The sequence below is a fragment of the Ixodes scapularis genome, unplaced genomic scaffold (assembly GCF_016920785.2).
Source record: "Ixodes scapularis isolate PalLabHiFi unplaced genomic scaffold, ASM1692078v2 PGA_scaffold43__4_contigs__length_2004386, whole genome shotgun sequence".
In the NCBI taxonomy this organism is placed as follows: domain Eukaryota; kingdom Metazoa; phylum Arthropoda; class Arachnida; order Ixodida; family Ixodidae; genus Ixodes; species Ixodes scapularis.
Window position 1 is genome coordinate 611,581 of NW_024609872.1, and position 72,089 is coordinate 683,669.

Genomic DNA, 72,089 nt, shown 5'->3' on the forward strand with positions numbered 1-72,089 from the left:
ACTGTAATTCCTTACTATTTTTCAGTAACGTGTACAAGTCTGCTACAGAGACAGTCTGTCTGAGGCCATCCTGGTAGGACGGTCACATTGGACAGGCATAAACTGTCTTTATTAAGACACGTTGAAAGCATGTATGAGGCCAACATGATACGAACATGCGCGATGTGTGTCCACAGATAATGATGCCATCATGGCTGCGGCCAACACCGTGCCTTTTGTGTGAGGATTGACGGCGCCTTCGTCGAATGGCTCCATAGGACTCGAGAGCTTTCATTGGAGCTTCGCTGCTTGTTTCTCAATGGACTCTTTCTACGGGCTGTCAGCAGCAGGGTGTCGAACCGGAACCGAACCGAACCGAAAACCGGAACAGAACCGCTATTTTTAGCCGAACCGGAACTGAACCGAACCGAAATCTTCGCCGCCATCTTGGAACTGAACCGGATCCGAACCGAAAAAAATATAATGGTAACCGGTTCAAAACGGTTCAAGGTAATATTTCTTTTTTTTTGTTCTTTTTTGTTAAGATCACAAAATGAACATATGGGAATAAAAAATTTGCGTCTGTATTTCCATCTATCGATCAAATCGTCATATACAGAATTGAAAAGTATGGTAAGTTGTAGGTTTTCATGGCACTGTGATTAACCATGTGTCACGTTGTCACGTGACGTCATGGTGTCAATACATGTTGTCACGTGACCTCGTGACGTCACGTGACTCTCTGCGCCAACTCGATTTAATTTGAGGAAGTTACTGGATGTATTAACATTGTTGACAACATGACGTAACATGACATCACGATTTCGCACCGAGAGTTACGTGACACCGTGACGTAAGTGATTTTCATAACCCCTAGTCGAGTGCTCGGGTTCATGACAATCAGCACCGCCAAACATTCGGGTAACAGCTCATGTTCAATTACATATGATAATAGCCCAACTCTAACAATATCTGAAGCTCAGCCCAAGCTTTTGCTTTCCAAACCCTAGCCGCCAGGAGCATGACTGTGATGAACACTGGCGGTATCAGATCACGTGGCCGCCTGTTTAAATTGCGAGATGAGGAGATATCGACAGCTGTCTCTTTCCTTTATTTTTTCTGCATCTACTATTAGGGGAAAACTAATGGGTGTTTCCGCAAGCTATCAAAGTACAAAAAAAAAAAATGTTGCAAGACCCATTTTGCATTATTAAGGCACCCAAATATTTTTTCGTTGTTGCTGAACTGCGTCTGAAAGATGTCCCTGAGAATAGAAGTACTGAAATTACTAAGTGCGACTTATTAATATGACGTTACATAGAACCACACGTGTGTACGGAAGGAATACTAAAAAAAAAGGATATTTTAGTGACCTCAGAGAGACAGCCGAACGTTGGCAGTCGCTGTAAGTCTCACACAAGCGTCGTTCTCATGTTATTGCCCAAGTTTCGACTCCCTCTGTACTTTGCTTAAAGGAGCTATAGAAATATTTCTATATATCACTAAATACTACTCAGGATCACTCCTTAACGTTAATAACTGCTTGAACTTGGCTTTGCTATTTTTTCTAGGCAATGGCAGTCGCCAAAAAATTCGAGAAATATGAGCATCGTTCATCCCCTCAACTCGGAGCCAGAAGCGGCCATATGGCCTGGTGCCTATCTTATGCCGCCAACGTTAATCATACCCCCGCGCTGGGGTTTTAAAGGAAGAAAACGCGTGCTCAGCTCCAGGCATTGTTAGAGTTTGGCTCTTCTCATCACCGTAGTGGTTGGATACGAGCCACTACCCAAGTGTCTGTCAAGACATTGATTGTTACGAGCCGATGTCCAGGGCTCACATCGTTCTCGTGTTCAATCCATGCGCCGCGCTCGACTGTCGTCAGGCGGGTGGTTTTGATCCTACAATTACGACATCAATCTTTGGGAAGGCAAGACTAAAAGAAATAGTCTCGTTTAATCCTCGCAATTTCACCGTGACAAAAAAGCTTCTGAATTAGTGGTGGCCTGTGTGAGTACACTTGGCCCAGAGGACCAGTACGCCTCGGAAAAGTCATGAACATTCCAACCCCATATCGTTTCATGACCCCTTTAAACTTCACAGGGTGCAAAATAAAAGCAATGAAGAGTTGCGGTTAACAAGTGTCAAATAAAATTGTCGAATTAACAGACACAAACGGAGGAGGCAATTCCTCAGGATTCAGCCTTTCCACTCTGGTGAAGAAGGAAGACCAGAAAAGCTGTGCTATGGTGGGAATGAAGTAATGGCCGCGGCCGCAAGTAGGCAAGCCAGAGTGGAAAGGCTGGAGGGGTTGCCGCCATCTATGCGCAACGGAGGCAACCAGACAACCGGCAAGCCGCTTGTCTGGTTGCCGCCGTCATTTATAGATGGCGGTAGCTGTCCACAGTTTAGTGTCATCATTTGTTTGCTGATGGACACGACACTGGGGAAACTAGCCCTTAACAGCTCCGCTGTATAAAGAGGTGTGTGTGTGTGGGGGGGGGGGGGGGAGGGAGGGAGGGGGGAGTTTTAAAAACATACTGTGTTGTAAAGGTTCTTCTTCCCTGCCTCTTTGGCGCAGACCAAAAAGCGTGACTCCGGAAACTACTTTGCTTGCAAAAACGCTCTTACCAAAAGGCACGTTTTTGTCGTGCCAGACGCTCGCGCCGTTCCCAGTGAAAAGCGTCTGACCCGAAACTAAAGGGTCGTGGGATCGAATCCCGCCTAAAGGTCTTAATATTTTTCTTTAAGGCAAAATATTTACTTCCAACAGTGAAATCATTTGAGACATACGGCGACCTTTAATTCGCACTACATGTCATGTTTTAATCACTCTCATTCCACGCGTGATGTCACGTTTCACGTGAGCGTTGTGGGTTGCTTGAAATTCTTGCGCGAGGGTATGTAGCTCTGACGTCATGAACCTATCAACCAATCAGGATTTTCCAGTCACGCCACCGACATCGGCTTATCTGCGACATGAGCTCCTTAACGCTATCGAGTTAAAATCATCAGTTAGCAAAGGTGATGTTCATTTGCAAATTAAATTGACCGGCATCTTGTCAAGAACAAACCCCAACGGCTAGGCTATGCCAGCTTATTCTGCAGAAGAAAATGTTCACTTGGGCAAGCGCTATTTTGGACCAGATTCGATCTGAGTGCGAAGGTGCGTATAGTGAACAATTGGGATTACTTCTTGCTGCATGATCAGTGGCATGCATGCGGTGCTGAGTGTAAACAATGTTTAGTTAGAACAACAAGCATTTGGATTGCCGCTCGGTGTTTCTATCAAAAATAGACTGAAAGGAATTATCCTAAAACTTTTGTTACATTCTCAAAATTTCATTGCTTTTAGCTCAGTTGCGTCGTCATCATATACATATATATTGTGAAGTGTATTTCGTAAACCTTACTTCATAATTAGCATAAGCACCCCAATGTGCTCATTTCATATTTTTATGTGATGTAATTAATTACTTAGTTCCAGGACACAATCACGATTTCATTTTTAAGACTGCGACGCAAAGTTGTACCAATCAAGCGCGAAACACATGTACGACGAAACCTTCCGATCCGACGTGCGGACTGCCGGAATGACCTCGGGGGGAGAGGGTTTTCGTAGCATCGGAGAGCGTCGAAAACCCTCGCCTCCGACCGTCGTATTGCGCGGTCGGACGTCGGATCGGACAGTTTCGTCGTACATGTGTTTCGCGCTTCACGGGTATTTTAGGCGACCTACCACACTTTGCAACAACATTTTATACCGTGTAAATAGATCAGCTTGAACTTTAGAATTTTACTTAAACACAAAGAAAGCAAGCACAATAAAATACAGTATAGTTCTAAATTTGAAGCTGATTTATTTACAGGTATGTACCAACCAGCTCAACTCTTTACTCTTGTACTTAAACATTTTGATTCAGGTAAAATATATGTTACTGGTAAACAAAGGGATGTGGAGTCGCATGAACACGGCGTTTTGTATGTTAATGTAGATTTTTTCTACTCTTGCGTCGAAATTAAATAACTGAATTTAGTATTTTTAATACCTAAAAACAAAAGTAAATTGCACGAGTGTTCGAAGAAACTATATAGTTAATCGTTTCACGGCGTAAATAGTGTATATTGCCAGAACAACGCGAAAAATGTATTCTGAATTTAGCAGTTCAAACCGGTTCGAACCGGTTTGAACCGTTATTTTTTTCTCCCCGGAACTCACCCCCGGAACCGAACCGAAAGCCGTGAACCCGAACCGGAACCGAACCGATAAAAGTTTCGGTTCGACACTCTGGTCAGCAGCGCGGTGGTTGACTTCATTTCTGCTGCTCGGCAGAGAAAATCTGCAAGTTCGAACTGGGAAAGGCATCCGATCGACCAGTATTTTTACATAAAAATTGAACTTGAGACGCGATCGGTCACCGTAGGAGTAGGCAGTGTTGGCGGTAACGCTTTACAAGCAAAAACGTTGCAGGTGACGCGTTTCTTTTTTCCCGGAAGGTTGCAATGTACCCGCTATATTTTTAAAGCAGTAACGGCTAACGGACTTACGTTACTTATTTCGAGTTACCTGTAACGTAGTTACATATTCTTCCCGAGGCTTAACAAATTACGGTTCATGCGAAAATGTTCCAAAAGTCGGGATTCGTGATTAAAAACAAAATACCTCCGACTTGCATAACAATACCAACAATTTATGGTTCTTTTTTTTTTTTTTCGCTTTTCTAGGTTTTATGCCATGTATATTTTTGCTTTTTTTTCTCGCGAGAAGGTATAGGTGGAACCGTAAAGGCCCGTTCACACAGTTGCGTTCGGAGCGACCACTACGCTTACGAACGAATGCAACCGGTTGGAGCGACAAGTTACCATAGCAACGAAGCGCCAAACGGTCGTTTCGTTCGTGTTCGTTCGCAACGCAAGGAGTTGAGCCGGGCTTAACTTTTTCGTTACGTTCGGAGTTGGTCGTGGTTCGGGAACGACGGGAGCGACAGACCAATCACAGGTCAAGGAGCTCGGTCGCGCGCGTTGCATGCCGGTCGTTCCAGGCTCCTTCTATTTGCAAACATGGCGTCGGTGGTGATCGTCGGCAGGACGGTGTGGTGAAGGCTGATCGTTCCCCGTAAAAGGGCTATCCTTGACTGTGAATTTTCGTCGTGTGTCGTTAGGATAACCCAGCACGTACTAGAAGGGAAGATCCACCTACTTGTGCGGCGATCTCGTGGCGGCACTCTCAAGACAGCAGAAACGCCCGTGCCGTCGTGTTTGTTTACTTCGACTACAGTGGTGCTTTCTTAGCATTTGTGTCCTCAAACATCACCCGGATTTCTTTTTTGGCGCATTCCTTGCGTGTGCTCAAGTTCAAGGTATTACTGGTGCGTACCGTACAAAGGATGCGAATTTTTTACTCGTTTTCATCGCCCGAAAAAGGTGATTAGTGTTAGGAATCCTGAACGCTCGCATTGTCTGTCAAATTATATTTCTACGTTGCTATATCGTTGCTAAGATTACATCGTCTTTTATAATCGTAAAAAAGGCGTGTGGCGAGATTTGTACTGTTGGCAAATTCGTGTATTAAAGTCGTGATCGTCCAAGACGGCGTACTGCATCTTTTTCTTTTTTAATGCACTACCCTGCAAGCGTATCCTGAAATAAAGAGCAATAAAACTTGAGGTCATAGAAGACGGTCTGTCTATTTTCTGTTACGCAAGTGAGTGGCAGCGCGTCCCCTTCTTTTTAGAGGCACCGCTGAAACAGCTGACGGCAACGGAGAGGCAGTCGCCGTGCTGCCGACCCGCTGCGCTTGTTGCAGTGGTAGCAGGAGTGTACGCGCGGCGCAGAGCGATCGTTCCGGTCGCTGTGGTCACAACGGACGCAGTCGCGGATAACGGGTTCGTTTTAGATGTCTGAACCGGCCTTTACACAGCTATTGTAGGCGCACAGCAGATCTTCGTGACTGTACGCCGTAGCCGAACCCTCGGGCTGCTCCGGTGAGGACCCCGCTACCCCGCGTCGGGCACGAAACCGTCCGCCATGTTTGTAAGCGTAGCTGGGTCGCTTCCTATTGGCTAGGAGCAAGAGCTGAAGCTCGTTTCTCATTGGCTGTTGCTTCGTATGGTTGCATGCGGTTGCATGTGTGTGTACACGTCGCGCACAGTTGTCGTTGAAGTCGCAGCGGTTGCATTCGTTCGTAAGCATAGTGGTCGCTCCGAACGCAAATGTGTGAACGGGCCTTAAAAGATATAAGGTAATTGTGTTCGGTTTCTGGATGGACATGTCTATTGAAATATGGCGCTTATGCACACCTGTAACGTCAGAGTAAAACGTGTTATTTCAAAATAAAGAAGTAAAAAAAAAAAATAACGTGCGTTACTTTTTATTAGTAGCGGTAACACGTTCCTTTTATTTGCAAAAAAAAAAAAAAAAAACGAGTAAGCTATTTTGTTGCTTTCTTCTTTTTTTTTTTTTTTTAGTAACGTGTACAATGGGAGTAGGTCGGGGAATTTTGGTGAAATAACCCGGGATGAACGGGTAAAAGTTGGATAATTTGAAATGGTCGTTTTTCAAAACCCTCTGGGAGGCGGTTGATCGGTCCAGCGATCGGGAGATCCCCGCCGCACTGTCGGCTTAGGGGTCAATGGAGGATGCTGTAGGGGCTCTGTTCCGCATTGCTGACGAGGTGCAGCTGTCGGATTCGGTGGACATCAGACAAGGCAAAATTGGCGTCTCGATTTGTCCCTAATTCAAATTGTACCCTACGCATTTGATTTTTCGAACCTCCAGGATGCCGTTGTTCAGATTAACCGTTGGTAATACACCCTTCGCAAAATTACCCGAGCACCGAAGAGAATGCTGGGAACGGAGGTACAGTGGTCAACCCAACGAATTGGACATGTGGATCGGCGCGGCCACGCGCAGATACCATGACCCTAGCGATCACTCGATGAAACAAATGGCGGGGCCACCCCTAGGCTCTTGGTGACGTGCGGGATCGAAAGCGTCGCTGTGGTCGGCCTGCCGCGATTGGCCGAATGCTGTCTCTGACGTCAGCAAAGGATTTCTCATCTACGCAAAAAGAGGAATGTAAGAACTACAATATCGACGGTGTTGGCAGTGTTTCTTCGAGAGCGCAATGATTTAAAGCTTCCACCATGCCATCGCACTTGTTGTTTGCAAGCCAATGACGTCACAAGCGGGAACCATAGGATGGCGCCACCAATACACCTCGCCGCTAATAGAGAAACTGCGCACGCTGACTGTATACTTCAGTGCACACTTGCTGCTCGGACTCGCCCGGTCTGCGTGAAGTCCTATGAAAACCACCGTGATCAAAACTAAACTGTTGACAGATGCACGTGCGAAGCGCGATTTTGTTGAGATTTTTGCTTTAAATGGTGTTTTTTGCTGACGCTAACACGCGCAGCGTCTGCAACTACTCTCGCAGTATGTTCTTTCGTGCTGGGTAATTTAGCGAACGGCCTGTTTGAGTACGAATTGGCGAGACATTCAGGGACTTTGTTCTGAAGTTTTTCAAAATTAATTCCACAAATCTAGCGGAAGCCATGTTCTGTGAAAACCATGAACAAAGCCGGAAGAGTCAGCTCTTGGCGATTGACTTTATTTCTGGATTCCTCGTGCAGTACTACGATTCTTTTTGTTAAAATCACCCGAACAAACTTTTTTTTTTCCATTGCCGGTCGTGATGGTAGTTAAAATTACTGGCTGGAAGGCGTTTTCGGTAATGGCTTTATCATTACGTGTCTTGAAAGAAATATCGCGAAGCCCCAACTCTTTTCTTTTTTTATTATTTCCGTCCAAATACGTATATTGCATCAGCTACATTTGTTTCTGTTTTGCGCTTCCTTCATTCCTTCTGGTTTCCAACGAGGCCGACCGCCTGTCCCATTTCTCCGACAGTGGTAGAGCCGCCGTTCTGCAACCTAAAGAAACCAATAGAGACAAATTGAACGAGCGTTTCCAACTTAATTGGCTCCACCTGTCTGCGGCGGAACCTTTTAGATACGTCTGCGCCGTCGAAAGCGAGCGCAGGTCGCCTATGAAGCTAAGTTAGGTATACCTCGGAGCAGGTGGAGGGAAAGCTCGCGCTGCGGAACCGAGGGATCTTGCGCTCAATTGCCAGCCCTGCCCGTTTCGATCTGGATGAGCTTCGCATACCGTCGTCTATCACTACTGCGTGGTCCACGCTGAAGACCCGAAGTTTGCGGTTGTACTTGCGCGGCTAAATTTCTCATCTACGACTGAAAGACAAATCGCTCGTTGAAGCAGACTAACTTCCGGTTGTCTAACGACGCCCTTACAACCGCTTGTACCGCGTAAAGCTCTTCCAACTGGCCCCTCCCCCGACGCTGAGGGTCTCTACGATCAGCAGGCGGAGCTCGACTCCAGTACCAGACGCCATCTGTTGCCGCTTCATTTGTTCTTCCTTCCTCGCGACATCTCTCCTCGTCTGTCTTCGGAGATGCGTCTTCATTGATTTCGAGTGGCACCACCCAGCAGTTCCGGTTCTCTTCGTCTTCCGACTGGCTGGGTGTACTCTATTTCTGTTTTTGACGAGCCCACTTTTTGTCTCTCCGCGGGACCCGTCGTCTTGTCGCTTTTACGTCCACCAAACAATAAAGGGAAGGCGAGGGAGGAAGGCAGCAGCGGTGACTGATGGCCGGATAAGTATCCAAACGGGGGCCTGCCGCAATTGCTCTCCCACGGCCCCCTCCCTTTTTTGGAGTCGCTCAAAAACAAACTTGGAAGCAGCGACGTCTCGGGTCGACAGAGGGTAAACAATGGAACGGTTGCGCGAGCGAACCGCCCGGGCTGCCAAACAACCCTTTAATTGGGTTAGTGTAACGGGAGACGACGCGGAGGAGCGGCCCCTAATTGCGACCTTGGCGTTAATGAATTAATCATCGATTAACGACGAACCGTACCTTCGCTGCGACGTGCGCACAGCGGAGGCCATCGCTGTTTGCCTCGCTGGCGACTGTACTCCCTTTCACCTAACGATGGACCGTAACGGACGCTACGGGCCACGAATCCGGTACCGCGAACGGTTGACGCGACCAAGCACCCCGCTCGTCGCCTCGCCCCTCTGAAAGTCAGGTGACTTCCACGCGGGGCGGGATTGGTTTCGATGGCTCGTAGAGTCCTCCGAGGTCCATCGTTCGGTCACAGTGGGGTGGAAGCGACGCGATCGTCGGACCAATCAGCCGCCTCCTTTTCGTCGTCCGACCGTGATGTTTGTGCCTGGTTAGGAGTAGGATCGCGATCACGTGGCGAGAGAGGGACGTGCGCGATTGGTTGAACGAGCACGTAGCTCCCACCGCGCTGTCTGTACGAAAGGAGTATGGGAGTCGTGCTCTCGTGGGTCGGGAGCGCTGAGAAAGTCGTTGATAGATTGGTCATGCGAAAACGGGCATGCGCTCGCTCGCTGCACCCTCGTATAATGATAGGTATACTCGACTGGCTTTTGCTTCTGGCGCCCAGGCAGTGATCGGCTCCATCTTGGTCTGATCGTGTAGAGCGACCGGAGCGACTCGTTGTACCGGTCAGAGCGGAAGCAGAAAGAAGAAACCAGCTAGATGGGAAAGTAGTGTGCGCGCATCGAGGAGCGCGTGGCATCAATTATGCGCGTAACCCTTAGTATGGGCGATCTCGGTCAGGCGAGAACGCGCTTGGCTGGATTGGCTTCCACCGCGTCGCCCCGAGGGGACGAACTCTGTAAACAGTGTCACCAATCACCACTCTAGTTTTCATAGTGGTTGAGTCGTGCGTGTCTGTTCTCGTGTTACGATGTAATCGCGTATGTACGGAATCCATACCTGACCGGCTTAGTCCAGAATTGTGGGTACCATTGTTTTATAAGCTGTCAGCTTATGATCGGGATTATTCCCGTATTTGTGTGCTTTAATCGGCCCCATGTTTACAGGTCACCTTCCTCTACGCAGCCGTCTTTGTTTCTCTTTTCTCTTTATCGTCTTCGTCTTGTATGGTTAAAGGCGCACTTCAATCATCGAGAGGCGCCGAGCTGTAAAACCAGGCAGCCATCTTAATCTCGGCTCGATTGTCGTTTCGGAGCAACTTCAACACTCGCGTTAAGGTTCTCGTTAAACAAAGATGCTTTGACCTCGCGTCTGTTCGTTTTCTCTTTCGATGCTTCGTTGCTTTCACAAGAGATATCACCCTCTGCCCGCCCCGCCATTCGCGTCAATCAAAGTCAACTCTTTCGTTGTTGTTTAACTGTTTGCTAATTTCCGGAAAGTTTTCCCCCTCCTGTCAGTTTTGCTTTGTTTTGTTTCCCGTCTCCCTGATGTATCTATCTCTGGCGACACGCGGCGCGATAATTAATGACTCGGTTGGGACGTCGACCTTGGACAAGTTTTGAGCGAAGAAAAATGGAATCCGAAAGTTCGAAAGTTGCACACCCTAAGCAGACTAATTCTAACACTATTTCGCCTTCTCTACTTTTTTCGGCTTCTCTTTATAGACCAACACGCTATATACGACCGAGTCTGCGTTTGTCCGTATACGAGGTGTGGACAGGCACCGTGCGGACAGCAGCAGCGTCACCGCGATGGCTCCACGTCTCGGAGGGTTGAGCTGGTCTATAGACGTTTGCAAGCGGCCGTGCTTCAAAGGCTGGTCTGGCCACCGTGGATGGAACATGCTTTGATCGGTCGGCAGTCCGACAGCAGTGCGTACACCTTAGCGAGGCTGGAACACCCGATGGTCTGCACAGAATAGAAGCAAGGCTTCTATTGTGTGCACTAATTCCAACCCGTAGGGTAGTTAAGAAGAAACAACAATAACAAAACTCTTTTCGGGAACAAAGTGCCAACCACGGTAGACGTCAAGGATTGGCAAAGAAGCACTAATTTCCAAAATGCATGGTTACCCCAAATTTTCTAAATAACTTTTTAATCATACGAACATATGGTTCCAAGTAAAAACTTGCTGAGCGTCATGAAAAAAGAAAAAAAAAAAAGAAAAACGTATATATCAATTTTAGGGCAACTTGAAGCGCGAGGAAAGGGCAGCGACGCACTCAAATTTCCAGTCGTGCAACAGACGCAGGGCTGGGAATGTGAAAAGGTCAATTGTATTCTTATTATCAGCGTTTTTTGCATCTCCAGCCTTGTGCCTGCTGCACAAGTACACACCTTCCTCTCTGCTTCACACGTGCTTTAGATCCTCTGAAAATTGACTCATGTAGAATGGTTTTTCATGATGCTTATCTAGTTTCTGATTCGTGCCGTGTGTTTATTTTTCACTATTTCAAACGTTAATTTGTGAATTTTGGTTTTGTTAATTAGTATGCTGTTTGCAACCCTGACGTTCTTCTTGCCGTGCTATTTTTCCCAATTTTTTTTTCTGCTTATTTGGAAGTTTTGAAAGTTCTCTAAAACACCGGGTATACAGATTGCTCCACGTAATTTTAGCTAAGCTTTAAACATATTTTGGTGCATTTTAGGAACACGAAACCAAAGGAATAAGTTTGTTCATTGCTTGGAGCAAGTCAGACTGTTTTTTTTTTGTATTTTTTTTAATGAGTTAATAATGAAGATGCATTTACTATATTTTGAAATATGCAATTTAGAGCGAAAGTTCCAACGACAAATTTGCAGAGCGTTCTCAAAACATCCAATTCAGTGGCTTTTTATCAAGAAATTTCCTCTAACAGTTTTCATTTTTCTGGTCTTTAAAGAAAAATGCACTCGAATTACGAAAAAGACTAACGGAGAATACCGCGCATCCGCCCGTTCCTCATTAAGCGCCCATATCCAAATTTCTAAGATCTGATAAATGTGCACAGTACATTGATATGTAAAATTGACGACCAGACAAGCGCCCATCCCCCATTTTTTCGCGGTTATCTCTGAATTTTGGGTGGGCGCTTGCCCGGTATTTTACGGCAACTTGGCGCTTGCGCGCCTTGTATTGCAGCGCTCTCAGGTGTGACTTCAATAAACTAGGCCCGCATGCCTTGCCACGACCGCTCGATCGCCAAGGGAATAGGGGAGCCGTGGCCTTGCAAAGTAAACCTCATAGTCATAAGTAATGTATAAAAAAAAAAAAAAAAATATTCTTCAAAACATTTTGAAGCTAGAGTCCCCATATCTTGTTGCTAACCGTTATAGGTATTCTTAGATCCTCTATCCCATCGCAGTTACATTCTAAAAAAAAAAAAAAAAAAAATACAGATTTGCACCCTTTGTCACATGTATATAACGCACCCCAAAACTTCAGTTGGACGTGCATACCACTGACCTCGGACCGACGGTACCAATCTTTACGAGCGGCTTAATAACCCCGTGGTACAACTTAAGAAAATAGCTAATGCATGTGTTACGTTACTGACTACAAAAACAAACAAAACAATCGTTCTTTTTTTTTTTTGGGGGGGGGGGGGGGGGGGGGGAGGCTAGATTGCAAAACCTCAGCGTTTTTTTTTTTTTTTTTTTTCTGTAGTTTTTGATACGTACTTTAGCTATTTAATAAGTTATATCGGACCGTTATCAAGCCCCTCGTAAAATATGGGGCAGTCTGTTCGACTATAGGGCAATGTACGTCGAAATGAAGTTTTGGGGTGTATTATATCGGGCAAAGTCTGTAAAACGTCTACACCCTCTTTTTTTTTTTTCCAGAGTGTAGAGGAGAAAAGATCTTTACTTTTTCTTTTTCTTTTTTTTGTGGTTCTTTTTTAATGTATTATTATCATCAGTGCAATTAAAGGATCTTTTAGCATGTTTATATACTTGTGTGTTAATTGGTTTCGCGGTGCTGCGCTTAACCTGTAGAAAATCCGAGGGCTGGGGGGGATGAAAGGGAACCTGCGGTTTGCGTTTACCAGAAACTGCGCGCGCAATGCGGCAGATTACGAAGAGGCGCTGCGGCGGAAGAATTTACGGAATTCTCGTTAGCCAGCGCTTCCGTGATCCAGCGGGACTCTTTCTTTACATCTATTCATTCCGGTCTGGCGCGATTCCCAGAAAGAGCGGTTCTACTGCATCGCGTGCGCTTTAGAATTTGGTTTTTTTTTTTTTTATTTCTTTCTTTCACCTGTCAAGGTTCTCTGAAGCACATTGCAAGGTGTGTTGCTTGCGGTGTGCCGCGAATTGATTCAAAGCCCCGGAGTGGGTCGTCTTTTCGCTGAAAGGGGAATTCGCGGTATCCCCAAACTTGGTGGGGAAGAATAAAAAGGGGAAAAAAAAAAAACGCGTCTCAAGTATGCTAAGCTCTTTGCCCTAGGCAATCTCGATGAAGGTTAACGCTGCGTCATATTTTTTCCTCTTGATTTTTTCTTTTGTCGTCTCGGTATTCGCGGTAATGCCAGCGAAGACGCTGTGTGCCGCGGAAGAAAGCGGAATGATTGTCGCCGCATTGCCGCAGTTGAAAGCATGTCGACGTTGCAGGGCGTGTCATTAAAATTACAGTCACATATGTTTCGTTGAATGTTTCTTCTTGATTGAGTTCCGAGCGCATTTAACATTATCCCCCCCCCCCCCCCCCCCCCCAAACCCACACACAAATAAAAGAGGGGAAGGGTGCGCTTGCAGATCACTGTTTCGGTGTAGCAAACAGTCTGTGAGTTTACTAATTCCTGCAGAACACGACACAACGAATCACGGCGAATAATAGACGGATCCCAGCGAATATGAAGCTCCGAATGCGACTAGATGTGGGAAAATGCGACGCACGCAGGGACATTGAGCGAGGGAAGTGTCGTGCTCATCGTCCTTTCCCACGTCGTGTTTTTTCACCTCAAACGTCCTTCGGCTTGGCGTTGGGCATTTCGCGCAGCCCAGATAAGAGCGTGATCGGTGCTCGACGCTAATTGGTTAAGGTGGGGGGGGGGGGGGGGGTCATGTGACCAGAGGGGTAGGCGAGGAGGAACTCGACCACCTGTGCACACTGCGGAAGAGGAGGAGCTCGAGAGTGTGGAAGGCATCTGGAGGATCGCCAGGTTTATGAGGAGAACAAGTTCGTCTGCTTCTTGCGGAGGAGTTTCGGTGACGTCAGAAGGACACGGAGCTCTGATAGGCGCTGATTATAGGACAGTGGGTAGACTTGAAAGCAAGCTGCTTTGATGTCTACCCGCTGTCCTTCATTGAGAATCAATCGGAGATCGGCGTTCTGACGTCACCAGAACCTCCTGCAAAAAGAAGCAGACGAACTTGCAGTCCGCATTAGCATTAGCGGTAGTATCGTTTCCTTCTAGGAACAACTATCGAGTGTACCGGTGTACCACCCGTACACTATACCTGTTAAACTATACCTGATGAAGAGCGCCGTGACGTCTGGAAACTCGGACTACATCACTACACGTTGCTTATTCTAGAACGTTTCGCGTATGCAACGTTTGGTCGCGTGTATTCTGAGCTCCGTCATTTTGCTCGGCGTGATTCGTTGTCTCGTGTTCTGCAGGACAGTAAACTCATAATCCTGTTTTTGGAGCGTAGTAGTATGCGATAGAGGTCACCTTCTGACACTTGGCAAAATATACTGTATAATAATCTGACGAAGTCTTTGTAAAGATATCTTCGTTTGTGTTCCAAACGTTCACCTTGACTCGTGTTGCGTCGGTGTCGATGTGTTTTTTGTTTTGTTTTGTCGTCGAACCGATTTTTTTCCGCTGCTCTCTTATCCCCAAAAGTAACAGGAAGTGGATGCATTCGAGTCCCGGCCCTGCGTTTGCGCTTCTAGGGGGCATTGACAGTATACCCCATTATTATTGGTCACTGCTTGCGGCGAATGCTCAGAACTCTTCTATTTCCTTTCATGTTGCAAGTCAGACCACAGCGAAAGGTCCGGTAGGGGCAATCCAGCAACGCCAGAAGTGTATGGACCGACTAAACGAATCACGCACGCTGAATGTGCCGCCATCCTGCGCTCGTTTCTTTCTCTGCGTCATTGGTTTATCCAGCGATAAGAAAGACGCAGATGGCGAGCGCCGTGACGGTGCATTTTTGGAGCCGCTCGATCGACTTAATCTGGTCGTACTTAATCTGGAGTGGAATAGAACTCCAATTAGTCGTCTGCCAAGGACAAGGATGCCGATTGGCTGGAATGTACTACAGTGTACTCAACCATTAAATAAAACGCGGGAGCGGTGGCCGGAGAGACTGTATGCGTCATCCACCGGCTCACTGTGGCAGCTTGTGCCGCTGTTTTCTGGAGTTAAGCACCGTTGACGATAACGACAGATGGGCCAGTTGGTACATGACTTATTTTCACAAAATGCGCCGCAAGACAAGGACAGAGTAAGTGACACAACACGAAGCGCTTCGTGTTGTGCCACTTACTCTGTCCTTGTCTTGCGGCGCATTTTGTGAAAATAAAAACACCGTTGACATATATGCGACCGAGTACGACCGGTTTTTAAGCCTCTTGCGATCTATTAGGACCGGATGCGCTGCAGCGGAACTCGTCCTAAGAAGTCGCAAGAGGCTTTAAAACTGGTCTAGTCTCTCTCGGTCTTACTCGGTCGTTAGAGTGTGAACGGGCCTTTACACTCCCAGCTCCGAAACAATCACCAATGCGTAACTCCGCAATTAAAAAAAAAAAAAAAAAAATGTCGCTCTTTGATTTTATTTTTTTTTTTTAAGAAGGTGGCCTTTATCAGAGAAACTGCAAGATCGCCGAGATATGGTAGCCCCGCATGGTAAATGCTGTGACTAAACAGAGTGGAATGGCAAAAACACCAAAACAAACAAGTAAAAATTTAAAGCGTGGCTGGTAAAGAAACGAGGTCATGCGATAATTGTATCGGAGATTGGCGACAATCGCAAAAAGAGCCGCCTATATATATTCTCTGCCGCATCGTTGATTTCATCGCTAGACAGCTCTGATGTCAGTTTCGGCCACCACTCCCGCGTTATATTTGGCAGTTAACCACCACTGTACTATCGCGGACAATATGAGCTGAAACAGCGCTCCGGCCTGTGCACGGTACTACCTGCGCCGCCTGTCGCATCGCTCCCTAAACACGGCGCACCCTGAGGCCGAGATAAATTATCATTTGCGCTCACTGCGCCACTGCGCTCTTCCGGCCGTCTGCTAGCAAAAATATTGGCCGACGGAACCACCATTACGATGCGTGTGCCGTGTAGCCTAATGTTCACATTTTCAGCTGACATGCATTTCAGTGCATTTCAAGAAAGTGCCACAGTGGAAAATGCGTTGTCACGCTCGTATCTCTTCGAGCGCTGCCTGACGAAGCTGCCTTGGCCCCCAAAAGGAGCCGATCTTAATATCATTGAAAGCATTTGGAGGCGCATCAAGGTAGCCATGTCACGGCGTCCCTCTCCGCCACGCCACTGCCCACAAATTTCGGAAAGCAATGAGGTGAATGGGAGTGGCTTCGGGCTGAGCCAGACCAGACAGGATGGAAGCCGTGGTTGCGGGTTAGGGGAGAATGACGTGGTATTAAATTATTTTGTAAGTTTTACTGCGCCTCAGGACCCTCTGAAGCGGACTTCTGCCGATTGGAACGAAGCTTGATGCTACGGTTGCGACACACTGTTTGACGCCGTTAACCACCCATACTTTTGTGTGGTGCCTCCTTGATCCCGATCTTCTTGTATAGTGCAGTTGAAATTCCACCCCGACTATTAATTTTTTTGTGTCTGACATTGTCCTCTGCAAAAATTCTTTCGATTAAGTTTCAGCCTCCCTCTCCTGGCAAATAATACATGACTGTTTGTCCCACTTTATTAATGCTAGGAGCAGGGATGGGCAAAATACGTGCAAATATGTATCGTAATACAAATACAAAATACTTCGTCAACAATGTATTTAATTACAAATCTAATTACATTTACAAAAAAGCATTTAAGTACAATATACAAATACAACCAAATGTATTTGGTCTCCTCCAAATACTTTTCCAAATACATTCCTCAAACTTTGCGTCAGCGACTTCAGGGCACCTGCGACGGGTTTCTGGGCATCTCATTTTAATTTTGCATCGCACACTCGGGAGTTAGTGTGCGAGGCTCTAGTAACGTAAAAGAAATATAATAAAAAAAATGTAATCAGCTTGGACGTAATAGGTGAAAAAAATAGAGCTTCAAGCCGATTTTTGTCGATTACATTTTGGTATAGACCAACAAAGAACCGAGACGACCAAGACGCGCAGCACTAGCTACAGAATTTTTTTATTGTTGCAACTCGCACCATGCAGTTACGAAAATCTGGACGACCCGCGCATTTAGAATGTTCCAGGCAAAAATATGAATGGAAATCGGGCTGGAAAGCATCACAAGTTTCACAAGCACTTATTTAGCCAGTCTTCCTGTGAACGTCGATTTCGTCACTATTCTTGCCCTGGACGAGCACCGTAATCACAAAGTCACTAAACGCTTGTGCTTGATTGAGCGACACTGCATGCGGTGCAGAACTCAGTTTTTGTCCTGCTCTGGACAGTGACAATAAATTTGAGGGATGTATTTTCGCCCACAAAATTGTATTTAATTACAATTGTATTTGAAATACCCACGTTTTAGTATTTAAATACACACGTAAAATACATTACCCAATTTGTAGTTAAATACAAATGCAAAATACGCAAAGTATCTGAAATAGTATTTCAAATACTTGTATTTGAAATACTGCCCATCCCTGACTAGAAGTAATTTGTAAACAAAACAAAAAAAAAAACTGCTGTCTTGTCAGCAACTTGTTTTGTTTGAAACAAACACGTGGGCCCAGTAATAAAGAAATAATACTTGTGACCCTTTTCATACCAATCAAGCTTACAAAACCTTCTCAGTAACATGTAAACGGTTACCGTTTTTTTCTTTTTTTAAACATCTGTGATCAATGAAAAAGAAGACCTTGGAGCCGGATTAAATCCGGCATAGAAATTTTGGCCAATATTTTTGCGATGTCCTACTTTGTGCATGCACCTATAATCAAACAAAAACAACCTGCAACTTCTTTTGATGTGACTTTCAAAAACAATAATCGCAGCTGAAATTTAAGATACTTCAATATTTTTTCTTTACCAGTCAGTGCTTTTTCTACGAGATTCTGCGCGATAGAGTAAAGTAAATCAATTCCAAACGAGAAACGACAAGTGTAATATTTTGTTCCCCCCGCCGCCCTACCTCACACATTCCAGCTGTCGCACCCGCCGTCTCGCTTGCAGACGGCCGGAAGAGCGCAGTGGCGCAACGAGCGCAAGTGAGAATTTATCTCGTACTCAGGGTGCGCCATATGTGCGGAGCAAGGCGACAGGCGGCGCAGGTAGTACCGTGTGGCGGCCGGAGCACTGTTTCAGCTCATATTGTCCGCGATAGTACGTTGCACGCCCATAACTGTGCGCTTCTTCCGATCAAATTATTTGTTCCTGGCGGAAGAGAAATGGGCACGCGTCGAACGGGCGGTGTGAAAGACGACCCATCGTACGTATCGAAGCTTTCGTCACGAGCGGGTTCCTTGCCGCGGCGCAAAGCCGTCGGGCGGATGTGTGGCGCACTGGGGGCAACAGATGGAACGTCGGTCCCGAAAAGACCCACACGAGGGTGCACGCGGACAGATTGGCACGGGTTATACGAAGATCATCGGGGGGCTCGTGGGGTCGGTCTCGGGCCCTCGCGCTAAAGGGTGGGCCCCTTTCGGGGGCGTCGGTTGCTGCCTGGAGAGGGCACGGGAGGGTCCCGGCCGAGTAGGACCGATGATGGACGTCCGTCGCTCTCGTGCAGGCCTCCTCCTCTTCCCTACGCCTTATGCTTATCAACTTGGTTGGCGACGCGGGTCACATACCCCTCCCCCGGGCTGTGGGTGTACGACTGGCGAGCCAGCCGGCCCGAATGCCGATTTTTACGGTCATGGACGCGCGGATGTGCCATCTCTGGAGGAGTCGAAGCGGTTCGCTATGGCGTTTCTTATTCGGGATTAGTGATTTCTTTTCGTCGCGGTTCCCCGCCCCTGTCGCATTTATATTCCTTTTACGCGTTATATCATTTCCTCTTGTCTCTTTGCAGGAGGAATCGTGCGGAGTTTCGTCTTCATGTCCTCGTTTTTCTTTTTTTTTTTTTATTTATTTCGGAGCTTCCCGCGTTGACGCGTGGTCCGCCTTCCGTGCAGTTGACGAGCGCGCTGTTTTCTCTTTGTGTTTGGTTGCCGCGGTACATCCGTCCTTGGTCTCGCGGAGCTGTGCCAGATGCAGGGTGTGTCCATTTAGGCCGGCTATGTATTCTGCCTGGGTGTAAACCGCACGAATTAATGCCCGTACCAACTCCGGTACTCTGTGGTTAGTCGGAATGAAGATTCAAGTAGGTCCTGTTTCAGATGCTCGAAAAGTACGCTCACTGAACACCAAAAGCGTTTAATTAGGGACGCGTCAGACGTAGTACCTCCTAATGGGCTGCGTGGAAGTTTTAGTTTATGCTATAATATGCATCTCCGGATGATCGTATGACCGCCAGTTGCCGCTAGTCCCGACTCTGAGGGTGCGGATTTCGTTCCTGTCCCTCCGTTCCACGTTGGCTCCTCTGGACCGCGGCAGTTTAGGCCGGACATTTGGACAGGGCGCCAGAGCTGCCTGTTAAACGTAACGACCCGATGCGGTTGAGCGAAAGTCCTTGGATACTCTTTGCACACGTAACGACAACCAACACAAGTGACGAAGCACATTCCGCTGGAACAAAATGGCGGCATTCAGTTCAAACCTCGCCTGTGCGCCGCCATTAGCTTCCACGCTTCCTAAACCCTGCACCGTCAGGCAGTCTGTGTTGCAAAGAATGTCGCTACTTGTAGGAAGCTCTTGTCTAAGGACTTCGGGTGAGGAGTGACAATATAAGCCCTCGTCACCTCGACGTGCGTAGTCGTTATTCCGAATTCCGAAATACAACTTTGTGCGGGATAAGGCTTCTTTTTACACCTTTTTAGCGTTTTTTTCCCTTTTTTTTCTTTTGTCACTTGGACGAGAAATGTAGAGCTCCTAATCTGTGGACGCACGGGCAGCGCCTGATGTTTGGCAGAACAGTGGTTCCGCACGAGCACGCCCCGAACGCGTGGCACAGCTCAGGGGAGAAAGATGGCCGCACGCAGAAGGCGAATACTAGTTGGATTGTCCGTAGCCATTGGCAAGCCTAAGGGAACGCGGGGCATTACGTGTCCCGAGCCTCTTAGCAATCCGCAGCCAGTCCGACTGCGGCATTCGCCGATTATAAGAACGCCGAACGCTCGAAGAAATCGGGAGCGTCTCTGCTCTCCCGCAATGCACTCGGGAGAACTAGGGTGCCTCAATGTTTTTCTGTTTAGGGTGATGCCATCGTTTGTAGTACCCGATGCCGACAGCACGCGCTCACAGGCGAAATACAAAGAAATCGTAGGAAACAAAATGTCGCCGTAGCACAGTCAGCGCCACGAGCACGTGCAGGGACACGCTCTTTCACGCGCTTCAGAACAAAAAATAAAAATAAGCATTCGAAATAAAATGGCCAGATGTCATCACCCCAAGCAAAGCGCACATGAAGGCACCCTAGGGAGAACCAGTCGCCGCATTCAGTCTGGTATAGGTACTCGCATTATAGTACTTGTAATCGACTCCTTTTTAAAATAATTTTGTAGTCGCTTAATTACATTTATTAGGAAGTAATCGCGAGAGTAAAAAGGCCGCTGGCTTTTGGAAGTACCACAATTACTCGTAACCCTCACTCTTTTTCCATAGTCTTTCCGCCCTTTGTACAGGTTTCCTACCACAACATCCTTGAACCAAATCTCCGACAGGAGAATGGCTTGCCGAAGTTGGTGGATAAAGGAAACAAGGGGGCTATTTCATTTCAGATCGCGCAGGAAGAAAAACAAAAGAAAAAGATGTGTCAAAAACGCTTCAAAACACCCCCCCCCAACACACACACACACACACACACGCACACACACACACACACACGCACACACACACACACACACACACACACACACACACACACACACACACACAACACAACACACACGCACACAACACAACACACACACACACATATATATATATATGGGTGGTTTCATCTCAAACCGTGCAGGCAAAAAGGGTCGAATTTTTAATTTCGATGAAAAAAATATATGTTATGGCGCCGTTTCTAAAACCGCAGTCGACACAAACCGCAAGTTCGTCGGATTTTTTGTTCTCGACTTATGAAGTTTTAAAGAGGCCGCGGCGAAAAGCAGTGTTTTTCACACCCGTCGTGGGTCGGATGTTTCGCTTGATCTCCCGCCATGGATTTTCAGTCCACATTATATTATCTTTTTTGAAGCACTCTGTGGACACATTTAAAAGGCTCCAATACCATAAAATAATTTTAGGCCTTTTGCTTTTTTTCTGTAAAAATGTCAAAAACGCCTCCTCGGTCAATTGTTGACGAATTTTGACAATTAATTACTGGCGACCTACTTGGGTTACATCGATATTTTTTATGTCCACGGAGAGCCCAAACCACGCTCTTTATATTTATTATAAAATGCCTTGGCTGTATAAAATATCCTTTGCGGTACGTTTACGTTAATATTATGCAAAATCCAAAAAGTACCATTTTTGAAATTGATTTTCTCAAAAAACCCATTTTTTATTTTTTTTATTTTTTGTTCAAATGTAGATATGCTAGTTGTCTACACGAAAATCAAGCCTAGAAAGTGTATATTTTGTTTGTATGTTCTACATTTAAGCATTAATATCGTACAAAAACGTGTTTTTACGGCTCGAAATGGACTTGCGAATTGCGCGTCTTCACAAGCTTGGAAATAGTTTTTTTTTCTTTTTTTCAACGTTCCCACATAAAAATGAAATACAGTATTTCCACCCTGATACATTTATTGATTATTTAAATTTTATTATAGGCGGCAAGCTACATCGGAGGAGTTCCAAAAAGAGAAAGCAACACTTCTTAACAGACCAGCAGGTGTCGTAACTTTTTAACGTGTAGGAGTCGGCAGACGTCTTATTGATTCGGGGCCCTCATTGGCCTGCATGAACGTCCCGCCCTTTCGGAGCCAGCAGATGACCACGACCTTTCGCGCTCGTTGTGTTAGATGGGACGGCCCGTGACAGTAAAGCGAGCAGCGCACCCTGTGTCACGAGGAGTGAAATGGTACGATTGTGTCGTTGACGCGGCGAACAGTGACAGCCACCCAGGAGGAGTCTGTCAGAGTATTGCACAAGGGAAAGCAAAGGAATCGTTGCCTGAAAGGATGAGCACACCACGGCCTTACAATGTCGACGGTCAACAACTGTTCTGCCAGCCAAAACAACGCCGCGTGCGTGCTAAAACCGGCGGCGCGGGACAGAAATCCCGCAGACGCACACACGAAGATGGGCCGGTTTCGTTAGGGATATGGGAATTTTGAAACCAGCCATCCCTGCATGCGTGAAACGATACCGCCTGTTTGCCCTAGCTTCGAGCGCCCTATCCTTACCTTGAAACGGCCTTGCTCTCTCTCTCTCTCTCTCTCCAGGGAGATCCGATAGCACCGAAGGGTTATCTATTAAACTTGAGGAAGAAAACGAGAAGGGAGTGTTTAAGTTTAATTATCCCCACCAACCCGCTCGTTCTGTCCTTATAAAGGGTTATCTCTTTTGGAAACAGCAAAGCCCGGAGACTGACATTAAAACGAGCGTGTTGGTAAATATACTTGTGTTTGTATTCTGCCCGAAGACTAGTTGGGTCGAAGTCAGCCTCCTTGTCAACTATAACCGTTTGTGAAGAGTGGGCTTCTCCCGAGATGAAACGTTAGCGCCGGCTGACGTGTTCTTTTGAAAAAGGGAAGGGGAAAGAGAAAGTTTGAGTAACTGCAGAAACTACCTCGAAAGCTCCTCTCCCGATATGAAGCTTGAAGCATAGTCTCGGTTACCTTCTCGCGCATCGCCTGCTCGAATCTATTCTTCACTTTCTTTCGTACAGCCACTGTTCCGCACAGCCGTCGTGGATGTGCGTAATAGAGGGAGGAACAGATTCGAGCATCATCTGGACGCCGTCATCCTGCGAGACTTCAATGTCGTGGGGCCGACTCGTGTGTGTTTCTTCGCCCCGCTGAACTTTGTTTCTCGGGTGCGGTTTTTTCTGAACGTTTTTTTTTTTTTTTCAATGTTTTCTTACTAACTGTTTGTTAGCACTGTTCAGATGTTGGGTTTATTTCGCCATGGCGTAGCGGCCTGGCGGTGATGTAGAGAGCGTGTTCGCACGCATTTTGTTGCGTCCCGTTTAGGGAATGCCCGGGGGAGTTGGTTTTTGTTCTTGCCATGTGCGGCTGAGTTTTCCCGTCTTTATTAAATTATTGATTTTTTTTTTTTGTTTTACCTTTACGTGCCGTCCACTTCTTTGTCTGACTCTCCACCAGGCGTGGACCTATCGCCTTGCCACCGCTCGAACCTAAATACTTTATTTTTTTTTTTAACGTAATTTTCGTTAAGATCGGAGTTGGGCAACTTAATTCCTATTTATTTATTTTTATTTCCTACCCCTCTCTATGACACACTCTCTGTGTGTTTCGGACCGTTTCTGTGTCACCACTTTTGTGTATTACGGAAGTGAAAGGACATTCCCCGGTGACCTGTGCGATGTGCGGTGAACAAGCCCCAGTGTTTGGTTTCGTAAAGAATTGTATATAATATATCGACGATGTGGTGACTTTCTTTGTCTTAGTAATATGACAGCTAATAGCTAGTCGTGCTAGTTTACTTTGAAAGGTTTATAAATCGAAACAATACAACGTCTGTGCCTTTTGGTTATTGAAAGTCTACTATAGGCCTGCTGATTTGGTTAGATATGTATCTCATGGTTCCCGCTCTTATCAAAACATACATAAATATTCAATACCACAAAATCCGTTTATAATTGATTACAAAATGCAGAAGAAAATTCAAGAAAACTTTTTCACAATTCATAGAGACGCATGGGTCGCTATGTCTGACTTAGGTCTTGCAAAACAAAGACGTCTTTTTCCGATATTGAGGCCTAAATATAAAACATGCAAACAAAATATACACTTTCTAGGCTTAATTTTCGTGTAGACAACTATCATATCTACATTTGAACAAAAAATGAAAAAAATAAAAAATGGGTTTTTTGAGAAAATCAATTTCAAAAATGGTACTTTTTGGCTTTTGCATAATATTTACGTAAACGTACCGCAAAGAATATTTTATACAGCCAAAACATTTTATAATAAATATAAAGAGCGTGTTTTGGGCTCTCCGTGGACATAAAAAATATCAGTGTAACCCAAGTAGATCGCCAGTAATTAATTGTCAAAGTTCGTCAAGAATTGACCGAGGAGGCGTTTTTGACATTTTTACAGAAAAAAAGCAAAAGGCCTAAAATTATTTTATGGTATTGGAGCCTTTTAAATGTGTCCACAGAGTGCTTCAAAAAAGATAATATAATGTGGACTGAAAATCCATGGCGGTAGATTAAGCGAAACATCCGACCCACGACGGGTGTGAAAAACACTGCTTTTCGCCGCGGCCTCTTTAAAACTTCATAAGTCGAGAACAAAAAATCCGACGAACTTGCGGTTTGTGTCGACTGCGGTTTTAGAAACGGCGCCATAACATATATTTTTTTCATCGAAATTAAAAATTCGACCCTTTTTGCCTGCACGATTTGAGATGAAACCACCCATATATATATATATATATATATATATATATATATATATACAGGGTGTTTTTTTAAGCTTAACAGAATTTTTAAAAAGAAACCATGAAACCGAGGTTAATGCGGTCTACGCAGGTGAGTTATACGGCCCGGGGGACATAGTATAGGTGGCTAATCGTAACGATCAGTCGGCTAATTAGTTAAAATTCGTTAATTAACTTTTTAATTAATGAAAATAGACATATAGTTCCAATTAGAAACTTGCTCAGCGTCATCGAAAACCACTAAATCAGTAATTTTCAGAAAGACTTTGAGCGCGTGAAAAGCGTAGTGGTGCACTAAAGTTATTGCTCGTGGAACAGGTACAAGGCTGGGGCTAGATAAGAGACGGAAAAATTGCGCGGGCGCCTTATCGCAACCGCTAGCTTTGTAAGTACTCCACGAGTGCTAAGTTTAGTGCACTGCTACGCTTCTCACGCGCTCAAAGTCTTTCTGAAAATGACGGATTAGGGGTTTCCAATGACGCCCAACAAGTTTCTAATTGAAACTATATGTCTATTTTAATTAATTAAAAAGTTACTTAGCAAATTTTAACTAATTAGCCGACTGATCGTTACGATTAGCCTCCTCTATTATGTCTCCCTGGCCGCATAACTCACCTGCGCAGACCGCATTAATCTAGCTTTTATGGTTTTTGAAAAAAAAAATTCGGTTAAGCTTAAAAAAAAACACCCTATATATATATATATATATATATACATACATACAGGGTGTCACAAAAGAAAATTTACACGGTCTTTTTCACCGCAAAAATAAACTAGGCATCGCCGAATGCTCATTCTCCGCCCAAAGGTAGAGCTAGAGGTCACAACCAGATGCCAAAGTTTCAGCCCGATCCGGTAACTCAATCAAAAGTTATAAGTGATTTTCTGAAAATTTCAATGGGAAAATGGAGCCCATTTTTGCCCGTTTTCGGTTTCTGGTGCCATAGAGCCCCATGTGTTTGAAAACTCCGTCGGCCGCCATTTTCGCATTGAAAATTTAAGAAAATCATTTATAACTTTTGATTAAGTTATCGGATCGGGCTGAAACTTTGGCATCTGGTTGTGACCTCTAGCTCTACTTTTGGGCGGAGAATGAGCGCTCGGCGACGCCTAGTTTATTTTTGCGGTAAAAAAGACCGTGTAAATTTTCATTTGTGACACCCTGTATATATATATATGCTTGGCAAATTCTTCACTAGGGCCAAACTCAAAATCGCTTTGGCGTCGTGTTTCTAGTTCTTGAGATTTTGACTTCTGAGGGACCAAAGGCGGATCTTGGGATTTGGACGATCGTCACAGGTGGCGTAGTCGGGAGCTTCGCCCGACTCCAATGCCTTGCGTACAAAAAAGGAAAAAAAAGAAGGACTTTTTGCATGTTTTTTAAGCTATATTCAAAGTGCCAAATGTGCATAAAACTTTGTTGTTTATTTATTTATTTTCTAATCCAGGACCTCGCCCCGTTCACGATAAGTTACCTGCTTTGAGTGAGGATAACATTTCTTGCGATCATTTTTATGGCTTAATTATACGTAAAATAAAAGCTTAAACAAACACCCATTCAAGAAGTACAATGTCCGTAATCATAAGAAACGTTATCTTAGCGAAAAGCACCTTTCAATACAAAGGGAATTTTTAAAAGTACAAATTTCAACGTCAACCTTTCTCAAAAAAGCCATTTCTAAATATATATATATATATTTTTATTGGCGTGCGAATGGGTTTAAAAGCATCAATAAAGATCCGATACAATATATGGTTCGAACTTATAAACACGTACACTCGAAAATACGATATATTCGCAGTTCTCTATAAAGATACGGAGCTGGGTCCTACTAATTTGTTTTCTGCTAGATTGTTAATTATTTGGTGTCATTTACTCGTAGTATTAGTTGACTGCAAATTAACAAAGAACTAAGCATGATATGTATTATATATAAAACCTTTCACAAACACGCCCAGCCAATTTAATAAAAAAAGAGAAAAAAAAAAAAACGAAATCGCGAATAAAAACATTTTTCTTAATTAAGACAAATTAACAGTTCATAGGTGTTACCGACTTGAAGTGTCGTCCTAAACACTGTAACACTGGCGCAAAAAAAAAAAAAAAAAATACTGACAGGCCGAGATGTTTAGGGCGAAATTTCGCCCTTTTCCAAGTGCCGCTTCGCCACATACGCTGAGGCTGAAAACTTCACTCCGCCATGAGATGGTCCGCTTTGGTCACTGTTTGTGCTATTCCTGAACCTGCCGGTCCAACTCAGTGGTGTTGTTTTGATTCCCGATCACAACCCTGTAGTGGAGACATTCTAGCTGCTGCAGTGACCAATTTAGCTTTGAGTAGCCGGTAATCGATACATCTTTGGGTGACCGTGTGACGGCATATATCTAATAACGGAAGATCTCAATAACGTTTTCCTGACCGGAAAGCGACGTTAGAATAGGTTAAAAGGCCTCTGACAGGCCGAAAGAAAAAGAAAAAAAAAAAGATCAAAGTGCCCGCCAGTGTCCTGTGACTTTACGATGTACCGCATGGTGTCGGGGCGGTCAGAAGGGAGGCATCGCCTGACGTCACGTGAGTTTTATCACTCCTCGTGGTTACCGCGGCCGCGTGTAATATATTTTTTTTTTATATTGTTATTCTCCGCGTCTCCGCGAGCAATCTAAGCAGACAAGGTTTCTTTTATTTGATTTTCATCGCCTAATGTTGCTGTAACGGTAGAAGAGGAGTCCGTGAACCTAGTAAACAAGTTCTGCTCATGTTCTAGACAAAACACGTACTTTATGCTCGACGTTTAGTTGTACTCGGTACACTCACCAGTTCGTATTCACTCGACGGCAGGCACCTGCAGTCTGCAGAGTATCGGATGCTTTGACGACCTCGGTGTCTGAACCCTCAGCAATGCGATGCTAGCAATCATAATTTTTGCGAGCGTTTTATTTTTTTTTAATTCGATAGTTTGTTTTGGTGCCCAGTATGGCTGTGTACCATCGGATTGATGGCATGCACTCGTACACTGGCTTGTTGTCACAACGCTTTCATCATTGACCTCCATCACGTCGATCCACTGACTCCTCGTCCTCCACTTTTGCAGCACGGAAACTGACCAACGGCGCAGCGATAAAAACCTAGTGGGACTGAAACTTCGTTTTCTATGGTCGCTCGTAGAAAATACCAAAATACAAGATAAACAAATAAAGTCTTAGGCGCGGTCGTGGAGAGCACGAGGAGTGAAACTCACGTGACTTCCGGCGAACCCTCTTCTAGTCACGTAGGTCGATGCCGCCCTTCTGACCGCCCCGACACCTTGCGATACATTATTACGTCACAGGGCACTGGCGGGAACTTTGAATTTTTTCGGCGTGTCGGAGGCCCTTTAAGAATCAAGCATCCTCGCACAAACTCAAGGTCGACAGAACTCGAAACAACTGGACCTGCTGATGCCTTCGTTCACAAAGTCACCCCTGAAGTCTGCAACTATTTTTCCGAACAGTGATGCGGCACATCTATATTCCGGTCCCCCTTAAGCTGAGACTAGAAGCTCCGCCTTCAGAGCGAGCTTTCTGCACTAGCTAACACAAGTGTGAACGCGCGATCAAAGCACTGCGGAAGCCAGCGGGCTCGCGCTGAAGGCGGAGCTCGCTGGCCTCCGCAGTGCTGCAACGTAAAATAATAAAAAAAAGAGAAGATAGCTTTTAGTATTGTCAATAACATTCGGTGCCCACCTTGTGGACGAAAACTCGAAATAAGGATTATCCTTCAATTTTATGAGTGGACCTTTAAGTGGTCTCCTTACGCCGCGACACGCACCTCGCACTCTCCGCATGCCGTCACAGCACGTATGACCCACTACCTGGACGCCAAAAAGGAACGGAATGTTGTAGGTTTTGTGCAGAGCCTTCGGTCATGCCACTTATGGCCGAAAGCTCAAAACAAGGGCGGGTTTCTGAATGATAGGCTAAACAAATAGCTAAGGATCGAGAATAATGTTGTAAACCGCTTTAACGGCGCTTTTTGGTCTTATTACACGTTCTCGTGAATTTGGCTTTACCAGATATTTTATGTAAATGTTTGCACTTCCCCCATGCAGGCTTCCTTTTTCTGAAAAAAAGAAAAGGGATGCAAAATAGCAGTAAGGTCTAACAAGCCTATACCTTCATACGAGCCTTACATCGCATCCGTGGAGAAGCAAAAGTTGGGTGAAAAAGAACAACCAAACTTTTGTCTAGGTTTTTCGGCACACCGAAGATATTTTCTTTCCCTCAAGGACTGATATCATTCCCCGTAAAACGTTTGGAGCGAAATATCTCGGAAGTTTTTAATTCTTAGACAATTTAAGAAATCAATTTCATTGTAGCTTCTGATATCTTTTTAAGTTGAAAAAAAATTGGGTTTATGTAGGAAAAAAAACTCGTAAATTAAACATAATATATCCCCTTTACGCATGAGCTTTCCTTTCCTTAATTGTTTGTTAAATCGAAGCCAATGAATGCTCCGACAAGGTGCCAAAATTAATTAATAGGCATACAATTGGCAACGACAATGCTTCGCGTTTTAAAATAGAACTTGAAACATTTCGTCTTTTCAAATCTTTATGTCCAAACAGTAGTTACGTCTGACTTTTATCGTGTGTTTTGAACCATGCCGTGGGCGCTTCATAAAAAAAAAAAAAAAAAAAAAAACGAAAATATTTCAAACATGACTTTTTTTTTTTTAAATACTGACGTTAATTTTCTTCTTTCTAGTATTAACAGGCGTTTTTTTTCCAGGATAACTCAAACTATAAGAATATCGCGCTTGTTGAATAGGTATTTGTTCCAGCTTTTATTTGATATATCATTTACGTCATAAAATTAAATGTTACAAAAGTTATCATCATCCATCCCGGGTAAATTATTGTGAAAGGTGCCAGGTTCTAGATTTTGTGCTAAAATAAATGAAAGCCGACAAAACAAATGTGCGATCATCTCGCGCTTTTAACGTGCTTTATAAAGTCACGTAAAAGGGTTCCTTTGTTGCGCGGAAGATATCTCAGCCTTGGGATGCTCCCAAATCCGTAACGATCGCTTAAATTCCAAAATCCGCCTTTGCTCTTCTAGACGTCGAAACCTCGAGAACTGAACATTTGACGCAAAAACACTTTCTTCAGTCTTGTCCTAGTGAAGAATTGTCCCAGCGTATATATATATATATATTATTTTTTTTAAATATTCTTGACACATCCACTTATTTCCTGCACGATTTTAAATTCAATCGCCCGACTAGCTAAGTCAGCCAAATTCAATGATTCTAATCCAGCAACGGAAGAGTACGAAAGACCCGTGTGCAAACCGGCAGAAAAATCTGTATTAATGCGACAGCATTAACTGTCCTATGGAGCGAACCGGCGGTATCAGCTTTTGAAGCCGCGTAAAACGGCACCTAAATTCCCCTGTCCTATGGAGCGAAGCCTGTAGTCTGTAGCGGCGAAACTAGTAATATCTAGTAATATAACTAGCATCTGATATGACGGGTCACAGCCATACGCTGTGTGTGACCCGTCATATCAGATGCTTCGTCACGGAAGCTGCCGGGGCCGCTCAAGATCAATACGCGCCTCAGAAGAAAAAAAAACAAAAAACAGAAACAAAAGCACGCGCAGTACCCAGATGGTGCGGCCAAATGCTGGCTCGTTTGTGAACAATAGGTTGGTGTATACAGTCACTGATACCTTACAGAATGCAGGCCGTGGCTTATTAATGCTCATTCGCGCTTCGTCATTATATAGTGTTATTATTATTATTTTCTTTTTTTTTGCGTTGTTATAGGTTAATTTGGCAGTCTCGTTGGCTACAGAGCATTACTAATTTGGTCGGGACTCGCCAGGCCCCGTTAGGGACTATACGGCGAGCAAGAGTTCCAAAATGCGTGTTTCGCCCATCGGAGCTCGAGGAAGAGCGTGCCAATCGAAGGGAAACATATTCGTGGCGAGAAGTTTGGGTATCACCGCCTGGAGGAATGTTTTTCACGATCCAGAGTGAGGATACTTCAACTTCCTCTGCTGGTGCAAGCACGTGCAATGTCAAGCTTCCATGCACTATGATAGTTAAAACATAACCTCGTGGCGAGCACGTGCACTACTCATAGTGAGGAAACCAGAAACTTCTCACCGCCAATAGCAGGCAGGGAAACGCGCGATGACTTTGCAGCCCAACCCTCGCCGTTACTGAATGAGGTCGGGGGGAAACAAAACCACGTGGGCGCGTGTGGAGGGGAACCAACGCACGAGGTGCCCAAAGAGCGGACCAACTTGCAGGCCGTATATTGCCAACTTATTTCACTTGGAAAGCGAATGAAGAAGGTAGCTGGATGCCGGAGGCTTCCCAGAACTATTTTCAGAGGGGTACATACGCGGTCCCCGAAAGCCAGGTGGCTGGTATTGGCGGCAGAAGGATCATTTGTAGTCGTGTGGAGGTAGGCCTTCAGATTCTGAAACGATGGGGGCGCTACTTGAGAGCCATACAAAACCCCTGACTTTGGTCGCCGCTACTGTGCTGGTCAGTGCCGTAACAATTTAAAATGATCAAAGACAAAAAAAAAAAAAGGAAAGCGAGGTTGGAGGAAGTCATTTTTAAGCTACTAGTCTAAAGTGCCGCGCGCGTGCAAGCTTTGTTGAGAAACGTCGTGGGAACGTCAGGGTTCCCTCTTTTATTATTTTTTTTTTTATAATGTGCTTTACCGCCTCCACGCTACAGCGTATGCACGCATCGGCGTTCATCTGCGAATTCGGTAGTTCATCCGAGCCCAGAGCGAACAAAGGGTACTTGTTGGAAGTTATTGCTCTCCAATTAGGGGGTGGTTCGGGCTGCCCGGTATTTGTTTTTTTTTTTGTGTGTGTTTTGCTGGAACATTGGAACACATCGGCGTCAGACAATTGCTTCCTTGTAGTTCCTTTTTTCTTTTCTTTTTTCCTCATCGTGTGCACGTCTTTAAGATGCCGTGAGAGGCGGCTGGTCCGAAAATGTCTGACGAACATAATGTATTCCAACCTTTCGTGTTTATTGTTATCATTATTATTATTATTTTTTTTTTTTTTTTAATTCTAGTTAAACTTAGTTTTGTATCTTAAGCAAGAAAAAGCTGAAACGCAACCTCCGAGCGCGTGTGTTCGCTCTTGAATTTGTCTATTTCTGTTTGTTGCCGGTGAACAATTACGGTACTTTCCCCCTTCGGTTCGGCGTCTACTAAATATAGTAATCCGCGCAGTAGTCGCCACTATAGCGCTTTTATTTTGACTAAACATTTATAAACGCAGCGATATTACCTTTCGTGCCAAGTCAACTGCCTTTACCCAAAATAGAACTTTTCATTATAAGGGTGGTTTATTACTCGCCGTCACGTTTCGCCTTATTTCTTACTGACGCCTGTCAACGAAAATGGGGCACGGCAGTCGGGCGTTTGTCGCATTATCTAGCAACGCGTACAGCACCCCCTTTGGCTTCGATAAGGTCGCTCAAGATTGCCTGAATAGAACCATGGTGTAGCAGACGACTGAGACGAGCTTGGAGACGACGGAAAGAAGCCTACAGAACGTTGTCATAAGTCGTTGCGCACCTGGCGTGCAACTTTTTCTTTACGAAAAAAAATGTGTTTTCATCTTGCAAACGGCAGACGTTTCCGGGCAACCTTTCGCGATAAATATGCGAGGAAATAACGCTAATAACTACTGTAAAATACAGTTACATTGTCAAATTTCTTTGCAGATTGCCGTATTACGAGTTGCGCGTTATCGGCGGCGATGCTTTCCAATTTGTGTAACTCTCTTACCACTTCTCAGCAGTCAACACTCGTATATTTGTCGTCGAATAACTTCGATGCAATGTGAGCGTGTTCTCGCAATCTTGTTTCGTCAGTTTCCGTGCTGATCCCGAGAATGCTTCGGCGACGTGTTTTGGCTTGAAAACCGAACCAAATCAAGGAGGCGTTGGCATGACGGGCTTCGAGTCACAACTGAATTGCTTCTGTTGTTGCATTGTAGGCCTCCCCGTCACGTGACAGAGTCCAAGGAGAGCGAGGGCTCGTCGGGGAGAGACCTTGCCTCTCAGGGTGCTTTCGTTAATGCAGCAGAGTGGTCAAGACGGCTCTCTATATAGTTCATCTTTTGCAACTTGGTATAGAAGTTATTCTGCAGTTAACACTGTCGCTAGCCTTGCTCGGTTTGTTGTCGTACCTTGACAGGGAGGTACACTGGCGACTCTGTTAGCGTGAACACGATATTAACGTTCTTTTCTTCTTTTTTTTCTTTCTTTCGTGCATTTCACTTTGAAGAGGTCTTGTCGGGCACCAAACGTTAACGTTAACGTGGGGTGGAAAGGGCTAGTGGAGCCCTTTCCACCCCACTATAGCTTGTGAAGACAGCTTTTCGATTCTAAGAGAAACACAGAGACAAGCCCGCGCGCTAACAATATCGTTCTATTTACACGGAGACTTCTTGATGACTGAATTAAATCTTCTTTTTTTTTTTTTTTTTCTTTAAGGAGGGAAAGGTTGCCCTTTAACCGAATTGTCGCCATATTTGCTTAGTCGTTTTCTTTTTCTTTTTGTGTGTTTTGGTGTTTGTGGGATTACGCCGTCTTTTTTTGTTAGATGCAGCATTGAAGCATAGTGTTACTACGTCGTCGTATGAACGGATCTGCTATGCGCATCTCAAGCCCAGTATGTAATATTGTTGGTCCGCAGCCATTTATGCTGTGCTATTATTGAATGAAAACGCGGAAGAGCGAATCAAGGAGTAAAGCGCTTCAATATAATTAGACACGCCCCGCGTTTTTTAAACTATCGGTGACTATATATGGTTTTCGCTACGTGTTATGATAATCCCTGGAGTGGGAAGGATTTTTCCGTGGGGGATCTACGTTTGCCGTGTCTGTGTGATGCACCATGCGAATGTTGTTTCTGTAAAACGCGTCCCAAGGAGGGACAATAAAACCCTTGCTAAACCGAAAAAAAAATAATTCATCCTAATGATGGTTTGAAACAAGGTATACTGGGCGTGTCTTAGGCGTAGCACCAACAGCCGCTCCTCCCTAAACATGGCGGCGCCAATGATGTCCGGCAGATAGCAAAAAAAAGAAAAGGATCGAAACGCGAACAGGAAGCGATCACTCCTGCTTCCCCGCTCCTCCGATGCTCGTCTGATCTCATCCCCGGGACTACCCCGATGAGTCACTTTGCCGCTTCTGCTTTCGCCGCCTACGCTCCCAAATTTATCTGTTGTTTTTATATTCCGACTATCAAACCCGGCTCTCCCATAGCTCTCCCCGCATCGGGAAATGGAGCCCGCGTCCCTCTTGCCTACCCTCGACATCAAACGCTCTCCTCCACCGCGCACGCGCAACGATACCGTCGTCGCGCATACCCTCGAACCGGCAGAGAGAGAGAGAGCCGTTCGTATGTCGTCTGCTAGCTTTCCGGCGGCGGCTTTGCCGCTCTGGCGTCTGCTCCGACGACGGCGCCGCGGCCGCGCTTCGGGCCACTCTTTCGAATGAGTTTGGTTCTCGCACGGGGAGCGGACGACGCTTCGCCTTCGTAAACAAGCGGCACGTCGTGGTCTACGCGCGGTCCTACCAGTTTTACGACGCCTTTGTGTTCTTCTTTCGAGTCCTTTTTTACCCCGGGCGTCGCGGCCGCTGAGCGGGTGGTGTACCGGTTTTCCGGTTTCTGGAAAAAGAGGGGAACATCGTCGCAGAGAGGAGAGAACTTGGAGTGAGTCGTCTACGGAGAAGATACAGCGAAAAGATGGCTCCTCCTCGACAGGAGAACGACCGACTGAAGAAGAAAGCGAATCGCCTCCCGCTGCTGCTTCTGTCTTCGCGGTGTCCTGGTCTCGGCAGGAGGTCTTCACTGCGCCGGTTGTCTTCCAGCTTGTGACCGCTGTATTTAAGTGGCACTTTGTTGTGGACGGGCTTGGGTCGTGGTGTGTGTGCGCGTGTGTTCGCCGGTGGATTATTGACGAGACCTGAAGCTGATCACGTCTACGGATCTTGGTCGGAGCCTGCTCGCTTCTAATCTTCCTTTCCGATTCCGAGGCTTTGACGACAAACTGCTACGGAAGTGGATTATCGACGCTGCGTTAGATCTGAGATTTGGGTCGACGAATTGTGTAAGGAAGGTCCGATCGGTCGTTCTTTGTGGCGACGTCGCTTTTGGCGCAATTTTTCGCTGCCTGCACTTTGTGCGTGTGTGAGTGTGTGTGCGTGCGCTTGTGATCGGCTCCGCAAGAGGAAATGATTACGGGTTGGAAGCAGGAAGACTCGTCTCCTCAGACAAAGTGGATTATCGCATTATCCCTCCTCTAAACACCTGGAAAAAGAGAAATCAGTCCGGCTGCGGCGAAGGAACGTGTCGAAGCCGTGCCAGGAATCTTGTCCCAAAGACATGGACGACGAATCCGACGCTGGCATCGAAATGGATGAGGACGAAGACGAGTTTGGTGTGAGTTTTTCTCTCGTCCTGGTTTTTGTGTCCGAAGCACGGGGCTTCGCATGCCGTAAGGCCCATTGTTCGTGTCGCGCTTCGCCTTCTTGATCATTATCTGTTTGGTTTAAGCAATTTTACAAAAAAAGAAAACTGGTGGTGTTTTTTTTCCCACACACTGTGTAAAGCTAAAGTTTCACTAAAAAAAAAAAATATATGTTTTTTAAAAGTGTAATGGGGGACCAGACTATGACCCGATTAGCGCTGAATATCGCTAAATGTAGCGGAGTTTAAAGCAATTCCCGAGGATAGGATAACTTTAAAATAAACACCCACCGCAGCTGAAAACGCGCTACACATTTTATATCGTCCAACTTATCCGGACAATTAAGATACAATTTTTTTTTTTTACCCTTCTTTTTCGATTACGCTTAGAACGACCGGAAAATAAACTGTTGCCTTTCCCAACTTTTTTTTTTTTAAGTGGGTAGATGCTTTTATTTGTTTTCTGGGATTGTTTGCTTTGGCGGCTCGATACCACGTTCTATGTGCGGCACCTGCGTTTCGTTTCCCGTCGAGTTCAAATTCCTCCCCGATTCGGATCACGGGGAAAAGAAAGTGGCCGGGCGTTCCGCTTTTCCGGTATTGATCGAGATCGAAGCCGCCGAGCTTTTTCTCTCGGTAGCTCGAGCGTCGAGCTTGCACGGGAAAGACCAATGTGCTGAGGGTTGGCAAAGCAGGCTGCGGAACATTGATTGGCTCGAAGAAAATCAATAGAAATGATTTTCCAGATAGAAATACTCTGGTCCCCAGGGCCGGCTTTGTAGAATCAGCGTCTTATAGGCTCAGGCTGTGTGTTATAGTGCACTGGCTCCATTGCTCACCTACAGCCGAGAGACAGGCCGCCCGTCGAGGCAGACTGAGTTCAGGCTGTATAAACATGCCCACAACCCAACTGTGTGAGAGAAGAGAGCTCACGAGCGGAGTACTGGCGCGTGACATCGTGTCTCAAGCGCCTTCCACTCCCCAGACTTGGCACGCTTTCTTTCACAGTCTTAGCTAAGACGCTGATTCTATGCAAAGAGCAAGTCGTCTGCTTCTTGGGGAAAAAAAAATTGTGGGTAGACCTTAAGACATCTAGCATTGAGATCTACTAACTATTTTTTTAATCATCCAATAAGAGCTCAGCGTCATTCTGACGTCACCGCCACTCCTGAGCAAGAAGCAGACGACTTGCTTTCCGCATAGCAAACCGGAGCTCGTTATGCAGCCAGCTTCCGAGCACTATTATGCGGGCGTAAATAAAAAAATATACACACACTCCAAGAAATACCTGCGCGTCTACTTACCCGCAAAACACTCAAGAGCCAATCATTGCGATCTAGGAAATCAGCTCAGCGAAGGATGACGCGGGATATTCGTTTATACCTTAAAGTTAAGTCTGCGGTGTGGCATTACGCAATGTAAGCATGACGCTTGCCATTGCGCAATGCCACAGCGCATACTTAATTTTGAGGTCTAAACGCATGTTCCGCCCCATCATTCACTGAGTTGATTTCCTAGATCACAATGATTCGCTCTTAAGGCCGGTTCAGACACTTGCGTTTGAGTGCGTTTGACTGCGTTGCGTCGAGAACCGAAAGCGAGTCACCGGCACATCTGTGCTTCGTATAAAGCGTGGAATCCAATTCAAGGAATCACCTTGGCACGCGATATAAGCAGCAGGGATGTCTTGGTTTGTCGCCGCTGCAACGCAGTCAAACGCAGTCAAACGCGACTGTCTGAACCAGCCTTTAGAGTGTTTTGCGAGTAAGTAGACGTGCAGGCATTTCTTAAAGTGCAGTAATCGGAGTGGAATGGAATTTCTTACGAGGGTATCCTTAGGTGGTAAGTTTATCGTACTCAAATTTGTTAATGTGGATCTCTAGAAAAAAAAAAAAATTCAAGCCGGAAAAAAAAAATATTGTTATTCCTACACACAGCCTGGGAGGAAAACGGAAATAACCCGCCTGCTTGACGCCACTTTTCACTGGTACCAACACATGAAACAAAAACGCTTTGAGGTGAACATCCGAACGTGTGTACTGCCATCTGTGAGTACAGTGTCAATCAGACAGATTGTTTCGGTTTTTTTCCTTGTCTGCGTAGCGTAATAGCCCCAGAGATCGCCCACCTAAAACCGAGAACAAATTGGCTCAAAATAAGGAGTGGCCAACTTTCGCTGTGCAATCAAAAAAAAGTTGTAAACATACTATTTTGAGATCGTGCGTCCCTGCGAAACTCGCTATCACGGTGACGGGCAACAAAGCAAAGATGACTCTACTTCCCAGTCAGCAATGTTCGCTGATATCCCGCCATAGTTAACTAGACGCAAATACGTCAAGGTTGTCATTGGTCCGAACACCGCGGTTACAAGGAGTGGGTGATCTTAAGGTGCTTAAAAGACAACATCAAATCGAACCAAATATAGGAGTAAATTACCTTTCAAAAGTGATCGTTTTTTTTTCCTGAATTTAGAATTATGAAGTTTGAGTATAATACATGTAGCACCTCTAGACAGCTTTGTGAAAAGTGTATTTGCACTCGGTTCATCGGCTTGTTTATACATTTCTTTGCATGGAATAGCGTTACTGCGTGTCGCTTCAAAGGTTGGGATGATCACGGACTGTCGACAACGTTGACCGGATGGGCGTTTTTCTTTTTTTTTTTTTTTTTTTTTACTTGATTATGCTTGTTTAGAGGCTTATACAAGTCGAAATGACTTATGTCACCTTATATTGCCCCCTTTGAAAACCGCTTCCCCAACTGTGTCCACTACTTGAAGCAGTCGTGATGGGCGTTTTTTGGAATCAAACCTAAATTTATCCCTCCCAACCCCCCCACAAAAAAAAAACAAAAAAAAAAAACAACGAGATTGAGAAAAAAATTAGAATAATAGAATAAGACGGGGGGTGGGGCGTGTGTGATTTTACGTTATTTTTTTCCCAGTATTAAGCTTTTTTTTTTTTTCATTGAGTTAATATTTAGCAGTTCGCCTGCGTATTTTGACTTTCTAGGTTCATTAACGAATTGCCTTTATGACTTCTTCCATGTCAAGCGTTCTTTTTTTTTTCAATAGGGATTTTAGTTTTTGAAACAAGTGGAAGTCAGCGGACACTAGAGCGGTTCCTTCTCATGGAGAACCCAATTTGTTCTCCATGGCCCTGAATTTTCTTTCTACTTTTTTTGTGCAGTCGTTTGGTGGGCATAGACATAATTCACTCTCTGACTCTCTCTCTCTCAACCTCTTCCTCTTTCTGCCCCTCCCCCCCCCCCCCCCCCCCCGGGCCTAAAAATGATATTCATCTTTTTTATTATTATTTTGGTGTTAAAGCGTCATTAGTTGATGACCGTTACTCTCTGAACATGGCGTATTGCCAGTGGGCTGCCGGACACAAATTGCTTAAACCATTCAAAATGCTTCGTTTGCGGCCTTAGCACCGATCAACACTAGCTGGTATTATTTCATAGGATTCATTAGACGTTTTCCCGTCTTTGACACACAATTAGATGCCGATGTAATGCTTGCACCAGTTAAACCTCTTAAAAAATGTGCTCATTAAAAAAAATGTAAAAAAAAACAATTAAGAATCAATGCCACATACTACGACATGCCCCTTGAAAAGTACGTCAGTACTTCAATTTAGAAAGCCTGACATTTGTTTTTATTATTATCGATACAATAGACTTTCACTCGGTGTCTGTTTTATTTTATTTTTTTCCTACCAGCTGAAGCACGTTACGTACACAAGTTACTTTTGTCTGTCCCTGCTCATTAACCGCAAGAACAAAGAACTTGTTAACAAGTTAAGGGGACTGATACATTCACGCATATGAATGACAACGGAAAACGACATTTCAATGCTCGTTACATTGCCGCCTACATGTACGTTCTACGTTCAAGTAATCATAATAATAAACATAATTATACTTTTATAGCACACGAAAAAGCGAATGTGAATTCAGACCCGCCAAAGCCACATTGGACTTGACTGGCAGCGTCTTACAGTCAGTGAAACCAGCCATATGCAAAAAGAAACATATAAAATAAAACTCAATACAAAAAATCAGAATTAAAAAAAAAATAGTGATCACTTTGCTTAGGGCCTTTTTGGGTTTGTGTTTTGTTCTTAAATTAAGAATACCAGAGGGTAGTTTGTTCAGAAATGCTGGTACACAATAACTACGGCTCTTTTTTCCGAATCTTGTCGAATATCGAGGTATCCGACGTTAGACAATCGAACTTTTTATTTCGATATTTCGAATTCAAAAGATAATTCGCGAATATCCAGGTAATAATAATAATAGTTGATATAATAATTTATTAGTTAAAGCAGAGAGAAAGTTTAGCATTTTGGACAAAACCCCGAGACGGGAAAAAGGACAACACAACACATTGAGACATTGTGTTGTGTTGTCCTCCCCCCCCCCCCCCCCCCCCCCGCCCCAGTCTCAAGGTTTTGTCCAAAATGTTAAACCTCCACCAGCTTGTTTGCGCCCTAACTTTTTGTTAGAAAGTTTAGTTCAGCGGGCTCCTCAAATCCAAGAAAAGGCTCGTGCGATGCCACCCTCCAATTAAAAAATCAGGACATTTATCGTTGCTGCAAAAAACAATGAGAGGTCAGGAAAAAAAAATCTATGTAAAACACTGTTACGTGTACGGCAGACATTTGAAGTCTAACGGTAATATTGTACAAAAATATTGTACATACACTGACGAAAAGCACGAATTTTATACGAGCAAAATGAACTACCGCCGTACGTAGCCTGCGATAAAAATAAACGATATTACAAAAACGCAAGGTTTTACTGACAACAACATAAGTAACTTGTACTGCAAAGTCCACGATATAAAACATTGTCCCTAAACGTACGCATTCGTGAATAACATACATTAGTAAACAAATACCTCAATAGAGACACTGGTTACCAAAAGTTATGAATTAAAATAAAAAATAAAAACTTCTAAGCATCTTTTTTTTTTTTTTTTTTTTTTTTGCTTAACGATGTTTTATTTAGAAGTTCAGCTGGTAGGTGGGGAAAATATCTGGTACATAATACGCGCGCGTACTTTCGCCATAACTAGTGGGAACGAGAGGTGCATGAAAAGCTAGGGCGGGGTGTGTTTGAAGAGCACGTGACAATCGTGGCTCGAGATCTTCAACTCAGAATCCCCAAAATATCGTAACAGTGCCAAATGAATATATTGTTTTGAAGTAAAGTAGTTGCGACAAAATCTTAAAAAAAAAAAAAGAAAGAAAAAAAGGGGGGGGGGGGGGGTTGGAGTCGGGCTTTTACGTTTCTGCGAAACAGTTTTAAGGGTGGTTTTCAGGATGCAGCTCGATAAAATTGCGCTAATTTTCCCAAGATGTATAAAGCCAACTAAACCGACAGATGATTTTAATTTCAGGATGCAGTTCACTTTGGATTTTCCGAAAGTTCGGTCAGCCTAATCCTATAAAATGGAGAATAAAAAAGGCCCGTTTACAAACCGGCAGGAAGATCTATCATTCAGAAAATCTGAGGTAATCGGGAAAGTAACGGTTACTTTTTCGAGTAACTGTCACTATATAGGTCGATTCCCTTTTTCTCGATTAATCGAGTAATATAATTGAGTACTTTTGAAGCGAGAGTAATTGTAATTTTAATCTATTCTTTTTTTTTTTCTTGTTTTAAGAACGGGTACACGAATGGCTATAGGCGAAGGAAGGAGCAGTCTTTCTTCAAACATATATAGAAAAACAATATTCTGTATTATTTGTTATTTATTTTTTAATATTAATATACATTAATAATAATATTAGGTTTATTTTGTGAAGAGTCCAATCTTTCGTATCGGTCCACAGCCGAATATGGCTCGTGCGAGTGACCCACACCGCTTTCAATCGCGGACGCCATTGACCAAGTCCTGACTGAGTCAACAATAGCGAAAGTCGCACTTTTTTTTCTTTTACGTGTCAGTGGTATATTATATATTATCTTTAATACTTTCATTGGCAGCGGCGGCGCTTTGGGATACCTCGCGAATAATGAGAAGTGCCCGCGCGCGGTCGTGTCCAACGTCGTGGTGTTGCGTCGCTTGGAGCGGCCCGGTCCTCCCTCCCCCCCGGCATCGTCCGAGATGGAATCACCCGTGTGTTCCCCCTCCTGTAGACGCGCCCGCCCCGGATGTCAACACGAAGCGGGTCAGGACCCCCGGCTCGCCGACGTGGGGCTGCGCGTGGGCTTTAGGAGTGCGGTTCCTCCCTCCCTCTCTCTCTCTTTACAACCAGCTGACAGTGCGGTGGAAGATACATGCTCGTTGGCGGTCGTTATAGATCCCCGTAAAAATAATGAAGAAATACGCGATATATATTTTTTTACTCGTGGATGAAATGGGAATAATATTTTTTTCTGGCTGATTGGTAGAATTCGTATCTGTATTTTGGGCGTGAACCTTAGGAATTGTAAACTGTTGTTTCGAACTCTCTCCGGTCTCGGTCCTGTTTGTATCTGTTTTACGTGGTATTGGCATTTCCTTCGCACGTACTCGTGTGCCGCTGGTGTAGTTCAAGCGGTCGCATTGTCAGAGAGCGAGGTCAGGGAGGGAGGCGATTGATGGGTTTGGCGAGCCCGTGGCTCCTATCGTACTGTCAGCTCAGGGGTGATTGGAGGTACTGTTGAGAGGCGCTTATTATCGCGCTCTCTCGTTTGGGCTTCGAAGCCAGGAGAAGGGCTCGTCAGTGTCGCTTTCGCTTTTTTACCCCCGTAATCGCTAGGCGATAGCCGACGCCGAGCGTGGAAAAGTCCGCCCGTCCTTGTCTTAAAGTTTCCTCGTTTTTTATATATATATATATATATATATATATACATACTGTATATGGTAGATTTCCATGTAGATAAAAGACACGTCGCGAAAGAAAAAAAAATGAATCTCTCCGTTAGAGTGGGTGGTCGGGTTCCTAGCTGGTATCATTTACGCGATGAGTTTTATGAGTTACGTATCTTGAACACAATTTGAACGTATATTGAGAGGAATGTTAATCCGAAATAACGGAAATAATAATAAAACGTAACTTTAAAAAGTTTACTCGTCTTTTCTTTTTTTTTTTCCCCCATCTTTGTGGAGGTTTCATAGAAAATAAACGTAAAAAACAAGAACAACAACACAAGTTTTACGTTGCAAACACACACACACACACATACAAAAAAGGTGATTTGCAGCCGGTTGTAGGTACAGTTACGGACAAAATGGCATAGAACACGCCCTCGTATATAGCGGCTTTGGTTTGTCTGGCTCGCGGATGTCGCTCAGCACGATGTCTCGTCTGTCTTATCAATACCGGCCTTTGGACATTTTACGCGGCGCTATCTAGACCCGCTCCTAACCGAACACCTTCTAGATAGCAAGGCCTCTAATTTTCGACGTCACTGACCGGAGGCCAGCACGGACTGGACACGAGTGCCGCGTCGGCGTTCTGCCGAGCCTCGTGACCAATCTCCGCCTCCGGTGGGTGACGTGGAGGATCGAGCGCTGCGGCCTTGTTCTTTTCGGAGGTGTGAGCCCGAACGACGAAGCGGGGTCATGAGTTCTTGTTTTCCTATGCCCGCGCTACACTGCGTATTCCCCCCGAGCGCGATTGTCGAATTCGCTGCAAACAGGCGTCGATGGAATCAGCTCGGCTTTGCCGCAACAATGCGCTCTGCCCGTGCACCTAGGCCGCCCAATCGGACACGCCTGAGAGGAGTCGGTCGCTCGCGTGATCCGCGGTACGTGGGACCGGCGAACGGACGTGATCGAGAGACCGCGGCGGGCGTGCTGCGCTTCGCCCCTGACCGACATCGTGGGACGTGTTGCGCGTTTTCAGCGGTGCTTTCGCCGCGACAGCCTCTCACGATCCGGCAAGAAGCGGCGTGTGCTTCTTAGGGCCGGTTGCACCAACGTCGCTTATCTTAACCCAAAGCGGCGCTTTCCTAAGCCGGCTTAGCGCCCTAAACCGACCTTAGGTAAGCACGGGTTTAAATTCCGGTTGCACCAAGGTTAAGCCGGCTTTACAGACGCGCCCCTAGCTAAACGCTGGATTTGCGTAGGGAATCTAGGGACAAACAGAGCAAACTAGGGAACGCTCAGAGCGACGAATACGATTGGCGGAGAGGAATCACGTGATGTAAAAAAAAAAAAAAAAAAAAAAACTGCCGTAGTAGTTGTCGTTGGCGTCTGCTTTTGGCTGTATTTCTTCGGTGAGTAACAAATTGAAGGTCTCCAAATTCAATCATTTTTTCGTTTAACTTGCAATAACAGAAGTCAAAGCTTCAAATAAACACGAATGCTCTTTACATCTGTGATTGTGTGTTTAATATCGGTTGATAACAGGATATTTTGACAGTGGTAGTAGTTTTCGTGCTCACATTTTGAGGCGAAGGAGCCATCGGGGGCCCCAAAACTCATCGAACGCGAGAAGGACACTCTACTCACTACATCGCTGAAGACAAAACATCATGGATATAAGTAGGCAGGTAAGATGACTACTAAAACCAAGTCAAGCCTGAGACCGATGAAGTTCAAAACAGTGACGAACTCGCCACGGCAGCTGCGAAAATGCCCGGAAATCGTCGAATAGAAGTCGTCGAGAGGTCAGGTCACGAGACCTCGCATCGACGGTACTCGTTGCTATCAGCAAGGTGACAGAACTGCACTGTACCGTCGTTGAACATCCGCTGCAGCCTCAAACGGACTTCAGTTTCACACTGTCGAGTTCAGAAAAAAAAAAAAAAAAAACTCCCACTAGTGCATTACATCGTGCCGATAAGAACGGTCGTCTCTTCGCATCACCTGCCCCAGCCTGCCCCGATACAGCAATGACCGAATATAACATAGTAGTCGTTACGATTTGTCGTCGCCACGAATGAAAGATATGAAGCAAAATGTTCCTAAAAAAATCGCGAAAAAAAGTTACGGAGGACACAGCAAGGCGCAACTTTCAACTGAATTTTATTGAAAACGTGTTCCGGTATATAGTCTCAACCATCGTCACAATGACAACAAACGACAAAAGTAAAGGGAAAACACCATCACAGAGCACAACTCAGAAACAACAGTATCTCGTTCTCGGGAAACGAATGAAAGATATAAAGCAAAGTATAGGGAGTATTCACTGGACGCCATATTTGTGGGTACTGTTTAGAGCGCATGTTCAGAACGAGCTCACATCAATAGGCTGCTAAGACCGGCACTCTTGATGGTGCGGAATGCACGTTGCAAAATAACGTTGGAAGCTCGCATCAGCACGCGCTCAGCATTCGCGCACACAGCTATGGCCGCCAGTGAATACCCCCTATATAAAAAAAAATGCGATCACCAAAAAACTTACAGTTATGGAACGATACAGTTTTCTGAAGCCAAGATTCTACTCGCGAGATAAGGAAAATTCACTGAAGATTGTCTCAAAACTCAGAAAACGAAACAAATTGAATTTTCGCTGTTTTACCGCAATCTAATGCAAACGGCAGAGGTGTCGACAATCAGCTCATCGCCGAGATCATGTACTGCCACTATTCAACGCGCTGATCAGATTGAAGGATACGCGCTGCAAGTGTAAATAAACAAGGTGGTAAATAACAATACGTTACAGCTATGCGAAAATTAGTAAGTACATACGAATAAGCTCGTTGACAGATGAACCAACGGGAATACAGACGTGAGCCCCACAGCTCCGTACGTTTCTCGGTTAGGGCTAACACGCCCTGAAAGTGGAGAGCCAACTTGAAAACAGGGGTCGATAAACACTTCACGCGACAATATTTTGCATCCTTGTCACAATCGAAAGTGATTTTGTCGAGACTTTCACGCTGATGTAGCCTAAAACACTTTGCACAACCGATTTCGTCCACCACGTCGACCGTGACAAACCAGCCGCCATGTTTTTAATCCAGGATTAAGAAACAACCAGAAGCAAAGCGCCCAATGTTGGGCGCTTAAGTTAAGCGTAGTTTAGTGCTAGGTTTAGCGATAAGCGAGTTTGGTGCAACCGAACGAAACCGAAACTAAGCTTAAGTTCCCGGCTAAGCTCCGCTTTGCGCTAAGCGACGTTGGTGCAACCGGCCCTTAGTCGCACTTAGGGCGGCGTTCGTGGTGCCCTGCAACCCGCGCTTTAGAACGGTTTCTAAAGCGCGGTTTCCACGGGTGCCGTGCAACCCGTGGAAAAACACGTCGTAAGACTCAATCTCGATGATCATGTGGCCGGAGAGCTAAGGTTGACCAGTGCTTCCTCCCGGATCCTCATCACTATTCAATCACAATCCTATTAAAAAAATTATTAGTCTAAAAATTTGGTGGTTTGCGCCCAAGCAAAATTGGTACCACAAGCGGCGCTGATAAATGGGGGAGTAAAACCATCATTTATTTTTTCTCTCTCTCTGTCTCTCTCTCTCTCTCTCTCTCTCTCTCTCTCTCTCTCTATATATATATATATATATATATATATATATATATATATATATATATATATATATATATATACACACGGAAATAATATGAGCCCTTTTGTAATCGGCCGTGTTTTCGAAGAGTCCGTTGGCTTTTGTGAACGGTCTGATTGGTTGACTCCTCACATCGACAGAGCGCCTCTGGTGAATCCCTTTCCAAATCCGAAAACATTAGTTTTTATGGCCACGTATACATACGAGTGGAAAGAACTCGCATATATGCTACACCTGTGTGCTCAATAGACGTATTGGCGACGTGCGCGACCGAAAGCGTCGCTGTGGTCGGCCTTCCACGATTGGCCCAAAAGCTGACTATGACGTCGGAAAGGGCATACCATCGACGGAAATAAGAGGAATGAAAGAACTTTAATTTCGACGGTGTTGGCAGTGTTGCTTTGAGAGCGCAATGATTTCAGGCTTCCACCACGCTATTTACAAACACCATCGAACTTGTTGTTCGCAAGGTAATGACGTCACAAGGGGGAACCATAGGAGGGCGCCACCAAAACATCTCGCCGCTAATTGCTAAATTACCCAAGCATCAAGGAGAATGCAGGGATTGCTGTTTCACGCGCCACACGCGCACGCCCTCTCCGTATGAAAGATTCAAAGTAAATAACCAAAATAAATCGTCGACGAACGCGCGTGCAAGATGCCGTTTGGTTGAGGTATTTGCTTTAGAAAAGTCACTACTGCTGAGGCCAGCACGTGCGGCGCGTGGAACACCAATCCCCGCATTCTCCTTGATGCTTGGGTAATTTAGCAATAGGTCTATTGCGTCTTTTGCAGACGGTACTCTCATCTATTTTCCAGATGTGCCAGAAGGAAGGGGTCTCTCTATGACGGCATTTGAGTGAATAAATTCATCTCCCAACTGGGAAAAAAAAAAACGAAGAGGAAGATTTTGTTGTAGAAGCTAGGGAAAGATCGTTCACCACGCGTTTCTTGTTCTTGAGGTTCTTAATTAACGAGATGGTCGCACAAAGCTGGTATACATGATAGCAATTGTAAGAGCTGCGCTAAAGCTGTTCAAAGTTTCAACCGTTTAGATACGCCCGAACGCCTCTCCGACAATGAAGTTGATATCCACCGCCCCACGCTAGTTTCGGTTCAATGCGTGCCTCTTGTGCTGTGAAGTGGACCTCGCAGTGCGCAGGTCATTCCCAAGCGCTTTGTCTGGCAGAAATGAGTTTTCCAACTTCGACAACCTCGCTGCATTCATATTCAACGTGAAACGGGACTAATTTTGGCTCGCGTGTCGTTCAGCCTCGCTCGACGTCTGTGAACCCAATAATAATAACAATAATGGTGGTGATTTTATTCGTGATAATTGATACAGAACATATTCTGGCCCACAAAATCAAAGAGTGATTGTCTGTGGAGCCAGCTAAGCCTGCGAGACACTTTAAAGGGATGGTGAAGCGAACATTTCAGTGTCTGTAGACCTTTCCAATAATCGCCTTCTGCGCGCTGCCATCTTTTTCTACTGGGCTGTTAAACGGGTTCTGAGCGTGTGCAGTGGCTCTCTTTCGCGAAATGTAAGACGCCGCGCATGTGTCCACAACGCAGTGACTCAGCATTTTTCGCCTGGGTGTTGAGCGCTGGAGAGGTCTATCATAAGCGGCGCACTATCTTTCCATGAGTCAGCACCCGCCGGTGTGCGCGAGCACACACAATGAAATTGACGTCATCAAATCTCTCATTCGAGCTTATTAAGCGTGAAGGGGGGATATGATGACGTCAGTTTCGTTACGTGTGCTCGCGCACACCAGGGGCTGCTGACTCATCGAAAAAGATGGTGCGCCGCTTATTACAGACACTGAAATGTTCGCTTCACCATCCCTTCAACACCTCTACGTTTTAAACATCCATTTGGGTTGGTTTTACACAAATGACGTTTGGATTCCTTTTTCTACTCTTCATACGTGGTCATCCTGTATTCGCTCTTTCTCGCCCGAGTTGAAACGGAGTGGCGCCTGTGTGCAAATAGCCTTCGACCACTTCCGATTCTGAAGTAGACGGCGGAGTTCGTGGTATGTGCGAAATCAAATATACGCGCTATTTTCTAAAAATGGCCACTTATAACATTCTAAGACTTAATTTACGCTTCTGATAAAAAGAAAGTATGAGTTAAAAATTAGGGAATACATGTAAACCGGGAGTTTGCCGGAAATACCCAACAGATGGCACCACTCAGTTTGTTGCCAAACAAAAAAGGTGCAAAGTAGCTACAAGCCTGGATATTTGTTTGCTATTGTTTCTGATCTAACTTTTTCGTGCGATGGCCCTCTGCGTTTACCACCTTGAATTACAAAGTAAACAACCAAAAAAAGACTTTCCTCGACGGAAAATACACTCAGTTATCACCATTCCTGTCGCTTAAACATCACCGATGAGTGACCGAAGAACACGTTCACAGTCACCAAGTGCCGCTGGAAATCTTTCAGGTCGTCAGAAAGATACTTTTTGTTACGTTTGCGAGCGGTTCTTTCGGTTCCGTGTTCAACCACTGGAACTAAACCATTATACTGCCGAATCGAAAGAACGGGTAGGATCTGGAAGAAGAAACTAACACGACATATAAACAAAGTCACGGTTGAAAGCCAAGGCAATCTTTCTAAAAGTCGTTGCAGTGTCTTGAAGATAGTTTACTGTGTAACTTTGTGTTTAGACGTGTTTTTTTTTCCCGCGTTTTTATAAAACAGGAGCGTTGTGAATTTTTCCAGAACAGTTTGGATCCTGGCCATGTTCTCTTAATCCGCGTTCCAGCCTGAAGCGCACATACAACGAGAATGAGCGTGTCAGGACTCCAATACCACCTAGAAGACAAGGCCTGTTCATGACGTCATAGCCCGTGGATGTCCGGGCCGCCCCAGGCGGCAGGCATCTTGAAGCTTCGCCGCGAAGCGGCATTCGCGTCCGTCTTCGTGTCTGCGCTGCATAGGGCCACTAGCGATGACGTTTAGGGAGGGAAAGGAGCCAGCCTTGTCTTAGTTGTAGGTGAGGTTGAAGGGACTCGGTAGGAAAGGGCGCCGACGAGCCTTGACACTTTCTGTACGTCATGTATTATCATATTTTAACGCCTCGTCGTTTATCACTCCACGCGACGCCAACGGATGTAGCGACGTCGAGCGTCGTTTTTCCGCGTTATCTCTAGCTTTCCTCCGCTGTTATTTTATTTTCCGAGCCGCAGATGCTGGGCCTCGCCGTACTTTCTGTGTGTGTGTGTATTGAAAGAGCGTTTCGTTTTTCACGTCTGTGCTTTTGTAGTTTCGCTGTGTTTGAACCTCGTTGCCTTTAATAGAACGTGAGGTGGAGCGAACGTGAGAATTATATAAAGTGAAGGGTCCCAGATTTCGAAAGAAAAATATTGTCAAAGAAATTACTTTCATTTTTTTTTCTTTTCAGTTTTGTGTTTACTGGTTTTGCGGAGTAGCGGTGTTTGTATGTAGCGGCATCGGGTCCAGCGCGTGAAGTGAACGATCAACCAAAGCGTCTAGAAGGGACTGGGCTTCTTTTGATCGTAATTTTTCACCGAAAAGGAGAAAGTGCCACCGTTCGAAAACACTCAGCCGCTATTGCTCGCACGCACTTACGCCGAAATCGTCTGCTGCGCACCTTTTCGTCCGTCTGCTTTCGTTTCCTTCCAAGTCCGTCCGCTTACTCGTTTCTTTTTTATTTATTTTTTGTTGCTGTTTTTTCACCGTTGTCTACCCTCATTTGATCGAATTGGCCCCTTTCTACCTTATTTTTTTCTTGCCTTTCCTAAAGCTCATTTGCTGCTGTTCTGTGTTACTATTATTAACTATCTTTTTTATAGCGTGTACGTTGTTTGCTTGCTCGCTGCACCGCCGTCTCTTTTTTTCACTCTAGTCTACTCCTGCACATTGCCATCTGCTTCTCTATGCCCCTTGTGCAGTCGTCGTATCGCAAACAAACAAAACACACACACACACCGATACAGGACGTTCCCTGTTACCATAGCATTATGTAGCTGCGTGTTTGAACTTACTTTCGGTTTTTATTTTATTTTTTTATGGTGTAATGGTACATCTTGGTAATATTTCAACGTTGCGTCCTCCTTTCACCGAGTTTCGCTCACCTGCATTTTCATTTTCGCGTGGCGGGCGCCTGCCTTGACGCGAAAGGGCGTTGTCACGTATTGCTTTGCTCCATCTGTTCGCTTTTTTTTTTTTTTTCTTCTTTCCTCGGTGCACGCGGATGTTTTGATGCCGGTCGTCTGTGTTCCGTTACCCCTTATTTTGTGTTTTTCTGAAGGGAGAGTCTATGTTCCGTTTCACCTTCCGACGAACCGCAGCTCAGGCTACGTCCCAACCCGAGCCAATCCAAGGCCGCCCGAGTGTCACGTGACTTTGAGGAGGGGCGCGGTGGCTTCTAGTCAGGTGCTACGCTCGCAGCGCCTGATTGGCTGGGACTGGCTCGTTCCGTCCGCTGCGGTCCATCGTGAGGTTGAAGCGGAGTACGGAGTCGGCCTGGATGAGTGAGAGGTCTGAGTCGGCGTACGCGTGCGGCGGGTGAAGCCGCAAAGTGAATGGGCGGGGACGGCTTCTTCGGTGGACCGGATCGCCTCTCGTGCCCGGCGCCACTTTTTGGGCCGTGCTGCTGCTTCGCAGGGGGTATACACAGCCTTCCCCGCCCTGTCCTCTCCTCTTCCGTTTTTTCTTGGCACCGTTGGCCCGTCGTGTCTCGGGAGGTTGCAACCGCGGCCCAGATGCGGGACTGCAGTCAGTTGCAGCTTGTCGTGAAACTTTCCCAAATTGTCCAATCAAAAAAAAAAAAAAAAAAAAACGTTTTAATGTTTTAGTTTTTTCACACACTCATATCCCTGTATCCAAGGGGTTGTTTTGCTCTCCTATCCCCTACTCTCTGGCTCCATGTGTGTCTACGGGGACATGGAAGGCAATTAACGAGTCGGTGATAGGTTATGAGTGCGGTAGAAGCTCCGCCTCAAGCGCATACTTTCTGCCTTCGATGAAACTTTGACGCCTCGTGAATACTCGCGGTCAAAGCAAAATTGAAGGCAACAAGCACGTGCTGGAGGCGAAGCTTCTGCTGCATTCCAAACAGCGGTTCCCGTTTTATGAGCACGAGATATCTTCCTAAAGCACATATTCGTTTGCTACTTATCGTAGGGACCTACTGGTAACATGTTATTGGATATGATATTGCTAACTTCGGTAACGTTGACGCATGTTACCGATCTATCGGCCTCTGATCTTCTTATACAATCTTGTGCGCCTTGTTGTGTCCTCTTCTCTGCTTTTGTCCTCGTCTTTGTTGCGCACAAGATTGTATAAGATGTCAAACCAACTCGCCCAAACAACCACTCCTCTGATCTTCCTTATTCGACTTCTTTCTAATTTTAATTTTTTTTCCTCTACATTTGTTACGCATTTTCCGGCCACGGAACGCCGCATTGCTGCTAAGGCCAATGCGGAGAGCAAGTTTGTCTGCTTCTTTTTGCAGGGGTTGTGGTGACGTCAGAACGCCGAGCCCTCATTGGCTCTGATTGAAAGGACATTGCGTTGACCTCAGTCCTGGCTGCCTTGAGGTCTACCCACTATCCTTCAATCAGAGCCAATCAAAGCTCGGCGTTATGGCGTCACCATAACGCCTGCAAAGGAAGCAGACGAACTTGCACTCCGCATGGCTTATTGATGAGCACTGAAGAGACAGGGAAGCAGACAAGGATAGTTACGGCGTTCGCCACTAGAGGCAAACGATATGCCAGATAGAAAGTGTGAATATTAATCTGAGCAGACCCCTCGGTTTGTGTAAAGCATTGTTTCCATCCATCAAGTGTATATTGGGTTGAGCGTTGGTTTTGTTGTATTTTTCATATCGTATCGTACTACGCCTTGGAATTAAAGAGGCACTAGATTCACCTTCATTGAACATCTCTGAGAATAATTTGCGATAGTTTTAGATCTAGCCAACTGCTGCTATAAACCACGAGCGGAGCAGTCATGTCCAAGTACATTTGAGGCACGTACTCAGCAAGTAATTGATAGTACTCTCTGAGATACGCCTGCGCGTCCACTTACCCGCAAAACACTCGAAGAGCCAATCTCTGATCTAGGAAATCAGCTCTACGAATGATGAGGTGGAACATCCGTTTAGGCCCAAAAACTAAGTCTGCGCTGTGGCATTACGCAATGCAAGCATGACGCTTTGCATTGCGCGATACCACAGCGCAGACTTAGTTTTGAGGTCTAAACGGACGTTCCGCCTCATCATTCGCTGAGCTGATTTCGTAGATGGCAGAGATTGGCTCTTTGAGTGTTTTGCGGGTAAGTAGCAGCGCAGGCATTTCTTGGAGTGTATCTGTAGTTCGGTTGGACCTAAATGTGTGTCCTATATCAGTAGACTAATCCATTATCAGTGATGGAAGTCCAGCGCCATTTGCTCCAAATTGAGCCACGAACGAAAGTCTGCTACATCTTTGCGCCAAAATGCCATTTTTGCTCAGAATTGCGCTACACCTGCACGAAGTAGGCGTGAACGGAGAAAAAAAGTAGGATATTTAATTATTGGTCGACCCTAATGTTCAGAGAGGCAGGCGGGAAGGAAAATGGTGCTAATATGTAGATATTTTACAGCTTCTCTGTTTACCATATAGTCTATCTCATCTTATGCACAATCGACGGTTCGAACACTTTCAACCACGAACACATTTGCTAAAAGCGCAAGTCACGAGACGCTGTATTTGCTTGGTCTAGCTGATGAAAGGACATCCGTACGGAGATGACGAATGCCAGGATGTCGCGATTTGATGCTGGTTGATTGGTCCCACTGCCTCGTGGCGTCGGCTGCGCTTTGACTTAAGGTGAAACATATTTCTCGTCAACCGCGCTGCTGCCTGGTTGGTCGCCGATATCATCTGTATTGCCAGACAATGTCAGGAGCTAAAAATCGCGAGAAAATTTCGAAAAATAGTAGGATGGCGGATAATGGCATAGATGATCGTGGCTCGGTGTGCGGAGGGGGGGGGGGGGGGGGGGAAGGAGAGGGGAGGGGAGGTGAAGTCAAAATGCATGTGTATATTGTAGAGTCGGCTGGATTTCGGGGACACTGAAGCCCTAGAAACCGCCCCCTCCCTCCCTTCTGGCACTTCTGGCTACGCCACTGCTCCTGATGAGATCACTTGATTGCCATGTCTGCCACATACCTCCGTGCGGTGGCGCTTGCGCCGCTCGCGTCAACCTTTACCGGCTCTCACCAGAGCGCGCGCGTCGAGCTTCGCCGCTTTGCACCGGAGTGCTAGGAGCAGCGGCTGACACGGGGGAGCACCTGGGTTATCGCGACAGGCTCGAAAATTATGATCAAACGCATTATTGGTCTGCCTATAATTTAAAAAAAAATAACTGTGCCGGGAAATGGCGTGTATGCTTGTTTTTGATGGCATTTGTGAGAAATTGTATTCGGGCTAAATAAACAACCGACTGTAGAAGGGGGAGGGGAGTGAGGCTTTGTCCCAGCTGAAGTATTGCTCTATGATTCATTTCTCAGCCATTTTTTTTTAATCAATTGTAAATGGAATCTACTCTCACCATAGCCTTATTTCTGTCAAAGAAAGTTCCGTGTTAATGAACTGAATGTAAGGGCGTAAACGAGCTGGTCATTATTAAAGAGCTTGTCCGGTGGTATCTGAAATTTGTGAAGTTTTTGCGCTGGTCACGTAGAGTGGGCCTAAATATAGTCAGATGTGATGTTTATTTCATTGAAGGACGCCCCAATATTTGTTAAATAAATTTTGAACATCAATACGAAACTGCACGCCGAATTTGGCAAGTATGCGTGGCTGGTCGTGTCGTGGCGTCCCATCAGGCATGGTAACGTGAGAGTCGCGGGCGTTGAATTACTCCCGGTTTGGATGAACGTGGTTCATGCCGCGTACAACGATCATCGTCGAAGAATTGAGCTTCCCTCAATGTCGTAAATCTTGTCTTTCTCAGAACGTGGCTGTTTTACCGAGACAGCGGTCAAGAGCTGTAATGGCTCTCTTTGCATGATGTTACGTCATAGCTTCCGCTGTTGCCAACGAAAACGCCGTGTGTTCTCCGGGTGCAATCTGAGCAGTTGGGCTCTGTTTAAAATTGAACTACTTGCGCGGCGGAGGATTAAAAATTTCGGATATAGTGCGTAAGATATTCCCGAAAGCAATGACAATATTTTTTAGTTTGTTTTCTGAAACACAACGTTTTACCGGACAACCTCTTTAAGCGCGACAAAGAAACCCAGATTGCGTGTAGAAACAACACATACACTAAAAAAGGCACATAGATGTATTTTTTCTTTTAGTGTATGTGTCGTTTTTATCCGCAGTCTCGTGTAGTTTGTCAAGCTCTGTGTTCCTTTGCGCCCTTGGTCCTCTTATTACAAAAGGTAATAACTAATATTGCCGCGCGCAGGGTCACGGACTTGTAGAAAGTTCTCGTTTGCGCCCTGGGTTCTCATTCGAAGAAGGTCCCCGGCCCTCTCCCGTCGATACTGGTTAGTGAAAGTTCGCCTCAACTCATTCTTGCAGGCGGTCCACGAGATCAACGAAGTCTTCCGATTCTCGAATCAGTGCCTGGCCGTTCCTTCGAGCGCGAAGTAAAGGTTCTGCAGGCGCTGGTCGTCCGTCCATCGGTTGTGCTGGGCCACCCGCTGGTACTGTTGAAGCCAGTCCTCGACGTCTTCGTGGGCGTCCCCGTGGAATGGCGTCGGAGTACGGGGTGCGACGGGCAGGTAGATGAAGGCAGGAGCGGCCGGGGTCTGCGACTGGTTGGCCATCGTCGTCGACTTCGGCTTGGGCCTGTCCAGTAACGAACCGTATTCAGGATCCTCTCCCTTGATGCGCCGGCTAATCCAGGTTTCGGGTTCCGCGGGGACTGGTGTCCTCACTGGGCTTGGAACTGGACTTCAACTGCGGGCTCTTGGAGGGGAACGCTGCACGGGCATGCGGTACCCCGCACCTCCACCAAAATAGTCACGGGTGGTGACCAATAAATAAGAAATAAACAAGAAGAAATAAACGTTTAATGTGGCGAACTTGTGCCAAAACAAAAAGGGAATAGAAAATAATAACAGCGTCGCGGGCGTCGAAGTCGGCGTGACAGCAGAGTCGAACGCTGGGACGAGACTGACTCGACAAGGTCGCGGGCGGCCTCTTATCTAGAGTGAGTCACTATCTCGAAGATTCGGCGGGGAAGGTTCGAGCGTAGTGCGCTTGGGGCGAGAATGAGCACGCACTTTCTAGAACAACAAAAGCAGGCACAAACGATAGAAGTTATGTTTGTAGCAAGAGTGAACGAGAACTTTCTACAAGTCCGTGACCCTGCGCGCGGCAATATGCTCCAGTATTATACAGAGGAGTCATTATCAAAGGTAAACTCGTTTAACGATGCGATCTTCTTTTTTTTTAAATTTTCAAGCGATGTGGTAACAGATGTTTGTATCGGCTCCAAAAGCATAAGTGGCTTCTCTAAACCAATGTTCCGCCTGCTACGTAACCTGCTCCAAAAGGTCAAATTCCGCTTTCAATTAATAAATATGTGTTTCTAAAATTCTAACGAAAAAAATAAAGCTTCAATTGATGAAAATGCCACATAAACTGCGCTAATCAATTTTCTCTGTACTCCGTTTTCTACTGAGTGTGCAATGCAAAGCGACTGGTGGAGGCATATCTGTCTCGATTCAGCGTTTGATTTGTACGTGCTCTCGTGCCAATGAGACGCTCGATCGTAGATTCTCAACCTCAGTTCCCAGGAACGGGGTCCCCCCGGAGTACCCTGTAGAGTTCCTCAAGTGCTCCAATCCCTTCAACCGTCCTCACCTCGAGAAAAGTATTATCCCCGTAAAAACGGTATTTTAGTACGTTTGAGCCGTACATCGATGCAAGCTATGGGGCCAAAGACACCGTAGCGTGCGCATGACTGTTTAAAACGACTGTAAGACGCTGAAATGCCGAAGAAGACAGGTGTTCCTCGGCGGTCTTGCGGGGTAGATGGACGGTCCGCGAAACCCGGAAGTGTTGAGACCCGCGGCGCTAGATAGGGCCACGGGCTCGCGCCACCAGCTCTGACAGGGCTCTACCCCAACACCTCATAAAATGACGAAAGCTGCAGTGCCGGATCTTCTACGTCATTCGCCGGAGGCCAGCGCGAGGCACCGCTATTGGACTCGAATGTGGCGTCAACGTTCGGCTTGTGTTCAGTGACAAGTGTGCCCGTCGAATGCTTGACGCGGCAGCGGTGACGCGGAGAACCGAACCGCCGCGTTCAATTGGCCGCCATGAGAGACGGATGCTAGGCACGCGCCCACTACGTCAGACGACCTGCCGGCAGCATTGTTCCGGGCGTTTGAACAAACGAGTTTTTCTTCCGGCCAACGCGATCATTTTTGTTTCTCCTTCTCTTCCGCATCACGTCTCCATCCTCTCCCCGGATCGGAAGAGGCTGCGCGATGGGGATGCGGAGCGAAGCGAACCAGGGTTCACTGACCGATGCTTCCGGTTTTCCTCCTCGCCGCTCCGGTCCACTCTCGGGGGGAAAGGGGGAGGGGAGGTGAGCGCGGTTGTCCCGGCAACCGACCGTCTCCTCTTCCCACGTGCTCGTGGTAGTAACACGCCGTCGTCCCGATGGAGGGGCGATGTTGGGTGCCGGAGTCGGGCCGGTATCAATGGAGCCGGCGCGCTGCACGCGGGTATTCGACGGTTGCCCCACGACCGTTGCTTGCTGACGCACCTATAGGCTAATACATGATCTACGCTTCAAATTGACGGTACTTTAGCCGTCTCGGTGAATAAAATCATTGTTGCCAGTTACCCGAAGCTTTTATCTGAAATCGCGGGAAACGGTTTTTTTCTGCTCCGCAAATGTGTAAACCGTCCGTGACAGAGCAAAACCATGTCGCCTAGGCCTCCTGCCGTCGCCAATAGACCGCTTCTTTTCTAAACTTGATCGAGCAACATTGGCGGCCGCCATTTCTCGGTCACGAATTGCGTGATTGACTGCCAGTCCTCCCCGAACTCTGACGCAGTACTCGTTTTCGGTACGAGCTCAGCCGAGTTGACGCCCAACGCGGACGCAACCCTCTCCTCCAATACAAGCTCGGAGGACGTGGCCAAACGGACTCGGGTATTTCACGCAGCAGCTTATAGATGGCGCCCACCTTTGAAAAAAAAGCCTCCGTTGCGTACCGTACTCGACTGTCCTCGGGCTCGCCGCCCGAGTTCTCCTCCTTGCCGTCCTGGTCTTCCTCTCCCTTGACACCCACGGGCCCATGTCTGGCCCCCTCGTGGCTGCGATCGCCACGAGTCAAGGAACCGCTCAAGGAACTTGAGCTTCCCTTTTTGTAAGCGACAGCAGAAGACACGTGTGGGATTCAATATAAGAAACGAAGACTTTTGAATGAGGCGGGTCACCGGCTTCTCTTACTAACATTATTGAAACTCTCTAAACGGATGAAAATCGTTTAGTAACGTGGAACCTCACCTTGCCTGTATTAAACTTTAACAATATTATGGCTTCATACTTTCATCTGTCATCAATCTCGATTCTTGAGCACTTCAGTGTGCCCTGTAACCAGGCGTTTGTTTGCACCATTAAAATGATAGAATGTTGGTCGTTCACTTTGAGTGAGCGAACGAATCTAGTACATTTGGTACGCTTTGCAGCATGCCCCCGAAAGACGGCGATAATTTTCAACTTCTCTCGTATGGATGGATGGATGTTAATGGCTGTACTATCCTTTCTAACTTGCGGTAGCTTGCGCCAGCTATTATAAGTCTAAAAAGATAAACGTATGATTTCCCCTGCCCCTCTAAGCCAATTTCCCCCGTTCCCCTAACTTTTACCAGGCAGTGTCGGATATCACCAGGGTGACCTTTGGGAGATTGGGCAAAAGAAACTGAAAAACATCACCCTCCGCCTCCTCCTTCCGGCGAGGGAGTCGCCAGTTTTCCTCTGGTCAAACCCAGAGCCGTATATGTAGAGAGTTTGGTCAATGGGAGGTGCGGGCAGAGCCAGGGCGTGCGGCAGACTCGGAAAGAGGGCTTGGCATGCTCTCTTGACCAACCAGGAGCCGAAAAGAATCCCCTAGCGGTGGTAGCGAGAAACAGTTCTGAGCCGATCGATCATCGAAGGTCTATGTTCGTATATGGTTTAAATAAGTGCGTAAGAGTGAAGTGTAGTAACTCTTTGTGGTTGAAAATAGGGTTCACGTGTTGTTTCATCATGATCATGCAGAAAGATGTAAGAAACGAATGCGCCGCTCAACTCTGTTTTGCGCGGACAGAGTGTGACCGCTCGGACGGCAGATTCCCGGCCCTCGGCGTTTGGCGTACAGATTATGTCGATCGTTCCGCTAGTCGCACTCTTCCACCATCATTTCTGATGAGCGTGATTAAAACATCACGTGTACCATATTTTCAGCCATCGAGAGTTACTCCAATGCAGTTATCAGGTTTGTTTCTCGCGACCACCGCCAGGGTATTATTTTCGGCTTCTGGTTGGTCACATTCGAATTTCTGAAGACGCCCTGGAACACGCCCAGCCCGCTTTCGGCCAATGGCGCCGCTTCATTTGTCTCCTATACTTCCCAACGAATGGCCAAACTCTCTACATTTACGGCTCTGGTCAAACCTAGTCGGTGTTACTCCAGCACTGGACCCACTGGAAGACGGGGTTTGTACAGTGTTGCCCAGTGGTTCACTTGAACTTAGACATTCATTCCGCAAAAATAGTCAAATAACGGTCTGACTATTCGCAACTCCCGCAAAGAGGACGGCACCTAGCGAGAAAACTCTCATCTGGCCGAAACAGGTCCTCTCGCAAGTTTTGTTCTTCCTTTGTGACCACCGTGGTTGCGAGTTGTCGGCGTCTAAGACGGTAGCCGCCGAAGTAGATAGCGAGGGAAGTTTGCGTTGGTTTTATCCTGAGCAACGAAAACGGTCGCAATTACCGGGCCGCAGGTAAAATCATGATGTCCGAAGGAATTGGGTGCGCCTTGCATTGCGGATTACGTTGTGCAAAATGAGCAGTTGTACCGGTGACTCTGTGGTTACTGTCGTATCAGCGTGCGTTTTTTAAGCATCGCTTCTGGAGAAGGCCAAGCCTCTGGAAGTTCGCTTACGCTGCAGGCTTAGATCGTATAATATAGGGATAAAAATCGAGACAAACCACTTTGAGGCCAATGCTTCCATGCTAAAACCCGAGCCCTGTGCGTTGAGCTGGTACACTGCACGGCGCGACCTGCTTTTGACCGCCGTATATGCCCGAGAGTGGGGGCCCCTACATGTCGCTGGAGTCGCGTCACTTACAAGGTGGGAACTCCAGGGAGGGGTTTCAGTTGTCCCGCTTCCAGCACGAGTGCAAGTTCGTCTGCCTCTTGCACAGGGGTTGCGATGGTGTCAGAACGCCGAGCTCTTATTGGTTGATTGAAGAGAAAAATAAAATAATGGGTATACCTCGAGACATCTGGCGTTAAGGTCTACCCCCTATCTTTTCAATCGGAGCCAATCAGAGGTCGGCGTCGTTTTGACGTCACCGCAACTCCTGCGCAAGAGGCAGACGACTTACTCTCTGCATACCTTTGACCGTTCTTCGGCATCCTCGTGCACCTCCAGCGCGCGCATGCGCAGCCAAAGCATTGCAAAAAGCTTGGAGCGCGTGTTTTAGGTAAGTCGTTCGAAAGACACACCCTGCTGTCCTCATTCTGCTAGTGACTAGGAGTGATTCACCCTGTTGGCCGTTAGACATACGATCACTAAATACTGCACTTCAGACACGTCGTCGCTCGGAAGATTTTCATCAAAGGGAAAACTCTAGGAGCAGCTGACCTCTAAACGCATTTGAAGTCCGAACAGTGGCGTATTAACTTGTTTTTGAGTGGGGAGGGGGGGGGGGCAAACTAGGACCTCCCCCCCCCCCCCCCCCCCCCCCAGGGCCGGGGGTGGGGGGGTGTGGGTGATGGTTCGCTTGGTATCCCTTGGGCGCCGCCGGCCAGTGTTTGCCCAGCCCAGTGGAGGCTGCTTCAGGGGGGGGGGGGGGGGGGGGGGCGAATCACATGCATTGCCCCCCACTTTGAAAACTGGGGGGGGGGGGGGGGGGCGAGCCCATGTGTCCGAATATATGCAGTGAATAGCGGTGCTCCTCACAGTGAGTAGAAGGACAGCTTGAATGCATCCAGCGCTTTAGGGACAGGCGGAGTAGCGAACTAAGGACATTACAGTTACCTTAGAAACAATCGCAGTCCAGACCCTCCCTCGAAAAAATTGGCAGGTAGGCCAGAGAACCACGAAGGCCTGTTTCAGCTCATTTTGTCCGCGATAGTACTGTCCAGCTTAGTCGGACACGGCGTCTCAGGGGTGCTAGCAGCAATCTCGGAAAGGGTCTATACTAGACGACATGTAAAGCCCATTGGCCCCTTATTGGAAGCGGTACGGAATTTATCCAGTGGGGTGCCAATGACTGCCCAAAATCGGTAGCCCTTAGGCCAATCATGGCCCAATTTTTTCCCCAGACATTCCTAATATTGGTTATAGAGCGGATACAATAAGCCGATCATATCGCACTTTTTTCCAAGAAATTCCCAATATTGGCCCAGTGGCCCGTGCTGCCTGGGAGGTTGACCGGAGCGCTCCAGTTTCACTTGGCGGCTCTTTCGGGCCCTAATCCGCGCGAAGAGGCCCGTTGCCGCGTGCTGCAACTGCCTCTGCAGTCCGCGGACGGCAGCGTGTTGTTCCGGTTACCGGGGCAACGGACTCGACGGCTTTCCGCTCCGCTTTACGCGCTTTTGCTTCCTCTCGGTCGAGCGCGGCGGGCGCGAAATTTGTTGGGACAGCCGCGCTCTCGCTTTCGCGTCGGCGCTCCGGAGTGGGCGGCAGATAGGCCATGCATGCGCGGACCGCCCTTGCTCCGTTTCGCCGTACGATGGACCGGAGTGGACGCTACGATCCCATCCCGGCCACTCCAGGGTGAGCGTTTCGCGTGACCTTGCATTGCTGCGCACCTCCAGAAGGTCGCGTGGCACTCACACTGCATTCGATCGGCCTTGATGGCTGCTAGCGTCCTCTGCAGTCTATTGTAGGATGAGACAGAGTACGCACCTTTCCAGTCCTCGTCACCCAGGCGAAGGAAGCCGAGGCGCTGGTCTGTGTACGCAGTGTCTGATATTCCGCAGAGGAGCGATTCTGCGCTTGCTAAGAACGGCTTCCACAGCACACTAGACAAAGATGGCAGCGCGCAGAAGGCCACGTATTAGAGCGAAGCTGTTTATTTATGGCTAGGGTACCGTAAAATTTTCGTGCGCGTCAGCAAAAAAAAAAAAAAAAAAAAAACTTTAAACCTCTTTACTTTGGTGAGGAAGGAAGACCAGCGATGCTGTACTATGGTGGGTATGAAGTAATGGCCAGGCGCGAGTCGGCAAGCCAGAGGGGAAAGACTGCAGAAAGGTTGCGCCGTCTATGAGCGATGGCGGCAAGCAGACAACCGGCAAACCGGTTGTCTGGTTGCCGCCGTCGCTCATAGACAACGGTAGCTGTCCAGGGTGTTGCGTCGACATTTGTTTGCCGGCGGACACGATCCTGGGGAAACTAGCCCTTAACAGCTCCGCTGTAAAACTCAGAGAGGGCTCGCACCGCCCCCTTTGTCGTCGTTCCAAGCGCTTGCTTGCCTAGTTTCCTTTCCTTCCGCCGAGTGGTGGTCCCGTCGCGCGTGTCTAGTTTCCTCCAGCTCGGAGAGGGCTCGCACCGTCCTCTCTTTGTCGTCGTTCCAAGCGCTTGCGTGCCTAGTTTTCTTTCCTACCGCCGGGTGGCAGTTCCGTCGCGCGTGTCTAGTTTCCTCCAGCTCGGAGAGGGCTCGCACCGTCCTCTCTTTGTCGTCGTTCCAAGCGCTTGCGTGCCTAGTTTTCTTTCCTACCGCCGGGTGGCAGTTCCGTCGTGCATGTCTAGTTTCCTCCAGCTCGGAGAGGGCTCGCACCGTCCTCTCTTTGTCGTCGTTCCAAGCGCTTGCTTGCCTAGTTTTCTTTCCTACCGCCGGGTGGCAGTTCCGTCGCGCGTGTCTAGTTTCCTCCAGCTCGGAGAGGGCTCGCACCGTCCTCTCTTTGTCGTCGTTCCAAGCGCTTGCGTGCCTAGTTTTCTTTCCTACCGCCGGGTGGCAGTTCCGTCGTGCATGTCTAGTTTCCTCCGGCTCCTCGGGGCGACAATAGTCCTCGACATGTGTGTGCGTACCTTTCGTCACGATGAGCACAGATCGAGACAATAAAGGTGCTCGTACCTTTGCTCAAAATGTTGTGTGCTGTCGTGTGCTATGCTAAACAGTTTCGCCGGTCACCCTCCTTCACAGGCTGTTTTGTTTCACCTTACGATAAACAGCAACGGACGTTACGAACCATGCTAGCTGATGCAGCGCTTCACGCGTGCCATGCAAACATCAGGCTCCGCGCGTCGACCCGCCCGCCCAGAGAGGTCACGCTCCGTGCTATCTATTGGCTCCCGCGGCTCGTAGACTCCGTCGCGGTCCATCGTAAATTGGAGCGGAGTTTGAGGAAGTGGCGGCGGGAGGCTATTTATCTCGGACCCGGCGATTATTCGCGAACACGCGGCGGCAACGCCGGGTTCCCGCCCGCCTCATTTGCAGAGAAGCCCTTCTCGTGTTTCGACGGGGGTTCGGCGACGTCGACGACGTGCAGACTTCGCTGACGTTCTCCCGTGCCTGGCTTTATTCATTCAGCCCGGTTCCGGGAGGTCCTGCGAGCGTTTTTGTCTTGACTGCTATGTCGTCTTGGTATGGCTTTCGCGGGATATGTGTAGCGAGAGCGAAGACCTATAATGGACTTCTTTCACACAAGGACGACACCAGGCGCCCGCCGCAGGAACTACGCTTGGGGGAATAGGATGAATAAATGAATCGATGCGTACTATGTGAGCCCCTCTGGTGACGGCTTGCGCCGCCGAACAGACAATGAAAAAAAAAAGATAGAGTGAAATGATTTTTGGGAATCATTTCACCCATATTTCCACCCATATTTCCACCCTCTTACACACCTACTCAACTCTTTTACGCCACGCTGCTGTGGTGGCGCTGCTGTCGGTACTGCGCCGGCGCATAGGCCACACCTGCTTTCGGTACTGCTGTAAGCAAAAGGTTTTATTCATTTTTTTTTTTAAACTTACTTCGGAATCGGCCCGTGGGTGTCTTTCTTTCCAAGCAGACGGGCAGTTTCTTTGCAATCGAAGCGACGCGAGCGAGTGCAGGCTGTCGGCGCGTCTCTCAACAACAACACGGCGTCTCGGCCCGATTGCATATTGTACTCACACTGCACTTACGTCGTACAAAAGGCGCGCTGTTCGCTGCAGAAAACGGGACAAAGACTTTATCTACGGACGCTCACCAAGCAAGTTTCAAGGATGCATTTGCACGCACGTCTGCAGAGAGTGCTTCTTTTTAATGGCAAGACCGTTATACAAGGGAGGCCTCACCTGTCTTTTGTATGATATGTATGCAATGTGAGCGTGGCTTAAGACTGTAGTACGTTCATTTCCGAAAAGGCTTCGGTGCGCGTAATAACGTATTGCGCTCACTGGAAAAACTAGGAGGCAACGGATGAGACGCGGAGGAGAGAGAGAGAGAGAGAGAGAGAACATAGCGCATCCACGATCTACCTCCACGCTTGCGTAGCGTGAGTGCTTGCTCAAAACTCTTGGGAAAGGTTAGTCTGGGACCTTAGTCCGTGCTAGCAATGACTAGAAAATGGGCGCAGCACGTTTTCTAGAGACGAGGATTTAGCGCGTAAAACGCTACTCCAGAGGTGATCTTCTCTTAATCGATTTCGACCAGACATGTACATGTTACTCCAAAGAAAAGTGACTAAATACCGTTACTCGCTCAAAAGTGACTAAATATGTTATACGTTACCGATTCTCAAAAGTAACGCGTTACTTTACCTCGAAAGTATCGAGTTATATTTGGTTACTTTGACGACCAAATACGCAACTGCTCTTGTTTCATGGTTTCTTGTCATCTTTTCAGTAGTTGTTGCTTTTAAGCAGTAGCTGCCCTTCGAAATTTTCAACAGATATGTTTCCCCGCTTCCTTGAGAATACATTCCCGGCGACGCTGAAGAGTCGTTTTGCTACTGACCCGCTCGAATGAACGGCAGTTTCGTGCTTCAGGAAAAGCTGGTGAATCCGAAATCGCCCCCTCTGTTTTGTTCCGCTTTCCCGCGTTGCCAAACTCCGGGTTCACATTCGGTCTGTACACGATTCTAGAAGGTTCAACTTGTAGAGAGACAGGCGAAAAGCGACTACGTCTGATGAATTCCGAGATCGAACTGATCTGGCCTTTTTAATTCCACGCGATCTTCTTCTCTTCCCAGTGGCTTTCGCCACAAACCAACGAACCTTATCGCGTTCTCTGGGTGAAGGACATTCCCAGCTGTAGAGTTCGTCTGACGTGTTCGGCGATAAACGTTGTTATATGGTCACACTGTTTAGTTGTTTTTCGGGTAGCCCTCCTGCCTTTGTCGTAATAGAGACATACTCAATTAAGCATTAAAACGAGGCTGTTTAAACGTTGCTGTAGACGTTACTCCTCAAAAGTATCGTTACTTGGCCTTTAAAGTAACTAAGTACCTTTCTCGTTCCTTTTCTAAAAAAAAAGTGACTAAGTACGTTACTCGTTACGGAAAAAAGTAATTAGGTACAAGTACCCCGTTACTAGTAACGAGTGACGTGCATGTCTGATTTTGACGCATTGGTTGTGTTGATCAGTAAATCGTGAACGATCATGCGCAAGTATCAAGGAAAGCTACGAGCTCGATTCTTCTTTATTACTTGTGGAGCGCACTCGAAACATTATAAACGATTTCAGAAAGGGTTCTTTTTCTCTTTTCTTCTTTGCACATTATTTAGGGAGCGCACATTGAACCTTGACGATAAAGCTAACAAAGGCAATTAAGGTGGTGACTACGATTCTCTGTTTTTACAAGATGGATGGTTGAATCCGTTGACGCCTATAATCCATATTGTTCCCGTGCGGATATCGAACCGAGCATACGCGTTTTCCGAGGGCTGCGTGTACGTGCTTATTAAGTTTGGGGACATTGTCTCCGACTAGGTCCACTGAACTAATGGTTAGAGTGTCGCGGCTTCATTCGCCGATTGTCTCGTGGACGCCGCCATTTTCTTTCCTAGTGGACAGCTGGCGCAATAGACCGCTGGTAACATCGAAGCGATCCTATAGCGACGTAGTTCCATGGGAAGCTTCTTAGGAGCCGCTTGACCACTAAGTGTCGGCGGTTTTGATTTTCCAACCTCACTTTACGACATATCGTCACGACCGAATACAGTGCTTGCATCTTCGAGTATGTGACTTTCCTTACATTTATAATACTGTAGGTGTTGCCTACCAATACAAATAAAATGTCAAAACACTTTTTGTTTTGAGGGGGGGGGGGGGGGGGGGGAGGGGGCCGTTTTGCGTGCTAGCATTTCGGCGCAGGTAAGCGGGGCTGCGATGGCACATATAAGTATACTGGGCCGCGGTCATCCTGTTCCATCGTCTTCTTAAATTATCCGTGAGCCGGGAGGGTCATGCTGCTATGGTACGCGGCCGGCCCTACTCCTACTAGTCGACATGACTAGAGGCAGGTCCTTACGGCCGCTGGAGGTCCGCATTTCAACTAGGGCTCTCGCAATGATGAATGGATGCAATGCAAGCAAGCGATTGCTGAGCCTATTCTCACACAGTGCCGAGCTGCGCTACTCGTACTAGGAGCGAGCATCGGTTCTCTACCAAATTTAATAAATATGATACGGAGACCTTTCGAAAGGATTCAGCTAGTGCTGCGAAAAGCCAGTGAGCCGTGCTTGGCGTTTTGGGCGACTCTCGAGCTTCAAGAACGGCAGCACATCGAGGGAAGGCGAACTAAGGTCGAGCAAGGTCGCCCTCTTGGTCTTCCCTCGATGTCCTGCCTTTCTCGAAGCTCGAGAGTCACTCAAACCGCCCAGCACGACTCACTGGCTTTTTCCGAGCTAGCTGAATCATTTTAAAAGACCTCCTTACCATATTTATTAAATTCGACGGAGAATCGATGCTGGCTCTTCGCAGAAGACGTGCTCGTGCATGCAGTGACAAAAACTCGCGTAGCGCTGCACAAAATGTTTACGGAACAACACCATTGGGCACGACTACTCACGAAGGTCACCGCCTTCAACAGGTGCGTGTGCATCACCGGGCTGCCTTCTCTTTTTACGCTCCAAAACTATTTCCGGAATTCTCGGGTCGCACCTCGTGTGCTTACCTGTCTGCAGGCAGTTTTGTGTGACCAATGTTACATGACCGTTGTACGAGGAAGAGACACGCCTGGGGTCTGCAGACTTCGTAGCATGATCGCGGCTTTAGCGTCCGCCATTTCACTCGGGACAGTTCGTGGAACTCTGTCCGGGTTCCATGAACGGTTCATTCGTTAGGGCTGTCCTGGTGCGGGGGAGGACGTTGATGGACAACCGCCCTCCTCGGACGGGCTTCGCGGGTCCCTTAATTGGCGTCACTTCCACGCGATGTCGCCGGCAGTGCATCGGCCGGAACCAAGATGGCCGCTCGCTTTTGTCCTTATTCCGGTAGACCCGTTCGGCCGCTCGGGAGAGAATGCAGATTAGAGAGGCGGGCCGTGGAAAGCGAGTGGCGCGGAGACGGCGCGTACGGAGTTAAGTCACGTACACCCCGATTAAGTTAGTGCCTGCTTTTGTGCCGCTTCGGCTGCTCCTGCGGGGGGATTCTCTCCGGTGGGGCTGCTCGGCGGCGCTGGTGCCGTGTGCCCTGGGAAAACGGGGGACTTCCTAATTGGTCCGCAGGACCGCTGCTGGTCGACCCGTGGAAGAAGAAGAAGCGCGAGGAATAACCGAGTTAGTCGGACTCGTCTGGCAGCGATATGCGGGGCGGAAGAGGGGCCGCCTCTTCCGGGACCCCCGCAGCTCCGTCTGCGCTGGCGGTGGACCGGCGCGGCCATTCGCCACCCTTTCTCGTTTTACCCCGACAACAGCAACAAGAATGTTTGCGGGGTAAGCAAAACGAAAGTCGGAACAAATGTCATTAGAGGCCTACACTCTGTATTTACATTGTACGATGTTCCTTCCTCTAATGGCTCACGCGCCGACCGTACCCGAAAATCAATAAATATGTAAATAAATGAATCAAAGAGTCTGAGCGCGACTTTGCGATGATGGACTGAGCACTCGCGTGTATCGATTCCAAGTCAAGCGAGTGCGAGGGGCGCGCGAGACGTGTCCCCACTTTTCGTTTAAATTAGTTACCTCGTATCTCTTTCATTTTAGAGGTGTTTGTCCACGAATTAGTTTATCTTTGACCGCTACGCTTGTCAAACTAGCCGAAGCCGTTGGGCCGGATTGAATTTAGGACGCCGGCAGAGCCTGGCAGGTTGTATCAAATCATGCGGCGAAGTGCGTCCGAGAGCATCGACAGCGTGAATATTTGCGCCGAAGTATACTCGACTGTTTCGTTGAGCCAAGCCACAAATGGCACGTCGGACATGAAACGACATCTGCAGGTGGGCACGACACGAAACCCGACGCTCTCACGATCGGTGCCATTGTTTTTACGAGGAGGGAAAGCTTGTGAAAGTGAAGGTCTGTAATCCTTGAAGGTGTCCAGTGGGTTGGGGATGTGCAGCACTGTGCTGCACCGTCAATCTTTTCATTGCGTAACATTTATGGGGCCAACGACTCGCGCTTTTGACGATTGGTCCATTCAGCTCGTAGCATCGGCTGCGTCTGGTCTTTAGCTGAAACGAGTCAGTTTGCCGACTGGCGTCGTCTGCTTAAGTTCTAGCGACATGTTGTAAATTGTTTTCCCAGGCGCTTCAAATGAATGTCTCTTTTTCGCTAGGTATATCTGATTTGGAGGAAGACCGTGTGACCGTTAAATTTTGTTGCTTTTTTTTTAGGGAAAGCGGTGGCGGAAACTCTCGTAATGCTTCAGACAGCTTACAAAGAAGATGCTACGAAGGAATCGGGGGTCTTCGAGTGGTCTTCTCGCTTCGAGGCCGGTGAATTATTGATATACGACCAACCTCGTTCAGGGCGACCCACAACTACCTCAACTGATGAAAACATCGAGGAAATTCGTAGATTGTTCACTCGGAGTTGTTTTCCCTCTGGTAAAACTGTTAATCGTCCGTTTTACTTGGGAGTTTGGCGACGTTTGCGCAACTCGGAGAGGCAGAAACGCACCGAATTGTGGGAAAAAGGGGGGGGGGGGGGGGGTATGGTGGTTCCATTCACACACCGCCCTGTCAGTACAACAATTTTTTTTTTCTTCCGAAAATGGCACGCCACCGTACCCTACACCAAACCTTGCCCTGTGCAAATTTTTTTTCTTAGCTTGCTTTTATGAAAATAAGCTTCGAAAGGAAAACGTTTTGTGGATCTGGAGACCCTTCAAATCAGACATTGCGCATTGAGCAAAGGCGTCCTAAATTATACGCACTTCAAACGCCTTAAAAAAAAAAAAAGGCCGTTTTTTTTTTTTATTTATTTATTTACAGGCGCAGAATTGTCCGGTAGACAAACAGGTACATGGCGGTGGTCGGTAGTGAGGCTGATAGTGCAGCTTCCAGCAGAGCTATCTCCATCTCACAAATGTCCTCACGGAAGGCACCTTTACTGAGCCTAGCTCAGCAGGGCGCTTTTCTTTCTACCAGGAGTCGTGCGTGAGGGGCACTTTGTAAAGCCAGGCGCTCGTGCCCAGGCTTTTCTCTTCGTTTGCAGATATGTTGGTGAGATGGAGTCGAGTGCCGGTAGCCCCGCACTGCATACCAGAGCTCGCTGCTTCGTCTCGCGTCCCATTTCGCATGTGCTCGTAGCTTTGACAGAGTTGGAGCGCTGCCGAAGCTGCTCTAACCTTGACAACCGAGCTCAAAATAGTTAAATTCTCTCGACATTCTTAAATTCTTTTATTTATTTATTTTTTTTTTTTGCGTCGTCTGTTTCTTGTCCGCGTATGACAAATCTCTTAATCGAGCGAGAGGATCGAGACATCTGGGAACACGTGCGAGCGCCCCTTTCGTTTCTCAAGGGGTTCCTTTTCGCGTTGCTGCTCGAAATAGCCGTACAAGATGAGTAGCCGCAGAGGTGCGTGTCGTCTCACAAGAAAAAAAAAAAAAAAAAAAAAGTGGAAAGTTTTGCATTTTGTATTTGTACGTACATGGCTGGTGCTGAGCACGTGCGCCTCGTATTCCGTTTTGTTGGGGTTATTATTTTTTTTCCGTGTTGCGCGTTATCCCCGCTTACTGTCACGCTCGCTTTTATATTATTTTATTTTATCTTTCCTGAGAAGTTATAGTTTGTGTTGTGCGTCTGCTTTACATGATGCGAGAGCGAGGAGCGTGACTCTGAGGGGACAGCATTGTTGAAGTTTCCATTCTCGTTTAAGGCCCCCTTTACTGCTTTCCCCTCTTGAACGTATTACGTCGCGGAGCCAGACGAGTTCCAGGTTTCAAGACTGCGTTTTATGGCGGTTCTTTTTCTTTCTCTTTCTTTCTCCGTGCTCCGAGTATCCAGTTACCAACTTGAGGAAAAGAGGAAAGGCCCCATAAACGTCATCCGCTTCAAGCGTTTCTTTGTCGAAGCCGTCGTGTTTTTTTGTGTTTTATTAGGGTTTGCATTTATAGAGACGATTTTGTGGATTTTGTTTTCTTGTAGCCAAGGGAAATAGCGTTCCCAGTTTATCGACGTAAGGGCAGGAAAACCTCAAAACTAGCGATGAACACACACACACACACACACACACACACACACACACACACACACACACACACACACACACACACACAGAGGGAGAGAGAGGCAGACAGACAGATAGATAGGTAGACAGATAGATAGATAGATAGATAGAGAAAGAAATTACCAGCGACCTATACCTGGATAGCTTATCCTATTTTGCGTGCAATGCAGCATTATCATCTAGATTTGTTTAAAAAACATTAAACGGTCGTTTCGAAAACTGAAGAAAAATATATTTTTTCTACTGGCCCGCCAAATTATGCGTGACAATTGACGTCACGTGACCTGACGTTGCTCGACGTCGTCACGGGACGTGACGTCGTGGTACCACGTGAGACCGTGATGTAAATTTTCCCGCTAAATCTAGCGGGGGAATTTAAGTCACGCGACATATCGTCTCGCGATGTCTATTCCTCCGCTAAATCTAGCCGGAAAATGCGCGCAGTGGAGGATGCAATTCCGTTAAGAGTGCGCATGATGTTGTCGTTAGTGTGGATCGCCGACCCGGCCCCAAGCGTCCAAAACACGCTGAAGCGGCAGACGCGCCCGTGTTATGCGTCGCCGTGTACTATGGTGTCGCTCTCGTTGAACCTCGCTGAACCATAGCCTCACAAAGCCGGGCAGTTCGATGACAAAGCCATAGAGTTTCCGGTCGCCGATTTGCAGCGCGAGGATCTGCTAGCACAGAGCATCAAAGGCCTATTTCTAGGGGAACCCAGTTTTTTTTACAAGTACCGCTAACCAATATTGTCGTGGAAACCCGCGAGACACGTGCCACGAGCGGGTGCTCCGCCGCCATTCGCTTCCAAGGGCCGCGCATTTGACGCTACTTGCAAGACAAACGGAAACATATCGAGGGGCTTTAGGGGAATCTAAAGCCCCTCTATCCTGGGAAAAGTCGCGCCATTCACTGTTCGGGAAATCCTCGAGACGCGTGCCGCGCGCCACTTCTGGGAAGAACATGGCGTTTGAAATCTGGCCAAAGTTACTAGATTTACCTCAGTTGTGGGACTCCCGCGGAAGGGGGTATACCCCCCCTCACTCACTTCAGTCCGCCTGCCGTCGTTCGAAGCGCCATCTAGATTTTCGTTTCATAACTGTGCCTTCCATAGAGCTTACATAGAGCAGAGCTGAAACGCCATCTAGACGCCGTGCTTCGAAACGTACGTACCCATAGAATACACTGCAGTTACCAAAGCAGCCGCCGGGCCCGTCGAGCGACGCGAGGCGAGTCGTGGTGAGTGAGGGGGGCTACTGCTCGTGCATGCAGGCGTCTATGAGCAATTCCGTAACTGAGCTAATCTAATAACGTTGAATCTGGCTTAGTGCTGCTCTCTGCCGCCATGATCTTCCCAAGGGCTGCACGTTGCACGTGCCTGTGCGAGCATCGACGCATCTTGCGCTACTTTTCAAACATGAAGGAGCTTTTGGGAACCTGGACGTCAGGGCACAGCTTTTGCAGCGGCGAGGACCCGAAACATGGTTTTCAAACCCGACGAGAGAAGAAGCGGTAGAGCGAGAAACGCGAAGAGCGCTAGCGTAAATTCCATCGCTCTGGAGATGTGTGTTTCGGCATCTCGCTGCAGCCGGCCGAACGTACATGGCCACAAGTCTGTCTTAGGGTGAAGACATCCATTGTTGCCCTGAATGTGCCAGCGCGTGACGCTCTGGCGCACTCGGTGCGTGACTTGGGCGGTGAAATAGCGTCTATGCATTAGCCAACGCTACGCGCTCGAGCTGAGTGACACCGGATTGCGCGCACTTCAACATGCATTAAAAAAAAAACAAAAAAACAACAAAAAAAAAACGATTGGGCGGAAAAATGGTTGAGATGTCACCACTCAAGCAAAAGCGCGCGTGTGCATGAAGGCTGCAAGGACAGAACGAGCGGGTTGGTATGGATAGTTAAACTTGAGGAAGAAAACAAGAGAGGACGGACAAACACAAACTTCCATGGAAGTTTGTGTTTGTCCGTCCTTTCTCGTTTTCTTCCTCAAGTTTGCTCCCCTCTCATCCGTTGTCTGCTGCTCTACCTTTTCAACTTCGGCGGCCGCTTTTCGTGGCGATCTGCCAGGCTTTGTCAGTATATTTATTTATTTATTTATTTTCATACTCTCAATGCCCGGAGGCTCTACAGAGAGGAGTGGGTGGTACAGATGAAATCGTTGACAAGCTTCTTGAAGTATGTGACGTCCTGGATGGACACGATGGAGGCAGGGAGGTGGTTCCATTCGCTAGATGTTCTTGGAATAAAGGAGTCAAAATAGATGTTCGTATGACATGTCGGCGTGCCAACCTTACACTGGTGATCGTGGCGAGGTGACACATATGACGGATGAAAAAGTAGTTGATCTTTTAGAATTGGATTAGAATAATAGACTTTATGGAAAAGACAAAGACGAAAGTATTTACGGCGTAAAGCAAGGTCAGGTAAGTCCAAAGTTGTCTTCATTGATGAAACACTAGCAGTACGAGAATAATTAGAAAGGATAAAACGGGCTGCTCGGTTCTGGACTGATTCGAGAATGTGTGATAATGTAACATGACCCGGATCCCAAACGGAACAGGCGTATTCGAGTTTTGGCCTGACTAAGGCTTTATATAATTGCAGTTTGACGGGAAGATTAGCGGAACGAAAATGGCGCCGCAAAAACCCAAGCATACGATTAGCATTATTAGAGACATAGTCGACGTGCATGTTC